This window comes from Pollicipes pollicipes, unplaced genomic scaffold, assembly GCF_011947565.3.
Source record: "Pollicipes pollicipes isolate AB1234 unplaced genomic scaffold, Ppol_2.1 Scaffold_3216;HRSCAF=3773_pilon_pilon_pilon, whole genome shotgun sequence".
Lineage (NCBI taxonomy): Eukaryota > Metazoa > Arthropoda > Thecostraca > Pollicipedomorpha > Pollicipedidae > Pollicipes > Pollicipes pollicipes.
The window spans coordinates 255,155-326,711 of record NW_023596251.1 but is presented as its reverse complement, the minus strand read 5'-3'; the positions used below and the strand labels follow the sequence as shown (position 1 = coordinate 326,711).

Here is a 71,557-nt window from a genome sequence, read left to right as displayed (position 1 = left end):
ACTGTCGCTGCCAGCCACTCCTACTGCACCAGGGTGGTGTCGATGGCGATTACAATAGTGTATCTATACGATGCTTCATGCCACATGGCTTGAAGTATCTGGATCGGTACCGGTGTCGGTGCGGTTTTTAAGATGGACGTCATTTTCAGTCTGCATGTCCAGCGGCTCGCGGCTGCCCTGGCCAGGCGCTAGCTGCCCAGCCCCGTCTCAGACACCACACTGGTTACGGGCGGGCTGGAGACAGCCGGCCCATTCATTCGCCCTCGCACCCGCCGTCTATACCGGTCGCCCCGCTTCCAGCACGGCGCATGCGCCGTGCTGGTCTCGCCGTGTTCCTGTGTGCGCCACGCCCCTCCTTTTTGTGCGGCCTCCGAACTCGCCCCGCCCGTGGTGCCTGGGCTGCGGCCCAGCACGGCGCCGCCTCCCCCGTGGCGACTCTCGGCTCTCGGCTGCGGCCGCCGCCTTCGGCCGGCCGCTGGCCGGCCGGGACCTTGAGCCGCGCGCGGAAGCTGCCGAGTCCCGGCGGAGTCGACGGCCGCCCGGGCAGGGGGCGCCGCCGGCCGCCGCCAAACCGTTTCTCTCTTCTCTTCTCCGGTCGCTAAGGAAGCCAGACGGCGACGGACCGTTACCAAGGCCGTCTGCGGCAGAGGGCGACATCTCGGGAGCGTGCCGGGAACTGTGAGCGTGTGTGGCGACATCTGTGGAAGGAGGACAGAACCCTCAACTCCCACTGCTGTGGGGCGACATCTAGTGGGAGAGGTACGTGTTGCTGTGTGGAAGCCACCTAGTGGAAAAGGTGTACCGTACAGTCTGTTACCGGTCGTAGAGGTGGCGGGTCGTGTGCGATGATGCACTCGACAACCAAATTTTTGAACAGCGGATACGACATTACGCGTATTACGTGTGGTTTTAAGAATGAAACTTCCACTGCTTCTTGTTTTCTCAATGAAGTGCCACCAATTCTGCTAGTAATCCCTGGTGGTGATGGTGAAACGAAAGTGTACACGGGACTCTGACACGTGATTAACAGCTCGGGTCCCTTGTCCACAGTATCGACATGCTGCGACGCAGCGATACACATCCGATGCACATCTCCGGCACACATCTCGCCGGCGTCTGAAGGCTTGTTCTCCGCTTCCTTTTTGTTTGCGGTCGTCTCATTGCATGCGTCTCGAAGGTTGTTTACGTATGACCGTCAACGATACTGCACTCCTTGGTTGACTTATGATAGCTGACGGGATACCTTGCGACGTCAGCAGCGGGGCCTGACCTAGCTGGAAGGGTCGCATTTTTTATGGCAATACCTTCGCAGCCCTCGATCGCAACCACTATGCCGTGTTTAAAAAAGCACAATTTTGAAGTTTTTAGTTACCATTTTGAAATATAGGCATACGTACTGTTTGATTAAGGCCATTTCTAATATCCTCCCACAATTTTTAAGTTTTTCGGTACCGTTTTCAAGATATTTGCATGCATACTCTTCGGTGAGGGTCATTACTAATTTCCTCCCGATCATTTCCACTTCGATCCGATCATTTCCTGCAAAACCGTGGTATGGCCAAAAATAGACTTGCTCGTTTTACTTACATAGGAAAGTGCGATCTAGAAATTTTCGACAAGTGGCATAACACGGACCTAAGATGATGTCTGATTTCGGCGGCTGTTACAAAAGGGCTGTCGATGTTTGTTTGCCTTTGTTTTTGACAGATACCATTCATCCTGCGGTCATCTCGTTCGTCCCACAGTGATCATTGCCTTACTGATGCCACGATTAAATATTAACCAATCAAACGAAACGAAAAGTCGCTAGCAAGGAATCGCACCGGTCAAAAGACCAGCGGCATTACATGAAGGGTAAAATAATGGAATTTTCAGCATTGAATGTGCAGCCCTGGAGATTGTACAAAATCGCCAACAACAACAACAAAAAAGCTGCACCTTGCAGCTTTCGCCACCTCGCTCTTTGCTGAAGTCCTTTGTCTTTTCCGGAAGGCTGTCTGGTCGCGCAGTCCTCGCAAATTGTGTATATGTGTACGCGCGCGCGTGTAGGTGTATATGTGTGTTTATGTGTACTGTGTTTTTGCAGTCCTCGACCCACGTTTGTTGGTCTAAGCCGAAAGTTTCCTGTCTGGTTTGTTTTCGCATCGGAGAGTCTGTCCGAAACCGGACTGTCGCCGTCGCCATCGTCGTTGGTGCCGCATCGCCGTCAGACACTGTACGCCGGTCCTCGTGACGTGAGGCTTGGGCAGCCGCCAGGGCGGAGGCTCGACAGCTTTATGAGCTCGCAACAACTTCAGTCGGCACTATGCTGTGTTCCCACGACTATTAGACAACGCGCGCTCACTCGGGGGAGGCTGAGCGTCAGAAAGACAGCACCCAAAAATGCTGAGCATGGACTGGGCAGAGATGGCTTGTCACGTGTCTTGATTGATCAGTCCACGGGCGTGGTTGATTTAGGATTTGCTGTGACCGTGTGTAGACGTGCCGTGCTGGGACTGTACTGGGGACGTCAATGGGCGTGTTTGTGACGTCATCGAACATGCTGGAGACCTGAGCTGCCGTTCCATGCAGATGCAATGGGTGTGAGACGGGACCCGAGCTTTGGACGCTGCTTCTCTGTATGGTGTTTATCTACCCAGCATGATCTCGGACTGCGTCAGTATCATGTGCGTAAGGCACGAGCAGTCGTCCGCGGCGTTTCCTTCGCGTGCGTGAGCATCATTAATCACGGCCTGCTGGGCCATGAACCAACAAGCCGCCACGTCTTATGAGCGACGCGCCAGACCACTGCTATGCTGATGGGGCGACTAATGTATGCCTGGTCAGACCACCTGGCCGCGGCGAACTCGTCATCACATCTGCAGGGCTGTGGGGGTTTTTCCTGTGGATAGAAAACTATGGTCGCACGTTCGCGTGAACCTGCTACTGTCGTTGTCATCTGGTGAGCCACCGACCCAGCCGAGAGGCAGGAGCATGCCCTGCCCATGGACGGCACCACGTGTCTCTGTCCGTCCTGCCGCCTCTGTGCCAGATATGTCGCCTGCCAGCCAGCTGCGCCGTTTTAAAATCGCCGGCCCTCCGCGCCTCGCGCGAACGATGTGGACGGCCATTAAAGCGTCGTCAGATTCGACCGATTTCACCGTTTACGGCGCCGTTTCCCGTCTGTAAATGACGTCACCGATGGCGTAGCGGGCGGCGACATCTGCCGCCCCATGGAGCCGCGCCGGGGGGGGGGGGGGCGGAGCACGGTGGCCCGTTTAGGGGTGGGATGACGTTTGTTGGCGCTGAACTAACAAACAGGGGGTGTGGGCGGTGGCGGGCGGGCGGCGGCCGGTTGTGGTCGGAGCCGGACTGAGGGACGGCTGGAGTCAGGATCGGCCGCAGTCACCGCTCACTCGGGGACCGCAGGGACCAACCCTTCGCGAACGCCATGAGAGTGCCGCAGAGTGTGCAAGTGCCGAGGCAAGGCCCCTGTTCTCCTTAAGTGCAAAGTATTTATACGGAACGGGATGTTTAATGCGGCACAGGGTGCTCGGTGCTCATACGATGATAATATACAGTGCTAATGATATGCGCCAATAGTGCGATGTTGAGATCTCGTAGTTTGGATCGCAGTCCCCCGAGTGAATGGGAAACTGATGCGGTAGATTGAAACTGTGACATAATCAACAAGTCGGTGTATGATGATCAGTAGATGAAACCCTGGTGCAGTAGGTTCTTCATAAATGGCCGCCATCTTTGTCATCTCGACCGCTTGTCATCTGGAAGGACAGTTGGCGGATTATCTCGATCTAGAATGGATTTTCACAGAAATCTAGTTTTCAAAAGGATGAGGCTGTACTAATGACCTTCACAATTGCATTCGGTGATCAGGACTTCACGTGAACCTTCAGCTGGCCGACTCAGTCTGCGCTTGAACACCCGAAAATTAGACACCACACGACGCGGCCGGCAACACCTTCCGAAGTGGCGCCTCTCGTGTCACCTGTTGTGTCGCCTCCCGTGTCACCTCCCGTGTTACTTCTGGTGTCATCTCTGTGTCATCTCTGGTGTCAACTCCCGTGTTACCTCCCGTGGCACCTCCTGTGTCACCTATCGCATCACCTCTGTCTTCTCTTGTCACTTTCCGTGTCACCTCCCGTGCCACTTTCCGTGTCACTTTTCGTGTCACCTCTGGTGTCACCTCTCGTGTCACCTCCCGTGTGACTATGTCCGTGCCCCGGGCTCCAAGTCTGCGGGCTCTCGTCGGGTCCGGTTTACGGGGCCGCCGCGAGGTGCCGATAATATTTGGCGGCGGCGGCGGCGCTCTCTGACGGCACCGCGCCTCTGAAGTCGCCGCCAGTTCCGGTGCGGTTTCCGGCCACGCCGGCAGCGCCGCTGGGTCGGCGCGCGCGCCGGGACATGTGTCGGTCCCGACGGGCGGCGCCGGCCCGCCCCCGGCGGCGCGCTCAGGTGGCTCGGCACACAGCGGACCCGCTGTGTGGCGCCGAGCGGCGCAGCGCCGGTGCCTCTCGGCTGGCAGCCGGGCGGCCCCTCCGGCCCTCCGGCCCCCGGCGGCCCCCGGCCCCGGTCCCCGGCCCCCGGAGGCCCTCCGCGCGGCACACCCTGCGCTGCCGCCCCAGTCCGCCAGGGTCTGTATGGGTGTCCGGTTGTATTAGAGCAATCGTAGTGACTCCTGAAGCGTCGCTGAGCGGCCGTCCATCCCACCCACAGCTGGCTGACCGGACGGCCACTGTGCGTGCGCGCGTGCGTGCGTGTCTGGCGTGCTCCTCTGTGGCGGACGTTGTGAATTGTTGTCCGCTGCAGGCACTTCATATGGAGGCTCCGTGCTTAAAAAGCTCATGCAGGAGGCTATGTTTAACACGGACGCACGCTAAAACGGAGAAAAAAAAACATAATCCAACAAGCCCTGGCTCCTTTGTAATCCGTGGACTGCTGCTTGTCGGGCCGTTTTCGCGGTGCGGAGGAATGCCTCTTCAAGTGGGGATCGGGGATTCGCTGTGTGAATTGAATTATTTTGCCCATCAAGATGGGGGCTATTGCTAAATATTTACGAAAAATGGTGAGGGACCACGGTACGCCGTTCCCCCTTCTTGCTACGCATATTCTGTTCGCCGATCTGTTGACACGATATTGATCCGGTTCGTTCGGGGCTGTCTGGTGGGGCGTCAAACAACCCGGGACGTGCCCCCCCCCCTCCCCAGAAGCGTGCCCCAGCGCCCACCCGTCTCCTCCCCGTTCCCGTCGTCAGGGGCTGCCCGTGGAGGGGGGGGGGGGGGGGCGCCGGTGTTTGTAATTAGAGCGCCTGCGCCGCCGGTCGACAATTAGGCCCTGCGCACATGTGGGGCCGCGGCGCCGTCGCATCTCCGGAGCGCGGGTGCCCCGGGTGATGAATAGTTTTTATACAGCACCGTCGCTGAGCCCTGAAACCGTCGGGTGGTAATTGCCGAATAAATCTGGATGCGTCGCGATTGTAAAAAGTGCCGCTCCGGCGCCGACGACGCGATGGGACGGTGCATGCTCGGTGTCACTTTGCGGCTTCTTTTCGCGGGAGAACGGGTGCCCCAGGTCTTGACGCCTAATACGTTGAGCAGCCGGGCCCCGTTCACAGAATTTTCGTCTTTTTTTCGCGACATGGGACGGTTTCATAGGATTGTTACCACAGAGGAGTGAGTGATCTCTCTGTCAGGGCTACCGGGCGTCGAGTGCACGCTGGTGGTGAGCGATATGGACCAACAGCATGATGCCGACGTCATCGTTCGTTCATGGCGCGAGGACAGTTTTGGAGTTATTGTGTGCAACACATTGTGCACCCGGCAGACATTGAACCGGGCCATGTCTGGCGCAGGGTCGCGGGCTGTAGTCATGCCGTCGACGCCGTCACCACGCGGTCCCCTTGGCGGCCGGCCCGGGGCGCGCGCGTTTCCCGCGAACGAAAGTGTCGCACAACGAGCTACCTAACACCCCTTTACTGCGGAATGCCCCCGGCCACGCCTGGCTGGGCTGCCCGTTACCATGACGACACATGGCGACCGCGGCCCCCGTCGGCCCCTTTGAAGTGCCTTCCCCGCGGGCGGCGTTGCGTTAGCGGCGCGCCTTTCATCTTTCGGACGCCTCCAGCCGGCAGATACTGCTCAACAGTTCAACAGGCAATAATGGCTGTTTGCAGATCATCGGCGCGCCGATATCGTCGATATCATCGATATCGCGCGGCTCAGAGCCGGCTCGAGCCGATCGGCCGAGCGCAGCGGCGATCGCTCGGCCGGGACGGGCGCCGTCTCCCTGTCCGAAGGCTTCCCGCGGTGTGACGGCGTCGGGCGGCTTGTCAGTCAGAGCGCGTGCGTGGGCGCTGCCGAGGCGCGCGTGGCTGGCGTCTCCGGCGGGAGATTCTGTTTGCTCTGATGTCGACTGGGCTGGGCGCCATCAAGTGGCCCTCGTCCGGCGCGGGTCTGCGAGCGCTGAGAGGCCAGGGGTGCCCTGAGTGTGCCTCGCCCACGCTAGACCCACCCGCGCATGACGCGGGTCACCCCCGCCCAGACATGACCCACGCCCTACCCACGCTAGACCCACCCGCGCATGACGCGGGTCACCCCCGCCCAGACATGACCCACGCCCGACCCACGCTCGACCCACGCCTGAACCACGTCTGACCCACGTCTGATCCACGTCTAAGCCAGGCTTGACCCACGCCCGAGTCACGCCCGACCCAGCGAGCAGGTCACACCTGATCTACGCAGACGGGGCCGCACTTGACCCACGAGTGCCTAAAAAACTTAGATATGATTGGTAGTAGAACGGATGCAGGATGATGCGTTCAAACGACGCATGTCTCGGAGGAATGCCAGCTATTGAGGCAGCTGGGGAAGGAGCGCGCGCCGGGTGACGGGTCCGTCTGCCTGCGGCCGCCGCTCGTGTCACGCGGGGCTGGCTCAGGGGCGGCGCGTCAGCTGGCGGCGATGTGCTGTGTCAGCCGCGTTATTTACGCCTCAGCCAGCCTCAAACGTGGCCGGCCACGATGACAGACGGCGCCTGAGAGATGGCCGCCGCCGCCGCTGCGGCCGCGTCCGTCACCGGCGGCGAGTGGCGTCTAACGAGGGCGACCCCCCACCTGAGGTCGGCTGCCGGGGCGGCCGCCGCCGCCGCCGCCACCGACGCCGCCTTGGCCGGCGCACCTGTGACCAGAATAGGGCTCATCGGCATTCCGGGGCCGAGCAAACACGCTGAGCGGCCCCGACTCCGCACACTGGAGGCGCCCGCCCCGCCCCGCCCCGTGACGGGACGGACGTGAGCGCGCGCCGGCAGCGCCTTGGGGCGTACACAGGTCACTCCGGGGTCATAGCGTACGGGACGGCCACATCTGAGGCAGACAGCGCCACATCTGAGGAGTTCGTAACCTCGGGGTCGCCGGCCGTGAGCGCAGCTAGGTGTCATACGAGATTGGAGGCGCCGTTGGTGTTTGGCTTTCATGGCATTATCGTCGTCTGTCGTGAGGTCCGCGTCTTGACTCGCTGGCGCGCGGCCGCGTGTCACGGGCGGCGGCCGGGGCTATGCAGCTTGCCAAACCGCTGAGTGGCTTGCAAAATGTCGCCGCCGGAAGCGCCGGCCCCTGGCGTCGCCACGCCGCGGTGTTACGAATGGCCCCGCCCTGGATGAGATCCTCGCTCGTTCTGGCGGAAAATGGCGTCATTTGTTCAAGTCTTGTCCCGCTTTGAAGCCCAGTCGTCGCGATAATTAATTGCCTGCCGCCTGGCCTACCGTGCCGGCTGTTAATCCCGCTAGCTTTCAGCTGTGGCGACGGATGGGCGCGGTCCTCTGAAAGCCGCATCTGACCGAGGCGCGCCAGTGGGCTGCTGGGCGGGGCCCGGCCGGATGCGCCGCTGGCCTCGCGGAATCGCGCTGAAGTCGTGTCTGCAGCGCCCCATCACGTCTGAGCCGCCGCGCGGGGCGAAACTGACGCGTCTGGCACGCTTCAGTCGGCCTCGGGCGTGAACGCCGACACAGATCGCTGGTTGTTTGTTGACGAGAACGCGGCTTTTTGTTGCAGCGTGGGATTTTTGCGCCATTTGCAAATCCTGCGGGAACTGGAACGATCGCGTTGGTCTCGTTATGGTGGTTGATTTGGGTTATTTGTTTTCGCTTGTCCAGCGGGCACAAGCCGCTGCCGTTCGCCAGTGAACGGAGGATTGAGAGCGCGGTGATCAGGGATTCCCTCGTCCCATGGAGTCCTCCGTAACCAATACAGATGTCCGGCCGGGTTTATACACACGGCCACCGCGGCACGTACAAGCACCGCCACCGCCCGCCAGGCTGGTCCCCGGCCCCGCCGCCGTTTACCGGCGGTCCTCGCCGTCCATCACGCCATTCAATCTGCCACCTGTTCGCCATCGGCTTCGCCATACAGGTCGTGAGCGGCGATAACAAACGGTCCGCGCCGTCCACGCCGGCCGCAGCGGCTCGGCAGCTCTGTGTATGCGCGGCCGACCCCCGCCGCTCACGGCCGCAAACATGGCGCCCGTAACGACCTCGGCCATCATTTGGGCCCTGATTGAGTTATTTGTGCAGGCCACGACGCGAGCCTCAAATAATCAGCGGCCGCGCCCGTCTTCAAACATTTGCCTTTCTGTGGTTGTTTTTTCGCAGCCGGCGGCCGCGCGTCGTCGCATCTGGCAGCCGGCGGCGCGGTGAGCGGGGCGCTGCCAGATCGGGGCCGGGCCCTGCGCCGCGGGCGCAGCTCGGACGGCGGCGGCTCGGACAGCTGCGAGGTATCGCGCCAAACAGGATGATCGCCTCCCCTATGTTTATATATTTCCTGGGAAGATCTCTGGCCGGGGCCTAGCCTCCAGGGCATGCGTTGATTAACGGTACACCTTAGAGCGTTTAAGAGGATCGGCTTTTGAGCACTCACCGAGGACGGAGCAGCGACCGCTACATGTCATTCGGATCGTTGCTGGCCGGTGTTATAGCCATAGGTCCGCGTGTATTTACTGCGGAAAAAACAACGGCGAGTAAACATGAAAGCAACATAGGGGTGGCGACGGGATGCTGCATTTAGTAACATTTTTATACGAAAGCTTTATGCATTTTGCTTCTCTGGATTTTTCGAACGCAAAGTATGAAATAGTACCGGTAGGAAGTACCGTGTGTGTGTGTACTGTGTGTTCGGGCGGTGTTACGTTGGGTGCCTTCAACGCGCTCAATCGTTGACAATTTGTCTTGCTGGCGCAGCGAGTGACGTGCGCGTGGCGTACCGGCGACCAGTGACGGGTGTATGGCGTACCGGCGACCAGTGACGGGTGTATGGCGTACCGGCGACCAGTGACGGGCGTATGGCGTACCGGCGACCAGTGACGGGTGTATGGCGTACAGGTGCTCAGCAAGATGTCCGGTGGTATGATAGCTCGCGTGACGGAGCTTTTGGCCTTTGTATTGATGCTAGCCTAAAAGCACAAGCTATCATTAGCTAGCAATAGGTGGCTTCAACCTTGGAGACAGCACGTTCTGAACAAAACTGGTTTTCACAGTGATTTGCAGAATATTTGACTCTGAGATCATTGTGAAAGCTGATTTTGTGAGGGCAGCCAGCGAGACCCTGCTGTGAGACCAGCCAGCGAGACCAGCCAGCGAGACCCACCTGGGAGGGCAGCCAGCGAGACCCTGCTGTGAGATCAGCCAGCGAGACCCGGCTGTGAGACCAGCCAGCGAGACCAGCCAGCGAGACCCGGCTGTGAGGCCAGCCAGCGAGACCCGGCTGTGAGATCAACCCGTGAGACCAGCCAGCGAGACCCACCTGGGAGGCCAGCCAGCGAGACCAGCCGGTGAGACCCGTCTGGGAGACTTGCCTGGGGGACCTGCCAGCGGGACCCGCCTGTGAGGCCAGCGGGGGAACGTCTGTGGCCAGCGTCTGCGGGGAACACAGAAGGCCTGCTGTTGACGATGTCGAGCGTTCGGCTGCCGAGAAGCTCTGACGCCCGAAATGTCCAGAGCTCTCTCTGCTGCAGCCCACAGCCCTGGCGCAAGCTCGCAAAACCGGTGAATGGCCCAGGGGGAAGGTGGTAGGAGGGCACAGATGGGAACAGGCGCAACATACGACTGTCGGAGGTCGATGGCATTCAGGAGTGTCACTGCATATTTGTTGGGGGCCCAGGGACCCGGTAGCATCGAGTTTTAAACACCAGGCTCATGGTGACGCATGGAAAACATGACTGAAAAACGCATAGCAGTTTGGTTGGAGCCCATGCTATATTTTTTGACAGCTTATTGACGAGAAAGTTTGGTGGGTGGAGAAGTTTTTGATGATGATTTTTAACTCCTTGATCACAAAGACGTCAACATATTTCTGATGTTTCTATGACGGCCAGAGGAGGTCACTGATCTCAAATGAGTCTTGCTGATAAGCAAGAAAGTCTTCAGCTCTTGGTTTTCCGGCATCATAAGGTCAGAGTTCGCATGCTGAGCCATCGACGCTCCATGTAAAAAACGGTGCTTCCATATAGCTTCCATATGGGGGGGGGGGCTGGTTAATAAATGTTACAGGGCGATCATTGCCAATGTTATTGACGGATTATCACGAGTGCTGAGGCCGTGCTTCTGATTACCGCAGCCGTGCGGCAGCCGTGCTGTGCTGATAATCACGAGTGCTGAGGCCGTGCCTCTGATTACCGCAGCCGTGCCGCAGCCGTGCTGTGCTGATTATCACGAGTGGTGAGGCCGTGCCTCTGTTTACCGCAGCCGTGCCGCAGCCGTGCTGTGCTGGTTATCACGAGTACTGAGGCCGTGCCTCTGATTACCGCAGCTGTGCCGCAGCCGTACTGTGCTGATTATCACGAGTGGTGAGGCCGTGCCTCTGATTACCGCAGCCGTGCCGCAGCCGTGCTGTGCTGATTATCACGAGTGCTGAGGCCGTGCCTCTGATTACCGCAGCCGTACCGCAGCCATGCTGCAGCCGTGACATACCGCACCATTGAATGCACGTAAAACACTCCACACTTCTGTCTGGCGAAAGGACTGGGACAAAATTAATCGTGGAACTGGACGGCATGGCTTGGGAAGTGGGTTCAGGGTATACACGATAAGATGTACGTAGCAGGCACTTAGAACCCAAAGCCACCCTTGAAAACCATTCGGAATGAATTTATGGAAGGCGTTTAACCAGAACCTCATGGCTTCTAGTATGTCGTTAACTCAGCGAGACTCTGAAGTCATAAGGACTTGCCGCCAAGGGAGTTCTTGACGTTTGTTTCAAAGTGAAAGACCCAAGTGGTCTCAAAACACGTCGCGGAACTTAAATCTTTAAAAGTTCAGGTGATGCTACTCACCTAAAGTGACCTGGACTGACATTCCACGTGAAAAGCAAGTTCAAGTTGGTTGTGTGAGTAGGTAGGAGCAGGATGCTGATGGTGTAGTGGTTAACGCATCTGCATCAACCACGAAATGTCTTGGCAGCCAGACTTCAAGTTTCTGTTCCCGCGGTGCCCCCCCCCCCCCCTTCCAGCCAGGCTGAGGGGCAGGCGACGCCCTATAGCCTCAGCAGCTGAGCGCGTCGTGAAGCCCCCAAGGACGACGAGTAGCCTCAGCAGCTGAGTGCGTCGTAAAGCCCCCGTAAAGGACGACGAGTAGCCTCAGCAGCTGAGTGCGTCGTGAAGCCCCGAGGACGACGAGTAGTTCGGAGAGCATGTCCGACAACGATTCCGAGTTCGAACTTGCTTGATCTTGTTAACCCGAAGGTCACCACAAAAGCATACAGAATTTCACATAAGCGTGGAGAATTTCACATCATGGAGTTTATACAGTGTCCTCCATGCCATGTGGATTTTTTCCCTCCTACCTTTTTTAGCTCTCGACATCCCAGGGGATGGGGACAAACTGGTCCGCACCTCTAGGTGGGCTCGTCATATTAACTGCCCCCCCCCCCCGGACGTGCGTTAGCCATTTTGAGCCAGAATGTTGCGAAGATTTATGGCACTGGAAGCAGATTTCGTCCACTTCTATCACATCTTGTAATGAACGATCGGCCGCCGTATGAGCAGAGCGCCACGTCAGTTGACCAGTATCTTTGCAGGTACTGAGAACCTCGTGCAAGGGACATTTAGTGGCAATTGTAAAATACTACCTGTCTCCTTACTCAACGCACCGCAACCATATTTGATATGACTACTGCAGAGTAGTTTTTAGACAATGATTCTCACATCTAAGGTATAAAAATTTGGGCTATATTTTATTTACGTAAAGATGCTGCAACAAGCACCAAATATGATGAAACAAACCAACTTATAGCTATTGGTATACTTCTAAGTAGAAAGGATTGCTTTAGACGACACAAGCTGGCTGTTTAGCAAACATGCTCCTTAATGCGTCATGGTTTGTCTCCGTAACCATCTTTTTAGATTTGATCCGAAACCTTTGCATAGATGAATTTCTGGGATCACAAGCTCACGCTAAGTAGCACTTGTCGTGTGAGCCCTGACTCCTACCATCCGATCGCGCAATTCCAGGCAACGGCAGAATTTAGTGGCGAAGTTAAACGCGCCACCATGTTCGGCTCCGTCGGTGCTGCCCTCTGACGTCAACTGGCCTTTAAACGCGACCGCTGCCACCGGCCGCAGGCCATGCCTGTCAAGGGCAGATAGCGAGGGTCTAAGGCGACTCGAGCTCGCCCCGCCACGGGTGGGTGAATTGGAAGGCGGACGCTTTAACCAACCGAGCCACCGGGACGGACAGACGGATCACAACCTTGCACAACATTGGGTTGAGACCCAATTGACGGGCCGTTATATGTGAAAATCGTGCTCATGAGCGCCGGATCTGAACAACTCGATCATGACTTTTTCTCGGCCTTGATCGCCGCATGATATGGAATGGTAGGATTTCAGTGACGTCATTATGCCGTCGTGACTGCCAAGGTGACCTTAAATACTTTCCCCGAAATACTCTCCCCACTTTTGCAGGCGTGTAGCTCATGAACTAGAGGGGCTGAGTTTACTAAGAAGGACAGGGTTGTTAAATGCACCGAGAGGTCTTCAGGATAGCTATTTCACTTCAGAACCACATATGAATCTGGAACACGCCATTTAGGCTGCATTTAATGGGGGTGACAATGACAACTAAGTCCAGGTTATTGCTGTAAGCAATGACGATTATTTTTTAGTCTCCACTCACCGCGTCGTTCGAGCAGGTTTATAAATGAGTTGTAGTGACAGCCATATTACTTTACGGATACAGATCGGTGAGCTGCGTGATGAATGATGAATCAAGTTCTGCATTTGTATGCCTTCCATGTTGCTTTTTGTTAATCTGCCGAACGTTACCAGCCCTCTTCAAGTTAATGCTTTATTTGAAGTGAACATGAAGCTCATTCTGAAAGGAGCACGTTGTGTGGAAAAATGTGGGCGACACACACCCCCAAATTGAAGGTGACGTCTCACATCAACTCACCACGGTGTGTCACAAGACTGAGGTTGCAAACACCAATGCGCAGATTTAAACACCAGAAAACCCCTGCCCAGAACACATTTTAATTCGAAGTGGTAATGGAACTATGCAGCAAAAGGTACGTTATGAGTCGCTCACGTTGGCCTTCACTGTTTCAGGATAAATTTCGGTTCAAATTAAGTTTCGAAGAAATGTGATTAAGGGATCTTGACCATTACATTTTATATCTTAAGAACACCAAGCACATACGCAAACAAACGCAAACACAAAAACGAAAAAGTTGCAGAGTGGCTTAGATAGATTGAAAGAAAACATGGCGCAGTGTAAACGCGCTGCTCAGCGTTCTTAGAATCGGCCCATTTTTGCACTGTGACCCAAATCGGTTGGTTTTTGGTCAGAATGTGAGCGAGCAAACCGGCATAGAATTGAACAATATTTTGGAATTGGTCGAACGATCTGGTATCACTAGATGACATGGCAAATCAGGCACGGGAATAAGTCGCTTGCGGTGGGTATCTGCAGTTGACCGGTATACTTAACTGTCCGCCCATTGGCAGGCGTGTCTGACGTAAAAGTGTTCCCTCGACCCGTCCTTACCCTCCCCCTAACAAGAAATCTGAACCCCTCGCCAGGATATCCCAGATTGGTTTTCTGTTGAACGCCTGCTGTTGCGTCAGCGACCGGTTTTCAGAATCGGCTGTTGCCTGCTGGTGGAACAAATCTCACCAACAGCAAGACAAATAATCTATGCTAAACGTTTGTACGCTATGGCTTTGCCAAACGATCCTCCAAAAGACTTCTGACGTCGGCTTCATTGATGTCCGCATTCAGTTTGATGACCATTTAAGATCGTCGTCATCCCGTGTTGAGGCGCCAGAAACATCAATAAATACTCTGTCGGCATTGCTCTCCAACGTGAGGAGTTCTGATCATGGCACACAGGAGTGAGGTTGGAACAAAAGACAGCTAGCTTCAATACGTTCGAGACTAACGTGACCCGTATTTGGTTTGGAAGAGCAGATATAGGGCAAAACATCACCGTGTGTACTCCCATTGCCAAACCATTGCCAGGCGATGCCATGCAGCCTCAGCAGCTGGGTGTTTTGTACAGCCTCAACGACGCACACATTTCTGGTGACAGGAAGCTACGCTGCCCTCTTCACGCGAGATCCTTTCGCGAGATTCCAGTCCCGCACGCGCCGACTCTGATCCCGAACCGTAGCAAAATAGACTTGTAGGAACGCAGCGGCCTGGCCGTGGGAATGTACCACGTGAAGAAAGCTCGTAATCGCAAAATTCGCCAGATTGCAAATTCGTTAATTCCATCATCTCCGGGTGGACAAGATGTGTATATGTGAGCTAATCTACACACCTTTCCTCCACCACCCCCGATGTTTGGCTGTTGTATGTTCCCAGTTTTTGTTTGAGGGCCTCTGCGTCACTTCTTGCGCACTATATCGCGTTAAGCTTTACCTTTCCCAGGACTGCAGATCCGCTTATTGTGTAACATTGGCTGCTTTCCACATCAGTTAGAACCTGTTCAGCTCCGGACTTCTCTTCGCTCGTACATCTGCTGTCCGACGCGAGCTTGCCCTGTTCGACGGGACCGCTGTGACGACACTACAGGTCACAAACGTCCGAGCCTGGGGGAAGCCTGCCCTATACTCCCCGCTGTGACGACACTACAGGTCACGAGCGTCCCAGCCTGGCGGAAGCTTGCCCTATACTCCCCGATAAAAGGCGGTTCGTGAAAACTGTCTTACGGAGCCAGTTTGGAGGTAACGTAAAATAAGGGGAATATTCACACTGGTAAATGGTGTCAGCCTTTCTAAAAGACGCGTCAAATACATCCTATCGTCACTAGGTATAAGAAGCGGACATTTATACTTAAGTGCCCGGCATTACCCGATCTGCCCCTGCCCCACATAGCAGGGACCAGCTCTGGTCACAAGTGAGGTCACTGCCCCGCGGCCTCGCACCCGTCCACATGACATGGACCAGAGGGGCGGCCCGTCAGGCGGAAGGCTGCAGCGGCCCACGGCTGTCTCTGGTGCAGGGGACGGCGGCGTCCGGACGGTGCAGCAGCCGTCAGCACGTGAGACCGATGACGTCATTGGCCTCCGCCGGCGACGGACGAGCATCGGCTGCCGCTGCCGGCGCTCAAACAGACCTCCGACCTTAAACAGACCTCCGACCTCAAACAGACCTCAGACCTCCGACCTCAGAACTCCGACCTCAGACCTCAGACCACTGACCTCAACCAGACCCCCGACCTCAAACAGACTCCAGCCTCAAACAGACCTCCGACCTCAAACAAACCTCAAATATCCGACCTCCGACCTCTGACCTCAAACGGATCCCGACCTCAAACAGAATTCAGACCCTCGCCCTCAGACCTCCGACCTCAAACAGATACGCGAAGTCAAACAGATCTCCTCAAATAGATGCCAGACCTCTGAAGTCAGACCTCTGACCTTAGACCTCTGACCTCAAACAGACCCTCGACCTCAAACAGGCCTCCGACCTCAAACAGACCTCTAACCTCAAGCAGACCTTGCACCTCAAACAGACCCTCCGACCCTCAACAGTTTTCTGACCTCAAACAGACACGAGCGGGGCCGCGCGGCGCTGGGTGCGTCCTCTGCAGCACTGCCAGCACCACAGCATGATATTGCCATACCCCACCCCACTAACAGCACCACCAGCCGATTCGCATCCCCCAGCTACACCTCGTCTCATAAGGCCTGATGTCGATGGGAATTAGCCATGCTTTGGATAACGGAACGAGGAGTGCTTCCATCAAAGCGGAGTCGGTTGAACATAGCAGATATTGTCAGGGCCAAAATGTCGAAACATATCCTCCACCGAAGCTGGTTTACTCTGCTATTATAAATGCCTTTGTTCATGCCATTTTGTTGGTGAAGTCCATAGCACGCGATATAAGCGCGCTGAATTGCCTTAAGTCCCGGAAGTAAAGCGCTTCTCCGTCACACCAGGATCCCTCTTGAGTTCTTAAGGGCTTCCATCGCTCTCAGCTCTCAGAGACGGATCCAGAGCGCCACTCTGATCACACCAAGATCCCTCTTGAGTTCTAAAGGGCTTCCATCGCTCTCAGTTCTCAGAGACGGATCCAGAGCGCCACTCTGATCACACCAGGATCCTTCTTGAGTTCTAAAGGGCTTCCATCGCCCTGAGCTCTCAGGGACGGATCCAGAGCTCCACTCTGAAGGGGGACGGGGAGAGGAAAGACAACCTGCGCAAGGGAAAGCAGCATCTAAAAACTTGTCCTGATTTTCAAAGCCCGATCGGGGTTCGGTTCCCTTACCCAAAAGCTTGTTCTAAAACAAACTCTTGCTCAATCACAGTGAATTAATCAGTCACGGCGGGATCTTACAACTTCTTTTTCAAAGTGCAGTGGTGTGCCACTTTCGCCCAACCCGAAGTAGCTTCTGGGAGTGAGGCCGGTCTGACTGCTCCTCGGATCCGTCGCTGCCGGCTCGCTTTCGTCATGACCTGCCGCGGCGTCGCAGTGGCCATTCTTCAGTAGCGCGCCGGTCACGACTGGACGAGATAGGAAGCATGGACCGTGTCAGGTTTCGGTAGCGGCGGGCGGCCTCGGTCCGTTTTCTTTCTCCGTGACGGAGGTGTGGACGGATGCCGCCCAGCTGGCAGCGACGCTGCTCACTATCTGCCGCACCGTAACGCGACACGTGCAAAGATAGCCACTTCACCGCAATGCTCATGCAAGTCTGGCTTTGACCACGTGGGCACTATATTACGGCGGAGGGCTCAGGTTCTCCGGCTATTTTTGGTCAGTGTCTTCTTCAGCATGCGCGTTGAAAGCATAGCACTGCGCCGTAGGCGAAGTGATTGCTGTTTGAACGCGTAATGATTGCATTTTAGCGACCTTGACCCTGGCAATCTTAATATTAAAAAATCTCTGGATCATTAGGAGCTACCCGGCATCAGGTTTTCTGCCACTGATACCACTGATTGTCGTGACTGGTAGCCAATGAGCTTCAAAGGCCGCTGAGCTGCCGGCTGCCGCTCGCATAATTTCGGCAGCAGAGTAGCTGCTGCGGCGCGCCCCGAACAGGAACAGGTATGCCATCATGGTGTCGGCACCGCCATCGTGGAAAAGCGGGCCAAGGCGCCCACCCTTGTAGCGTGGGGCTCATGGAGTCGATTGTGAGCCTGGCAGCCGTGGAACCCATGTACGTACGCTTGTTAACGCTCGGTGACGGATGTTAAAAATATGGGTATGGAAAAGCCACCGAAATAATTATCTCTCTATGATAAAAAGTGCTCATGCAGTACGGCCATCCAGCAAGGCTGCTGTGGTTCCGTGACGTCACCACCAGCTGACGACAGGGGCGACGGCGTACAATTTAAGGATATTGAAGGCGTTCCAGGTCCGTTCTTTCTACGTGAAGCCATCGATGTTGTCAAACAATTTAGATAATGGGAGGACACCTCCCCTCGCCAATAGCCGCGGTAGTCCCGCCAGCATTGATGGTGGATACCCTCTCAAAAGGCAACCCATCACAGTAACCAGACCTCCCAGTGCATCAAGGTGTCGCTAATGCCTCTGACTTCTTTGTGATGCAATACCTGATTATGCATTTATACATTTCCTAGGAGTACTGGCCGCGGCGAATTAAGACACGTTTCCTCATGCTCAAAGTCGTCTGCCACTTCTAAAAAAAAAAACAGGCAAGGCAGGTGCCACTTTGTGTCGTGTCTTTAGAAAGGAATGTGGGAACATGGTTGGGCGCGCATCGGATCCCACGATTGCAGTACGACCCCAGATTTCATATAGTTCCATAAAAACACCGCTCTGATCTCCTAATGTATTTGGATGTCTTCCTCTTGTCAGGAGTTTGCTTCGCGGTACGATAAATATGCAAAGTTTTGACCTTTGCATAGGCCCATTTTAGGACGAAAGCGCGCTAGCGGCACTACAATGATGACAGTGTTTTAAATACTAGCGCCGAAATCAAAGTGCATTTAGAGATGAGACTTCAACTGGGTGTGAGATGTAAAAGATTCATTGAAACTCTTTTTTCTGGTAGGAAAATAAAACCAGGGAGCTTTTCTGTGAGCCCGATTCCTGTGAGGACCATTTCGGAAAAAAACAGATTGTACGAAAAACGTTTGTCCGGCCGGCCGTCTGATGTCCAGAATCGTCACAGATCACGTGATCTGGACTACCCATTGTTCGTCAAAGCTTAAGTGCCTTTTTCCCCACCTTTCCCATTCAGATGGTGCTTCTGCTCCCCCCCCCCCCCCCCGCTTGGGCTGTCGAGCTTGAGAAGGAAATGGGCTAAAATTCTAAGGAGAACTTGCCTGCTGGTGCATTTCTGGAGGATTTTTCACTGCTTGGTCCCTCCCCCCCCCCCCCCACACACCAACTCATGCTGTGAAACTACGCCCCTGCACGCAGGGACCCTCGTGCCTCTCCGTGGTGAATACAGGACACCGGGACATTGGAGACAGTATGGAAGAGGAGAGTCAGAAGAGCGCCATACTCACCACAACATACGTAAAACGTCAGATCAGACGAGAAACGCCCTGACAAGTTTCCCTATCTTTTGCTCTCTGAGACGAACCTACTCAGCTGTTGGCCGGACCGCTCGAGGGCAGGCGGACACCCTCCCCACAGCAATCCCGCGTGACCGGCTGGACGTGCACCTGACGCGCAGCCTCGCGCCGCCGCCGCGCCGCCGTCGCCGCCGCCGGCCCCGTGTTTTCGTAGCGCGCGGCTGTTTAGGCGGTCCATCGTCGTCTTGTTAGCGATGTCGACCCGATACAGTGCAGCCAGAACCGGTGACAGGTACGGCCCGGCGCCGGCTACCGACGCGCCGCCGTCGACACCCTATCGGCCTCATTAGGTCATCGTTTACAGCCCCGAGCGCCGTCGTCCCGGTGACGGGAGTGAGGGGCGCGGACGGGGGCCGTGAAGGTCGGCTTGCGTGTGTCGCCGGCTTTGCTGCCGCCTCCAGGCGGGCTGGGCGGCGAGGCCTCGCTTCGGTGGTGGTTAGAGGGCAAAGGACGGCAAGATTCGCCCGACGAACGGGCCAGCCGAGTCGAGCGGGAGTGACCGACGGCGCCGGGAGGAAGCCTACTGCTCGATAGGGCCTGCCGTGTGCACGAATGACAGAAATTGCACGCACAGCAGCAACTGCAGCTCACAGTCGCGGCTACTGCTGTGAGTAAGAGCGGTTGAACCTGGCTAAACGGGGAGCTGGAAGTGAAAGTTTCTTCCGTGTGCCTGTGTGCCGGCGTGTGGACGGTGACGGTGGTGTGTGTCTGTGTGCCGGCGTATGGACGGTGACGGTGCGTGTATATCTGTGTGCCGCCGCATGGATGGTGACGGTGTGTGTGTCTGTGTGCCGCCGTATGGATGGTGACTATGCGTGTGTCTGTGTGCCGGCGTATGGACGGTGACGGTGCGTGTGCCTGTGTGCCGGCGTATGGACGGTGACGGTGCCAGCGCATGGATGGCGACGGTGCGTGTGTCTGTGTGGCGCCATATGGACGGTGAATGTCGAGGGACCACGATGTTGCTCGCAGGAAGAAATCAGTGGAAAGCGCTCCAAGATTGATGATAATCTGACTGCGAAAAATGGAGCTGGCTGCTTGGATGACCCAGTGGTGAAACATCAAGGATTAAATTATCTCTGGGGCGTCCACTGGTGCTCAACTGACCGTAACTGTAACCCATACTGACAGCTCACTGGATGAATGGCTGGTATGTGTGTTTGCTAGACATGACATTCACTCACCAAAGAATGCCGCCTGCGGTACAAAAACGACGTAGCCCTCGCTGATATAAGTTCGATACGCCTAAGCTTATCACGCAGGTAGCGTTCACTCTTGGTTCGAGTGAGTAGCAAGTTTTTATTCGTACAGCAATAAACCTAATATAGTGGGTTTTAAACGAAATATCCCGTGTCCCCAGCTCGGGGCCGTCTTTAGTCGATTAGCCGGCACGCTATTTTTAAAGAAATTGAGCGATAAAAAGCTTATACACACTCCACTGGTTACACAGGGTCAGGCTGGCCAGGGCAGGAGAACAAGATTAGTTTGCAACCGGTTGTCTTCATCTCTGCAGTAAAAAAAAAAAAAAAACTGCAAACTTGGTCTGGGACAGCTTTGCGTACGACGTTTAGTTATATTAAAGGGATCAACAAAAAAAATCTGAGCTATTTTCCTAGAACGAGCAATAAGTTATGATTTTAGCATGCAGGTTCTCATAACCAACTGATCCGAATGGCTGAAATATTGCGCCTTTCGTGCTCCGCACTCCACAGTGACGATATGGACTAAAACGCCCCGTAGCGGAGGTAGCGCCTGGTCGTTTCTGTTTTCAATTTGGGCCGCATGAAGACCTTGACATTGCAGAAGTTCTGTGCCGTAATGAGAATCTTCTGGCGAAACCAAGGATACTCTGGGAGCACGATGTGATGTGGCGTTTACCTGCCCAACTCAGTTTTACGTGCGTATATCTGAAGGAACATCTCAGAAAGTGACGTGGTGGAAATGCTTGAGTCGATTCTATTTTAAGTGTCACCACAGCCTAATGCTCAACATCTACGAGAACTTGGGGGATACGCCCCCACCACCACCCGGACTTGCCTTCCTCTCCGTTTCCACGCCTACGCCTGCGCGTACCTCCCATGGCGAAGCTGTGCCCTGCAGTAAGTGGCGGCTGCATAGCCCTAGCCGGGGCTCACGTGTATTTGTGCGGGAGAGAAGACACCTGACAGGCGACAGAAACACCACCGGACGGACCCAGTCAGCGTCTACAGAAGCGGAGGTACGAACAGCCGTCATCCACACGGACTGAGCATCACAGCTTGACGACACTGTATACAGGCACGTGGCGTGGATCAGCTGAGCGGCGGAGCGAGACTTAGAGCGTGGCTGACACAAACGGAGCAAGCGGCTAGCAATCATAAACGTAGGGCGCCGGTCTGAGTTCCTGTTCCTTGCTACCTGGAGTCGCAATTGTTCCAGATGGGAATGCAGCACACACACGAAACGCTTTCAGGGGCAACAGAAGAAGTACCTGCTTACAAGCTAAATGCGATGGCAACACGCGAGTGAAATTATAATGTAACGCATTACGCAGAGTCGTTGATGTCCAGGCGATAGCAGAGCACACGTGTACAGTAAACCAGCTTGACGTCGAAGGCCAGCCATTGGATGCGCCGTGGTGCGCTAAGGCAGGGTCGAAACTTGAAACGAGGAGGCAAAACATTAAATATTACGCTTGCTAAAAGCAATTTATCCGAGAAACGTTGCCCGCAAACGAATCGTCGGAATGATAAAACGGCTGAACTAAGAATACACTGATGAAAAACGATCCCACGGGGTTATTTTATCGCTTCATTTTGTCAGCCTTGACTGCGTGCAGACTGAAACTCCAAGGAGTGAAACATATTTTTATAAATATTATACACGATGCTTGGATGGCAAACTTAACGGTCAAATGCGGCGAAAATATGCCTAAATACTCTGGCCAGCTCGAATCGGTTCTAGTTAACAAACACCAACAGGAGTCCGTCGCAACTTTATATCGAGTCGAATTTAATCCTTAAAAAACCATTTGCTCGTGCACAAATGGAAGCATCAAAGCCGTGGCGCTCAGCGTTAGCACACGTCTTCAGGACACCAACGTATCACTTCCACCTGGGCCGTCCACACCAAACTTCTCCACCGCGCGCAACCTCTCCTTGTGACGTGTTTTACGGCCTTCAACACGCGCACCCGCCAGCGAGTCCATAAAACACATGATCACTCCGAAACCGCACCGCGCTGTCATTGTCTGCTTGTTGCTTGCGCAAAGGCGCCATAGCAAGCACCAGCGAAGCACAAATACAACTGTTCTTTGTTGTGCCACTTCACAGTTCACCAACAGAACACCGAAAATGTGTTCTCGGTTACGTAGAAACTCGCATGCCGTCACTACATAAATGTCCACGGGTCGTTGGCGTCGTACGGCCTCTGGCTGGGGTACTGATATAAATTCTGGTAGTACGCCATGTTCTCGGCCGAGTAGCCAGCTGATGGCGCAATCAGCTGACCACCGAACGGCTGGCCACGGTACACTCGCTCCTCGTGACTTCTGTAGAGGCGCTCCTCCTCCGGCTTGAACGCCGCCTGGTTATAGAAGCCGTCGCAGGCCATCGGCTGCGGCAGCTGCGCCAGCTGGCCCGCGACGCTGCTGCTGCCGCTGCTGCTGCTGCCGCCGCTGCTGCCGGCTGCCGAGGTATCGCGGCTGTCACATACTGGCTTCAGATCTTACAGCGCCCAGCGCAACGAGCAGTGGGCGGTGTAAGCTGTGCCTCACATTGGAATAGGCTGCCTTTTTATGCAGGCACAGTCAATATTATTTTCTACATTTATGTGGTTCAGAGTCATGAATGGGGTAGCAACACTTAAAGCACGACAAGTGCATGTTTCTTGCATGACAATCCCCGTAGTTATAAATTATCAGCGTACAGAACAGCCGGCTGCAACTCTGCGCATGTTGCCCCGTAATGCAAACATTTCGGAACGTTTACGTCCCATGCTACATGAACACTGTGTCAATGGCGTTCTGTATGAGTTGTAAGAAGAATTAATCACATAATGTGTAGCGGCGAGCTATTTTAAGTAAGCTGCCATTGTCTCAGCCTATGTTCAAACGGCGCCCGCGAGCCTCCACTTACCGCCGGCGGCGGCCGCGTGCGCGCGGAATGCCTCGTCCCTGGCCCAAGAGACCTTGGCCGTGTCCTCCGGCGAGGGCTGACCCATGACGGAGCGGCCGAGGGCGGCGCAGGCGGCCGGCGCCGAGGCGGCCGTGCACTGACCTCGGGTCAGACCGGCAGCCCGCTGCGGGTAACAGCCCAGCCCGCCGCTGCCCTGCAAGAAACCTGGCGACACAGACCACCACCAGCGTCAAACGCGCTGGCGACACGCGTGGAAGGGGCAGGGGGCTCCGAGGGGACATAACCTGAGTGGAAGAAGTGGCAGATGGGGGGAGATAGAGTAGCGCTGCCTTCGCGTATGGTTGCAATCATAAAATCTTTAAAAAAAACTTTTTTATTTTAAAATCGTGCTGCTAGAAGGTACCATTTGGCTTTCAGTCATAGCAAGCACGCCCGTGTTTGTGTCGCATCCAAGTTCAATCAGGGGTCAAAGGAACACCTCCAAACTTTTTTCTGGACATTACTATTAACGCCGTGGGAATGGGATTGTCTCCAAAATAACCAGTGCATAAACAGGGGAATGGGGGCTCAAAATAGCCAAACGTGCATGCATTTTTGATGGAAGTCCCGCAAGTGAGCTGCCGTTATTGACGGACGGTTCTGAAGGTGGCTGCCGCATCCACGCCATCTGCCGGACGCTTGGCTACCATTGATCTGGCGGCTGGTGCGGCGTTTGACGTAAACGGCAGGCTGGCTATGGAGGGAACAAGCCAACCGAAAGCGAACCGATACAGCTCAAAACTAGCCATATGCTCACTGCCTACATAAAGTGATTAAGACCTGGACCGTATATCCGCCTCTATCACTTTGAGTAAAAGCACTGAAGCTTTTCATTTGCTTTCAAGCCGGTGAAGCCTAGAAGCCAAATGCATTCGGTACCTTCCAATCACTTTATGCGCACTCTGAACATAGGGCGTCTTCTAAACTGAAGTATATAGCTCTGCTCCTATTTATTTCCGCTTCTTCAGTGCAAAATCAGATGAAAGCCATCCCACAAACAAGTACTTGAATTCGTGAGCGAAACACTCATTTTCTTTGTCGGAGCTAACCGGCATGTTTTGGGAACATAATCCAGGGATGGATCGCAATAATAATAGATTCCACGATGCAAATGACGATACCTATAGGGCAAGCAGGCACCGGCTGCTGCTGGTGACAGCCCGTGAGGAGGCTGAACATTGACCTACCCATGGCCTGCTTGTTGTCCCTCATCAGCTCCCCCTGTGGCGTAGTTGGCGGGGTGGGGGGACCGTGACCTTGCCCCTGACCCTGCGATGACAGCAGCCGAGCGGCTTCCGCACCATCGCCGAGCTGGCGACTGGAACACAACACAGCTCACTAACAACACGACGGAGCGACGAGCGTGCACAAATATTCGTACCCCTGTCATTTGGAGGCTTAGAGTCTTACTTACATGTTTGAAACCTTTGCTTACCAGTAAAAGGAGCGATTTCAAAAGGAAAAAATTAGAAACAGCCAAATTACTTCACGCAAATATGCCTTGCAGTTGTGGTGCTGAGCCGTAATAATGTAACGCATGCATGACCGATACACATGACGGCGATCACCATTTCCAACTGGATATATCGCAAGTACTATACACTAAAGCTCCAATAGCAGTACCATTTCCCAATACTTTCGATGAGGTAGCACCTGCAGTTTTGTATTGCCTATCATCAATTGCAAGGGCACATACATGGGGAGTTGCAACATGTCGTTATCAGTACCCCCCCCCCCCCCCAAAAAAAAAGAAGTTGCCGTATTCTCATAGGTCTCTCCAAATGGCACACATCAGCAAGGCCCCAACCACTTACACGTGACCACCAAGACTCATTACACAACCATCAACAATATTTTGCACTTGTAAGTTATGTGCTTGTAAGCAAGTTCTTGTACATGAGAGGGGAGGGGCGCCAAATAATCAGACGCACACCTTAACAGGCTGGCGCGATCGGGAGTCGAACCCAAACCTCCCACTTCCTGCACCGATGCACTGTCCAGCCGTCAGCGGTGCAGTGCCGCCGACTGACCTGCTGTTGAAGACGACTGTGTTGCCCTGCTGGCTGGCGGCGCCGGTGGGACCCTTCAGTGCCTTCCTACGGCGTGGCTGGTACTTGTAGTCGGGGTGGTCCTTCTTGTGCTGACGCCGAAGCTTCTCGGCCTCCTCGATGAACGGCCGCTTGTCGGCGTCACTCAGGAGCCTGCCAGAGAGGTCAGGGGTCACCTCGGGAGTCTGCCTGAGAGGTCAGGGGGTCACTTCAGGAGTCTGCCAGAGAGGTCAGGGGTTATTTCAGGAGTCTGCCAGAGAGGTCAGGAGTCACCTCGGGAGTCTGCCAGAGAGGTCAGGGGTTATTTCAGGAGTCTGCCAGAGAGGTCAGGAGTCATAAGAGGTCCCCGGGAGAGGTCCCGTCATGGGCTCCTCGGAGTTCGTGGAGCACATCAGGATTCACGCAGAGGCTTGTGGGGGGGGGGGGGGGGGGGGGGGGGGGGTCAGAGACAACGAAGGTGTCTGTGGGGAACATCAGAAGTCATATCAGGATACTGTGAAAGAGGTTAGATGTCATCCTAGAGTCTATGTGATTTGTTAGGGATCACCCCGAGAGCTCACAGTATTGCGCACCGCTCGTCTCGGTGTCACGCAGCGTCGGTCAGCAGTCGCCACCGCGCTCGCCGACACGCAGCGTCGGTCAGCAGTCGCCACCCGCGCTCGCCGACAGAACAGTGCAAAGAAAGCTCGAAACGGACTACCCAGCCAAAACTCAACTGAGCGCAAGTAAATCACTAAATTCGTAATTTTAACCTCGATAAATCGACATCTAATCTAGTTTCAAAAGAGACAAAAGAGTTTTCAGAAAATGTAAATGCTGAAACATCGAGCTGAAGAAGTAGAAAGTTACGGCACATTCACCTGATCCATTTACGACATATTTTGGCCATGAGGTCGCTCTTAACGCTGCAGTACTTCTGCAATATTTGGCATTAGTATCGGCCGTATGCTGAGGTAGTGGTACTTTCAGGTAATGACAGCCGCATAAGTGACATCCTGAACAGCACTGAGACTCGTAACTGTACAGTATGATGGTTACTAGCTGATTACAGAGACGATTGCTTGTACTGTTTTACAATCTGTTCAGGCTCAAAACGCTTGGTTAAAGTCACATTTTGGAAAAAGTAGTGAGCAAAATCCTTTTGCAAACAATTTTTGGTGGACAAGTTGCTTTAAACTGAAAGAACTGTGGTCAAACGATAGCCGATGGTAGATAATACATCGAGAGCACACTGAAGGACACTGTAAGTGCGAGTTTCAATGTGTTGTTACGACAGAGCTTAGTCGGCTGAACTGTCTGCCCAGTCCACGAGAGATCTAGAGTTGCAATATCGACGGTCCGAAAACGGTACTACAGAGAAGCTCGTGCCTCTTCCAGCGGTGAGACGGCGGACTTAGGCATTGCTGTTATCCTGTTCCTTCAGTTCTGTCTGAAAATCACACACAGCCCGCTTGGGAACTTTGCATTAAGCATTACAGAAAATCCCTGGACGTGACGTTGAAAAAGGCAAATGACGTCACTTTGGATCAATATGTTTGAAGTGACAAACAAAACTGACTATGCCCTCAGGAACATTGGTCACACATCTATCCAGTTTGCATGTCAATGTATATCTTTATGACATTCCGACCGCCGCAGGCAATATGCTGCACATTGTAGTGATGTTCTCCCCATGCCACGCGTGTTCCGTTCAGGAACACTTCCATTCCGTCCAGGATCACAAGAGGACAGGACATACAGGGCAAACAGGAGGACAGGTTTATTTAAATCGGACTCTCATGACATATATATCAAATGCAAGATTTGCAGGAATATCAACATCTATTAATAACGTTCATTTCCCGAGTCATTTTTACATTATCTTCCTATATGGACATATATCTTCCATTATCTTCCCAGTTCTAACAAGAAAACGATTGGAGCGGAAATGCCTAATCTGTGTCTGGCTCCCTGTGAGTCTGGCCCGAACTTGCATCATTATCCGGCTGTATCCTGCTTAGCTATCGTGGTCGGAACAAGCGCCGTTATCCGGCTGTGGCCTGCTTAGCTGTCGTGTTCAGAGCAAGCATCATTATCCGGCTGTATCCTGCTTAGCTATCGTGGTCGGAACAAGCGCCGTTGTCCGGCTGTGGCCTGTTTAGCTGTCGTGTTCAGAACAAGTGTCATTATCCGGCTGTGGCCTGTTTAGCTGTCGTGGTCGGAACAAGTGTCATTATCCGGCTGTGGTCTGCTTAGCTATCGTGGTCAGAGCTAGTGCCACTATCCGGCTGTGGTCTGCTTAGCTGTCGTATTCAGAGCAAGACTCATTTTCCGGGTGTGGTCTGGTTAGCTGTCGTGGTCGGAACAAGCCCCATTATCCCACTGGGGCCTGCTTAACTGTCGGCAAGCATTGATGCCAGCCGGGCTTACATGCATGATTTCCGCCGCCTGTGCCCACACGCCCTGCAAACAGGCCAGCCCTATCTGCTTCTTCAGGTGTGCGGTATCGTCATGCAACAGCGGCTATCGGGCCGCACCGTTTGTCTTGTCGATTACGACTGTTTGCCGTGGCTCCGCTCGGTGGAGCCCGCCCGCCGCAGCCGTGGGACATTGGGTCTCGGTGGGTCAAACGGCGGAACGTCCCAGCGTCACGTGGTGCCGAGCGGCTCAGCCACCGGGTCTGCGTAAGTGTGCCACCTTATGTGCTTTGGTGGGGGGGGGGGGGGGGGGAGGGGGAATACTGAGCCAATGAAATGCGGACGATTGCTCTGAAATGCTGGTACATTTGGTACCTACGTGAAGATACGACTATTTGCTACATGTTGATTTTATACCGTATAATATCCTGTACATACCCACCTGCATAGTATTGGTAGGTTTTCGCGCATTAACATCCGGGTGGTGGCAAGAAATGCACTGAAATGTATGACAACGTTTAAGTAAAAGGTGGCTGCCCACATTCATGTGTTTTCTTCATTGTTTGTTATCCTAAACATCGAAGCCGAAATCTGCGAGTGATCAGGCTTTGAGGTTAGTTTACGGTCAACCTTACGACTGGGCACCCCCAGTCGATTTGAAAAATAGCACACATTTTTGCACGCCGCGAAAACACGTCGTGGTTCTTTCGCGACACCTTAGAGGGTCCAGCCGGGTCGAAAACATCTCGGGGCCTTACGAAATTGCTCACCTTTCGAAAAATACATTGTGGGCACGACATATCCAACGTACTGCACATGGATAAAAATAGTGAAGCATTTTTTATCGCCCATGGTCTTGTCAATGACTTCCGAAAATGCAGCGAATTTAGACAAAGATTTCACATTGCTGGACCCCGGGAAGGTAACCAGCCTCCACTTTGGTCAAAATCCTGGATTCGGCCGCGAGCGTTCGTAACGCGATTTGAGGGTCAGTTTCCTCTTTTCTATAGGTTTATGCTTTAGATTATCAAGTCTTCGTGGGCCGGGTACATTAGCGGATAACCGAACCAAACTGGTATTGTTAAGGACTGGGTTCTGAACTACACGCCCGCAAAGATGTGCAGACTATCCGGGAGACTATTTCAAGGTCATCCGGACATCTATAACGCCTTAATAACGTCATTTAAATCCTGTCATTCGATTATACATGCGGTAATCAAACCCGAGACAAATATAATTGTCAAGTCATTCATATCTGGTGTTCGTAAGCACGATTTCCGGACATAACGGCCGTTAACTGGTTCTCAACCAATGTTGTTGCAAGGTACGATGACATAATCAAACAATGACGTATTGAGCAGGATTTTCACTTAACAGAGAAATCGTGCTGTCTAGAACAGTTTTTTCCACTTGAAGTATACCAATAGTTATAAGTGGGCTTATTCCATCATATCTAATGCTCGTTTCAACATCTTCAAACGTGGAACTTCCCCTTTAGCACTATAACGGGACCGTACCATACAGGCGGATGCGTCGTCGCTCTGGCCTATGCACGCTTATCCTTTCACGTCCTAAGCTAAATAAGCTCTCAATTCACGTTAACAAAATATGAATTACCTACCCTACTCACTCAAATTGGCGCCGCCAACATTGGCGTGCGCCAGTGTGGGTGAGCGTGGCGGTGCCAAATAATTGGGCTTAAAATGTTGATGTCTGACCGAGATGTTGGCGGAATCTTGGTGCTAGCCAAGACCTCTGGCCAAGTTTGGTTAGTCGGGTTATTGCATAAGTTGCCGGCGCGAAGCCAGGCTATGTTTCTAATGGTGAAAATTGAGTTGGAGGCAAATTAAACAAATTAAGACGACTGCATAAGTTATTATGGTCTAGATGATAACAAGGATAGTATTACGATATAGACGATTCGAAACTATTAAATGCATGCGTTTGTAACAAACAGAGATTCATCACGATCTAAGTTTATAACATACTTTTGAAAATGTACTCAGGTGGGCATCACAAATTCGGTCAGACAGTGCATTTAAAACCCACAAGAGGTGCCTTTTCTGAATGATTCTTCCGCATATTGCAAGAGCATGCCGATTTATAGTAAGTGGGTGCAATTGTTTTTGGTGGATTTAGGGTTTAATTCATTGAGCACCAGCCCATTCTAAGCCTGCACCCAAATGCCCCTAACCGGTGTGCACACGGGCAGAGGGTACAATATTTCCGATGGGTAAGTGACTGAGAGTTGAACAAACGGGTAAGAAGCCGGGCGAAGAGGGAGGGTAGGCAATGCATGCATAAGATGGGGGGGGGGGGGGGGGGGCACACCTGACATTTCTTTTACTCATCACGGGCGGCAAAGGAAACACGTCAGGAGCATTTGACATTACCTTTGACCATCAAACCATTACCTTTGACTATTACCTAACCGTTACCTTTGTCCATTACCTGACCATTACTTGACCACTATCTTTGACCATCCAAGACAGTTCGATCGCACCGTAGACAAAGAGAGGACAAAGCGAACTTGTTCATGACCCCACAGCTGCTTGACACAACTGCCGAATCCAGCTGACATGTGCATCGCTTTGAGCACCTCTTGTCCCCGTCCACGTCCGCTCCATGCGTCACACCTCCGCCTCATAAAGCCCCGCCGCCGGCTCGTGCTGCCCGCGAGTCCGCCCGCCGCCGCCGGGACCTCTAACGTGGCTCCACCCCCGATGTCGCAACCCTCGGACGCCAGCTGGGGGCGTCGCAGCGCCTAATCTGGGCTAGAGAGCGGGCCGGACTGGGGTGAGCGGGAGAAGCCCCTGTCGCCGGCGCCCGGGGAGGGACGGCCCGGGAGGGACCTCAGCCCCTGCTGACCCTGTCTGGAGGGCCGGACTGGGGTATGCGGGAGCAGCCCCTGTCGTCGGCGCCGGGACGGCCCGGGAAGGACCTCAGCCCCTGCTGACCCTGTCTAGAGGGCCGGACTGGGGTGAGCGGGAGCGGCCCCTGTCGCCGGCGCCCGGGGAGGGACGGCCCGGGAGGGACCCTGCCCCTGCTGACTCTGTCTAGAGGGCCGAACTGGGGTGAGCGGGAGAAGCCCCTGTCGTCGGCGCCGGGACGGCCCGGGAAGGACCCCTGCCCCTGCTGACCCTGTCTGGAGGGCGTCAGCAGGGCTACGCGGGGGAGAGAGAGCTATGGCGTGGCGCCACAGAGCATGCGGTGGCGCCGTGTTGCTCAGAGGTGGCTTCTGTTCCCATTACATCACAAGCACCTGTGTGGAGCATCTGCGGATGGCAACTGAACGGATGCACTGAGGCTGGATGTGCTTCTTTTCTGACCAGAAAACCTTTTCATTACAATGGTTTCATGCTTGCCTTTCGTTTACCTATGCCACTGTTGCTGGGGTGCAAAGGAATCTGTGCATCCCTCGTGTTGTGGCCTCTGAAAACACGCGGCAACAGCCAGCACAAAACCGCACCACGCACAGGGTCACAGAGTGGTGAGCCAGGACTGATACATCGGCCGCGACAGCCCCCCCAGGCGAGAGTACCTGCCGCGACAGCACCCCAGGCGAGAGTACCTGCCGCGACAGCACCCCAGGCGAGAGTACCTGCCGCGACAGCACCCCAGGCGAGAGTATGTGCTGCGACAGCGCCCCAGGCGAGAGTACCTGCCGCGACAGCACCCCCAGGCGAGAGTATGTGCTGCGACAGCGCCCCAGGCGAGAGTATGTGCTGCGACAAGCGCCCCAGGCGAGAGTATGTGCTGCGACAGCGCCCCAGGCGAGAGTATGTGCTGCGACAGCGCCCCAGGCGAGAGTATGTGCTGCGACAGCCCCCCAGGCGAGAGTACCTGCCGCGACAGCCCCCCAGGCGAGAGTACCTGCCGCGACAGCCCCCCAGGCGAGAGTACCTTCCGCGACAGCACCCCCAGGCGAGAGTATGCGCCGCGACAGCCCCCCAGGCGAGAGTACCTGCCGCGACAGCCCCCCAGGCGAGAGTATGTGCCGCGACAGCACCCCAGGCGAGAGTATGTGCCGCGACAGCCCCCCAGGCGAGAGTACCTGCCGCGACAGCACCCCAGGCGAGAGTATGTGCCGCGACAGCCCCCCAGGCGAGAGTACCTGCCCGCGACAGCCCCCAGGCGAGAGTATGTGCCGCGACAGCCCCCCAGGCGAGAGTACCTGCCGCGACAGCCCCCCCAGGCGAGAGTACCTGCCGCGACAGCCCCCCAGGCGAGAGTATGTGCCGCGACAGCCCCCCAGGCGAGAGTACCTGCCGCGACAGCACCCCAGGCGAGAGTATGTGCCGCGACAGCCCCCCAGGCGAGAGTACCTGCCGCGACAGCCCCCCCAGGCGAGAGTATGTGCCGCGACAGCACCCCAGGCGAGAGTATGTGCTGCGACAGCGCCCCAGGCGAGAGTATGTGCTGCGACAGCGCCCCAGGCGAGAGTACCTGCCGCGACAAGCGCCCCAGGCGAGAGTATGTGCTGCGACAAGCGCCCCAGGCGAGAGTATGTGCTGCGACAGCGCCCCAGGCGAGAGTATGTGCTGCGACAGCACCCCAGGCGAGAGTATGTGCTGCGACAGCGCCCCAGGCGGGAGTATGTGCTGCGACAGCACCCCAGGCGAGAGTATGTGCTGCGACAGCGCCCCAGGCGAGAGTATGTGCTGCGACAGCACCCCAGGCGAGAGTATGTGCCGCGACAGCACCCCAGGCGAGAGTACCCTGCCGCGACAGCACCCCAGGCGAGAGTATGTGCTGCGACAGCGCCCCAGGCGAGGAAATCTGCTGCTACAGCACCCTAGGCAAGGGTGTCCGCTGCGACAGCACCCCCGGCAAGGGAATTTTTGAGACTAAGGAGAGTCTGCTGTTGCTTGTCGAAGGTGACAGACTAGTGCTCGGGCAGGAAGGCCGATAGTTCCGGAAGCAAAGCGATCACAGGAATAGGATCGTAACTGACAACCTAAAATATCAAATATTTTATGAAGACGATACTTTTCAGCGGTGAGCTATGCACATCTATATGGCTAGGAGACGCTTATGCTATAAAGTGAACGGCATTCATTACTGCGTTTGCGAATTCGGCAGGGGCTGTATTTTACTCATGTTAGACACGCCTCTGACGGCAACGTATTGTGCATTAGTAGGTCTTGAAAGCATACGCAGCTCTTGAAACTCTGAAACCAGCTATGACAATCAGCTTGGCTATACTCACATCCAGTCGTCACTCAGCTTGACTATACTTACATCCAGTCATCGCTCAGCTTGGCTATACTTATATCCAGTCATAGCTCAGCTTGGCTATACTTACACCCAGTCATCGCTCAGCTTGGCTGTATTTACACCCAGTCATCGCTCAGCTTGGCTGTATTTACACCCAGTCATCGCCCACAATGGAGCACGCTATCTACTTCATTCCGATGACGACTACACCTTCCGTCCTTCAAAGTCAACCTTAATTCGCCTATACTGACACGATCGTCTTTCACGATGACAATTCCCGAAAACAGTTAGCTGTGTGATGGCTGTCAGGGGGTTTGCTTTTAATTATTCCAAGGCCACAACACCTTCGACCTCCTGAGCATGGAACTGCCTTTGCAAGACGTATGGCTAAATCTTCCCGCGCCATCCCCTACGAAGATTGATCGACATCGTTTGATAAAGACCGTGTTAAGGTACTTGCCACAATCCCCGACAAGAGCCGGACGGTTCGTATCTGCCTTACGTTCCGTGCGCAATTACTCGATATTGGCCTCTGTGGTGCGTCAGGTTCGTTGACTGTAAGCATGTGGAACATTATGCTCAAGGTAAGTAGCAACGCCAACGACACCAGCGTGCCTCACGGGTCGCCCAAAACAGCCAGGTCCACGGAATAAAAACAACCCGTCGTCGTGAAGAAACAGGCAGAGACAATGGTGCTTGGCTTTTCGACATGATGTTTGTGACTGCTCGTGTATAAACGCTTAAAACTGTTTTAATCCTTCTCAGGATGATGGACTTTGACGCCGTGCAAATTCCCTAAGAACCTCGCCAATCTACCAGCGCGGTGTGGAATCAGTATTCTTTGTCATAACAACCGGCGTTTAATGCTGTGACGACGACAGAGCAGCTGACCAACCACGGCTTGAGAATGGTGTCTGGATTAGCGAGCGGTCAGAGGCGCTGGACAACTGTGGTACAGGGGTGCAATTTCCTATTTAGTTGGGGGGGGGGGGGAGCATGAGCCATACCCGCCCAACTTGGGTTCCAGCCGCCCCAACTTTGAGAAGAAAATGAACCACGTCGGTTGGCGCATTTTGGGATTAGCTGAGTCATTGTCACTGTGCAATCCTCCCCTAACGCATTTTACGAAACTACGCCCCTAGTTCGTGCCCTTTGCCTTGCCTTCTCTGCTCGCCTCACGTGGCCGCGCACCATCGGCCAGTGGCGGCGAACTCTGTGAAGAGTTGAGCGGTGAGCGTACGAGGGCAAACACGGCTTTCTTGGTTTTTCGTCATTTGGCTGATGTCAAAGTTTGCAGCTTTGAAGTCCGGAGCACCTTCCGCCCCTGAACACCCGATCCTCGACCCAGATCGATCGGGGCCCCTGATGCCACGGCCGGCGGCCTCTACCGTCAGCACGCGCTCCGGAGGCCCTGCTCTGCGGCGGCTCTTGTGGCCACCAGGAAGGAGCCAGGTCGCGGAAGCCCTGCTCTGCGGCGGCTCCTGGGGCCACCAGGAAGGAGCCAGGTCGCGGAGGCCCGGCCGGCTGATAGCAGGCTCCGCCGACACCGCGCCCGACGCCGAGGCGACGTCGGAGCTCCCACGGCGACGCCGGCTGTTGCCATGGTGACAGCGGCGCACCCCGGGAATTTCCGAGACGCGGGTGCAAGATATCGGCAATCGGACTGGTGCTCCGTCAAGCTCGTACTAGTTTCAGTCGGCGTCGCTTCAGACCTGTTAGTAAACTGCATCGGACTGGTGCGCCGTCAAGCTCGTACTAGTTTCAGTCGGCGTCGCTTCAGACCTGTTAGTAAACTGCATCGAGGGTCAGAGGATTTCTCGCATTTTATATCAACCGACTTGCATGACTGAAGGTCGAAAGGCAGAGAGAACTGGAGGTGTGGTGCACGGACTGCGACAAGGAGCAATGCTTGCATGTCGAGGGGTGGCGCATGCGCAGATCAGCCGCCGTGGTGACGCCAGGAGCTCACCAGGCCGATACGGCCCCCACCGTCGAGGGAGGCCGTATTGGGAGCGTGAAACCTCTTGATCTGCATTGCGTAGAAATGCAAGACTCAAGCGCCGAGATAACCGTAACTGGTACTGCGTTAGTTGCAGAAGCGACGCCGTGTTTTTTAAAGCAAACAATGCATTGTCTTCAAAAAACCAAGCCATTGCAGTGGCTTGGCTTGTCAAGGGTAGCTTGTCAGCAGGCGCCATAACACCGCTCAGGTGTCTATGCAGGCGGTCCTCTAGTAGCACTTGGCTAACGATGTCGGGAGACTAAATAGCCCATACCAGCTAGTATCTGGACTATCTGGCTCGGAGGTTTAATTACTCGATGGATCTGTCAGACATCATGGCGCCTAACATGCAAATGTTCTGAGTCCCGGCAAAAGTTAGGCTGTTGTATTGAGGTTGAAGTCATTGAATAGGTGATACGTCACCTAAGGCCAAGAGGCCTGCAATAGATCGGCGCCATGGTCTGACATAGCAAGGCGAACTAACCCATCGCAGGTCACCAGAGCTATATGCTTGTAACAAGCCAAAGCTCCGAGGACAATACTTTAATACTTTGAGTAATCATGACATTTTACATGGCATAAAAACGTGGAATTCTGAAGGTTAGCCTCGTAACCGAATGGAAATGTTTCCGGCGGGATGTTTATTCGGTCAGTTGCCTCACCCGGTATGCGTCCGTTTGAATGCGATTTAAACGCCGCCACGAAAAACGACGCTCGTCAGGGTAACTTTATATAAGTGTATTAGTCAACCGTGCACTGGTGACGACTATGGAGTCCTGTCTCACAGCTTTAAGCAGGGACACCGCAACTTGGATGCTTACTTTCGCATTGCTTGATGGGATTAGCGTACGATTCGTTTTCTCACGGTGGAATGGGGACGGACACTCTTGGTCACCTGAAAAGTGGTAGCGAGGTGCCTCGAGCACGGGACGAAGCCTCTCCGTTATGATGCTCCCCCTCACCAACAACAACCCGAACGAACGGCTGGTGGCCCGTTGATGGTGCTCCGGAAGAACATCAAAGAGGCACCACCGAGATTCGAACTCGGGATCTCCTGTTTACTAGACAGGCGCTTTAACCAACTAAGCCATGGCGCCTGACGTGCGGGACCAGTCGTTACCCAAGATAACGAGGAGGCCAGTGCTGACGTAACCCAGTGGACCGGTTCCGAGGTCTCACCTGGCTGGATCTCCCAGGCGAGATAGGGAATCGGTGTGCATGCTGCGCCGCAGGACACATGGCATTGCGGCACAGTCTACCCGGCAGAAAAACGACCATCTTTTCGGCCTGGACTCAATCGCTGTCGAGCGCTGTAAATCGAGCCGAGGTGAGACACAGCTCGCGCCGACGCGGACTGGGAATCGCCGCACGTGTGGCGACGGTCTGACTCAGCGCTGTCGGCGCTGACTCTCTCCCAGGCCTTTCACCCGGTAGGAGTCGAAGAGTCGAGAGGTCAGGCGCCTGATCTGGTTCTCCCGCCCGGGCCACTCCCGCAGCCGAAGTGCCAGTCACGCCGATCCATTGCCGCCACTCCCTGCCCCCTGTCCCCTCCCCCCCCCCCCACCTGCCCGCGGTCCGCCCGTGCCGCGCCTCGCTGCGGGCGGCGCCCCCGCCTTTCATCCCGCGCGCCGGGGCGCCGACGGAAAAAGGGCGCAAGCGGCGCTGAAAAATGGCGCGAACCGCGCCATCCGCGCGACTATGGATGGCGCAGCGCGGCCAGCTGACGCGCGCGATTGAGGACGTCGGCGGCGCGGTCGCTGATGAATCGCGCGTCGGAGCGCTGCCAGATCGCAGCGGGCGGGGCTGCCAGATGGCGCGGTCGGCGGGCGGCGCGGGAGCGGGCGCGGCGCGGCAGCTAACTGCAGGTGGCGTGTCAGCGGCTAGCGATGACCTCGGGGGCTGTGGAGGTGTGTGCACTACGCGATATGGGTCATATCGACCATATAGGTGACTCGGTTGTATGGAACTTGGAAGCGGAATGTACTATCAAGCTCGGGCAGGAGAAATGAACCACATCAGTCGGGCGGGTGGGATACAACACTCACCACACCAGGGACCCTTCGCATGTTTTTTGTGATGCCATATACATCGCGCGAATGTTTGGCTTCCGGACAAAACCAACGTCAATTTATGTGACGCCGGCACACCTTGTGCATCCTGCAGCACCTCAGACCCCCAAAACAGAAGGTTCGTCCAGCTACGCCTGACCACCAGCCTTAGCGCAGCCAGACTGTCTGAGTCGGCTCAGCTCTGAGCTGCCTGTGAGACCCCCGGCTGGTCAGCAGCTGCTCTGAGCTGCCTGCGAGACCGCCGACTGGTCAGCAGCTCCTCTGAGCTGCTTGGGAGACCGCCGACTGGTCAGCAGCGGCTCTGAGCTGCCTGCGAGACCGCCGGCTGGTCAGCAGCTGCTCTGAGCTGCCTGCGAGACCACCGACTGGTCGGCGGCTGCTCTGAGCTGCCCGCGAGACCGCCGGCTGGTCAGCAGCTGCTTTGGGCTGCCTGCGAGACCGCCGGCTGGTCAGCAGCTGCTCTGGGCTGCTTGTGAGACCGCCGTCTGTTCACCAGCTGCCTGAACTGTTTGGGAGACCGCCGACTGTTCAGCAGCTGCTCAGCGCGAGCCCAATTTTGCTTTTTTGGGCGCAGTTTCGTTCTACATCTCAAGTGGAAGTGACATCAACATTTGTTTGCTCATTCCCACAGTCTGGCCGCGCATGAAGAGCCACAAGCTCCGAGCAGATCTGGAAAATGTAACTTCATCTCAAGCGTGACTGCGGACCCTCAAAGCCTCCGCCGCGCTCTTTGCGGGCCGGGCTCGCCGTTCGCTGCCGCGGCGGCCGCCATCGCAGGACGTCCTCTCGACAGAGGTGGCAGATGTGCGTGTCAACAGCTGCCAAAAATCAGCTGACAAACAGCGTCCAGAGCCGAAGCGACATTAATGTGAGGTGCCACACGTCTGCCGCTGTCCGCCACACGACGCGCGACGTCTGATGTCCCATATACCTCCGTCCGTTCACAACTGTTCGCTCCTCCAGCTGGCTTGGTTCGTCCCTTCTCACCGACGGGTTTTGGTTTTCCCTCCCACCGAGGGATTCACCATGCGGGGGGAGCTGACCATCTGGCGGCTCCCACGCCTCCCCCATCCCCGCAGCGCGCGGCATGCCGCCCATGTCCAGCTGACAGCCGAGACGACGGCACGCCTTCTCGCGTGCGTCACAATACGCTGACACGATGCCGGCATACCCCTCCGCATGCTGACTCATGTTGCGCCTCGCCGCATGACGCAGGATCCATGCCCAGTCAGGCACGCGCGCGACGACGAGAGAGATCGCCATCTCCCGCGGACATTGAGTATTGTTCTGAGATATGGTTGGTATAGCATTCAAAGCCCAGAAGCGCAAATACTTTTGCTGGGAAGTGCCTTCGAGTCACAGTTGAAATTATTATGAACGAGCGCCACCATGTGGATAAGCTAATTCCACCTTTGCTCGCTTTTCGAACGCTTTCAAATTTGAACGTCTTCATCACGTGAAGTCACACTCAACAAGTTTCAGGCAGCATTCTTGTTTTCACGCTGATAATTCACAACATAATTGACCAAATGATGAATTGAATGAGCCCGATGTGAACTGCTTGCAGCTCATTCCGTTGCAAAGAAATTCATCTGCCATCATATTGAAAACCCGTCCTCATCCCTACAGCTACTGTTAGCGCCTCGTCCTCCTCTCCTGCTGTTAGCTTGGCGAGCTGACAGTGCTCACAGTACCATGGCGTGATAAATGGCAGCCATCCAGAACAGAGGAGCGAGTCTGCCCGAGACGCTGACCAGTCGTGGATGTGCCGGCCGCGCGAGGAGAGCGAGGAGAGCGAGGATAGCGAGGAGAGCGAGGAGAGCGAGAAGAGCGAGGAGAGCGAGAAGAGCGAAGAGAGCGAGAAGAGCGAGAAGAGCGAAGAGAGCGAGGAGAGCGAGGAGAGCGAGGAGAGCGAGAAGGGCGAAGAGAGCGAGGAGAGCGAGGAGAGCGAGAAGAGCGAGGAGAGCGAGGAGAGCGCCGCTTCTGAGAGAAGCGTCTCATTCGTTTCTTTGGACGCCGGAACGGCCGCCGTCATGACCAACCCAGCGCTGTCCGTTCGGAACGCGAGGATGCAGAGCGCTCTGATGATGACACAGTTCCGACAAAGGCGGCGCACGCACGGCGCGAGCGCGACCGCTGCTGCTCTAGCGCTGGCTGCAGGTGCTGGGGCACAGCGCGGCACCTGGCGTCTGTCACACGACCTCCGCAGCACTGCCTGCCGCCGGCCCCAGCTATCGGCGGCCTGTCCCGCACGAGCGCAGCCCGCCGACGTGCACGTGGACCTAGCCCAGCGCTTACGAGCCCGCCTGTAATGGGACCATCTGGCCGGCGACCCAAGTGGCGAGCGGACGCGGGGTGACGGAGATTATTTGGATTTCCCCTCCATGCAAGATGTGAGGAACAAGGCCAAGCAAGATCCATCCGCCAGAGTTTGTCCCTGCGAACGCTGGATCAACAAACGATACGAGACTGGGGCAAGCCCAGCCCGGCTCTAAAGAAGCCGCCAGAGCCAGAGCCAGAGCCAGAGCCAGAGCCCTTCCCGCCGCTCTATCGTCGAGAGGTGGCAGCCGTAAAACCCACGGTCATAGATACTTCACGGCGCCACAGGGGCGGTGCTAGCGGCAGTAGGTAACGCAGACGAAGGCTCGGAAGAGGTTAAGGCCCACCGCTTGATGTGCGTGCGTGTGTGGTCACGAGCACTTGGCGGAAATTACACATATGTCCTCCCATCCTTCAACCGTCAAAAATGTCCTAGTGGCAAGTGTTCTGCTCCAGCCCCCCCCCCCTTCCACAGACTGTGCGCGCCTCTGCCGAAGAGGCCGCCTTTGCCGCCGCTGTGTCGTGCCCAGCCCCTGATTGGGACCAGACCGTGTCCGGGACGAGCGCCCTGTGGAGGAAGGGAGGGAGGGGGGGGGGGGGGAGGGAGCCGGACCGCCGCATAATGGTCCGGAGGCGCGCCCCTTCTCAAGTCTCGAGTGACCCCGTCTATGGGCCATGCCAAAACCTTCCGACATTTTCTCGGCAAATGACAATCAAACGCTCAAATCTATGTAAGTTGTTCAGTGCATTAGCGAGGAACATTATTCGCATAGATAAGACGGTAGTATTAGACGTATTCCTCCGTATAATGAGAGGATAAGGCTAATACTACTGGAACACCAGGAGAATGGCTCCTTGGAAAAACCAGGACAATGGAGATGCAGTTTGGTTAATATTTTGGCACATGCCTTTATCGAAACAAAAGCAAAGCTTCTGCTTTTGTTTCGATAAAGGTATGTTGCCGAAATATCAACCAAACTATATCTCCATTGTCCTGGTTTTTCCAAAGAATAAGACTGATACTATCGTCTTATCTAAACGCTCGAGTCTTCCGATCGGTGGCGCAGTTGTGGCAACAGTTGTTTACATGACAATTACCCACGGTTTGGACCCTGAGGCGTGGGTGGTTATTGCCATCTGGTCTTCGCATATTCCTTTCAGAAAATTGTTCCACCTGGTGTGCCATATTTTGACACTTACTTGGTGAGCTTGCCAGTGAACTTTTGCTGGGTTTGTCCTATAATTTTCACCCTTTACACGGGTTTTTCCAAGAGCAGCTTGCTAGGTAGTGTCAGTGTTAAACTACGAAGTGTGTAACTACAAACAGAAATACATTAATGTGCTTATATCTTGTAGCCACAGCGTGAACACATAGATTATTGACAAGATAACCAATGTGTTCTTGCTAACTCCATTTAAGTAGTACTTCCCGGCACATGAAGAGATTGTTCCACAATTGTATGAGGTTTTGAACTAAAATAGCCATGTTGAAGATCTTTCGGTGCTGCTCACAAGTATGCCCCGCTTAAGACCCAAGCCCGTCTAGTTTCTGAGCTACACGCCCGCAAAATGGGGGAAAGGTATACTCAGGATAGTAGTTCAAAGCCACTTTGACATTCATGACGTCATAATAGCGTCATTCAAATCCTGCCATTCCATAAGCCACGCGGCGATCAAGGCTAATAAATTTTATCGTCGAGGCGTTCACATCTCGCGTTTGTGAGCACGATTTCCAGATGTAACGGCCGTCAATTGGCTCTCAGTCAATACTGTGCAAGGTACGATGACGTAATCAAACCATCGTACATTGAGGAGCATAGTTATTAAGTGTAGAATTGCGCTGTCTAGAGAAGTCCTTTCCGCTTAAAAAGAATGCCAATAGCAAGCTTGTTTCATCATATCTGATTCATGCTTCCATATTTTCAAATGTGAAACATTCCCTATAATGGTCGATAACTGTCAGCGTTAGAACTCTGAACTCACGTGGCGAGTCAGCCTGGACTTCAGGGCCCTGGAAAACCTGAGGGCCTTCAAATACATGTTGACGCTGTAATAGTTCTGCAAAATTTGGGGCTCAGTGCGGGACCTGTGGAAGCCAAAAACCAAAAAGTGGTGATTGCTCGTGACGTGAGTTTATTCACAACGTAACTGTCAAACATAAGGCCCCAATAAAGATAGAAAAGGCGTTCGAAGTTGCGTTGGGTTGAAATTGTCTCTCGTCCAAGCTGTCTGCTTGTCTCGACGAACACAAAATTGAAAAAGAAACCCTTTGCGAGAGCCAGTTCCTTTAAAGCACCACCCATGGCCATCCAGTGTCGGGCAAGGGCAATGGCGGTAAACGCAGCTTCAGCTCGCCTGATAAAGCTCCTCTCCGATGTTTTCAGTCCAGCGGGACGAAGCAGCAACATTATTGTCACCGTGGACTGCTGCGATAAGGCCGCCCAGTGCTGGGTCGAGCCTTTCTAACCAGCTGCCGGCGGGGCAGGCGCGCCCAGCGCTGGATTGTACCTCTTTCAGCCAGCTGTCGGTGGGGCAGGCGCGCCCAGCGCTGGATTGTACCTCTTCAGCCAGCTGCCAGCGAGGCAGGTGCGCCCAGCGCTGGATCGTACCTCTTCAGCCAGCTGCCGGCGGGGCAGGCGCGCATCGGAGTTTTGATCCTGCCCTAACCGAATAAAAAAACGACACCCGTGCGGCTGGGCGTTCTAAACTGCCGGCTATTCCAGTCCGCAGCTAGAGTTCCGCAAGTGTATGGTGGGCAAGAAAATAATTATTTAGAAAAGCGCCCGCACCATATGCCAGTTTGCCTGCCCTGGAAACCAGATGCTATGAGGGTTTAAAGAGGCACCACCGAGATTCGAACTCGGGATCTCCTGTTTACTAGACAGGCGCTTTAACCAACTAAGCCATGGCGCCAACGATTCTATTAAAAAAGCCTTTGAGATCAATGCATGTTGACATATGATTTACGAGACTACATGACTTTGTGCCCTGCACAAGGTTGATCACTTTTGTCCTGTTACAGGCAAGTCTCTAAAAAGTCTCTAAAGCAGGTACTTAGTCTCGGTTCTCCTCTGCTCAGCATTCTTTGTCATTTTTTCATTTTATCCGCCTAGAAGCCAGTGATTCATGGCCTTCGCGTAGGGCTTAGCGATCACCTTCAACTCAAAGAACACAATAACAGGCAACAAACATCACAAACGTGAGTTCTTCGGTCTCCGGTTCGGTACCAGCGATAGTCATTTTGACCGAGATTGCTGAAGGATGAGTGACGAAGTTTTACGCATTAAGAGATCTGCTCACATCACCCATCTCGGCTTTTTGTGCGAATACGTCTGCATCATGGTTCCAGCACCAGCCTTCGAAGCAGTCGCAGCCCTGGACAATGTTACCCCCCGTGAGACTTGAAGCCATGTCCTGTGAACCTCCCACGCAGCCGTGCGCCGACACCGCGGCAATCCTGCCGGTCAGCATCAGCACAGCGGGGCACTGGTGCCGCCTGGATGACCTCCCCGAAGCACCTCTCCGCTGAAGAGCCTCGGCGCTGTGAAGCAGCTAATCTGCCCTCACTGAGCCGGTGTTTCGATATCTTAATTAGCTCGTGAGAGATGGCCCCCTCCACGCCTCTTCACATTCCCAAGATGTGCTGTCCCTGAACACGAGCGGATAACCTGGAACGCCTACCTCTCGAAAATGGACCGCTCTTGTCCACATCACGACACTTTGTATGAGGACGGCCGGCAGGGGGACTGCAGAACGGAGCCACAGACGTGTAACGCTGCCACTTCCGCCACCTGATGTTGCGTGGGAGGGATTGCAGGGGAGGGATTGCAAGAAGGCATTGGAGGAATGGGGATTGGGATGTATGCGAGGAGTTGTTGTACGTGAGCGCCCGAGCATCCGGCCGACAGCGTCAATATACCACGGGATTGGGCTAAGTGCTGTCCTATCTCTCGAGTGATCGACAAGAGGTTTCATTGATAATCGATCGCGGCATTCTCTGTGGTCTCGAAGGCCTCTACAATGACATTTTTGCACCGATAGCGACAGAGTAGGGTCTCACCCGAGGCCTGTGAGCATCACGCACCGCGGAAGAGCATTGAAGGTGCACAAACATGCCGACAAACGCCCACCGTGACGTGGGGAAAGCTGGAAGCACTTGGCGGAGGTGGGACATTTACTGATCGTCAGATGGTGTTCAAAGTTTATGCAATTTTTGTTGTATCGTCACCTAGCCATCGGCTTTTGCTCGCTGCATGGCTGTAAGCAAACCTCATACCTCATATACAAGTCGACGATGACCTCATGCAGCAGTCCCATGCCAGCTCACACAAGTGGGTGATGCATCGGACGGCTATCAGCGGCATTTTGCGCCTCCCGTACTTCAGTGACGCACCATCGCCCGTATCAGGCACTGCACTAAGACAGTCATTCGTCTCCTTTGTTCACGGACGAGAAGGGTCCATTCAGGCACTGTGTGCACAGGAACGGAGCTGGGTGCTGTTGTCAGTTGACTTCTGGGCATGCAAGCTTTATTGCAAGTATCATAAGATACGGAGCATGCTGACAGAAACGTTTCTGCTTGGAACAAAGCGCTTCTTGGTGCGATTTTTCGTGAACCAGACAAGATAGGGGCTTCAGATTCGATGTGCTAAAGAGGCACCACCGAGATTCGAACTCGGGATCTCCTGTTTACTAGACAGGCGCTTTAACCAACTAAGCCATGGCGCCGATACCATGCTCTTCGAAGGCTAAAACTTCCTCCAGGTTTGATATATTACCTACGAGTCTATGCAGCGTTGCACCCTGCATCAAGGCTGAGCACTTCCGCCCTGGTACGGGCAGCGGCGGACCCGTGCTTTTCAGGTGGACCGGGCTGATTTTACAGACGATTCTTTCTTTAAGCGACCATGTGCTTCGTGCCGAACATGTGCGAGGAACGGTGAGCCATAGGTCAGTCCCTTCCATACATCACATGCGGCCCGAGCTGGGCGAGCCTTTGACTGAGATCGGCTCACCAGTCTCGCGCAAGGTCCGTCCCCTTCCACACAATACACGCGGCCCGAGCTGGGCGGGCCTTTGACTGAGATCGGTTCGCCAGTCTCGCACACGGCCAGCGTTACAGGATATCATGCTGGCAGTTATAAGCAGCCTTCTTCGCGTGCCACGTCCTAAGCGGAATGTTAGAATACTCGGCCCGTGTTATTAGACCCATTATTATTATTTTTTATTTATTATTATCATTTTTAGACCTATTGCGGTGCTCCCCCCCCCCCCCCAATCTTATGGTCGACAGTCAGTGTCTTAGTTCCCTATTTGTTGAGCCTTCCATGATACCATGTGGGTCCCAGTGTTTCTACGGCCGTGAAACACGCACGCAGCGCGAGTCGAGGGCTTTGATGGGTTTACTCAGACACAAATGCGCAGGATCCAACAGTAAGAAACCTCTTGGGCCCATCCATGAGATGTGACATGGCTTTCTGAGAGCTTAGAACCTGAGAATGGAGCGAACAATCAAAGAACTGAGAGTTCATAAAACGCGTTTGGATGTTATTGCTCCAGGAAGAAGGGTATCGTTTGACATCTCAAAGCTTGCTAACAACGCCTTTCCATGCAAAAATAAAAAAATATAACAAAAATTCCTCCCGGCTGCTGCCTCCGGCCCCACAGGCGACCCACCTCCACAGTTTGCCGAGCGTCTTGCTGAGTTCAGCGTTGTGCAGCTGCGGGTACTGGTCTGCCAGCTTCTTCCTGGCCGCCTGCGCCCATACCATGAAGGCGTTCATGGGACGCTTCACGTGCGACCGGCCCCGCCCCGACGCTCTGCGGAAGGGGCGGACGCTGAGACGCGGCACGCATCACCACTTCACAAACACAGGCAGATCACGGGTACCCGCCTCTTCACAAACACAGGCAGGTCACGGGCCACCGCCACTTCACAGACACAGGCAGATCACGGGCACCGCCACTTCACAGACACAGGCAGCTCAGGACACCGCCCCTCTTCACAAACACAGGCAGGTCACGGACACCGCCACTTCACCCCAACACAGGCAGCTCAGGGCACCCGCCACTTCACAAACCACAGGCCAGGTCACGGACACCGCCACTTACCACAAACACCGGCAGGTCCACGGGACACCGCCACTTCACAAACACAGGCAGGCTCCAGGGCACCGCCACTTCACAAACACCGGGAGGTCACGGCCACACGCCCACTTCACAACACAGGCAGGTCACTGGACACCGCCACTTCACAAACACAGGCAGGTCACGGACACCGCCACTTCACAAACACAGGCAAGCTCAGGGCCACCGCCACTTCACAAACAACAGGCAGGTCCCGGACACCGCTCACCTTCACAAACACAGGCACGGGTCACGGACACCCGCCACTCACAAACACAGGCAGCTCCGGGCACCGCCACTTCACAAACACAGGCACAATCACGGGCACCGCCACTTCACAAACACAGGCAGGTCACGGACACCGCCACTTCGCAAACACAGGCAGGTCACGGACACCGCCACTTCACAAACACAGGCAGGTCACGGACACCGCCACTTCACAGACACAGGCACATCACGGACACCGCCACTTCACAAACACAGGCAGGTCACGGACACCGCCACTTCACAAACACAGGCAGGTCACGGACACCGCCACTTCACAGACATAGGCACATCACGGGACACCGCCACTTCACAACACAGGCAGCTCACGGGCACCGCACTTCACAAACACCAGGCAGGTCACGGACACCGCCACTTCACAAACACAGGCAGCGCGCGGGCGCCACCACTTCACAAACACCGACAGCTTACGAACGTTTAAGTTTACGAGCAACGTTAATTGAAGATTAAGTCATTCAAAACCATCACTAAAGCAGAGACTTTGTCGTTTGGCGCGCGCCACCAATTTGCAGATACTGTCACTACGCAGACATTCTGTGTTTACAAAACGCTTCTGCGTCACAAGCAAGCCGCCTTACAAAAATCGTCCGTTCTCAGGCATCGATAGTTTGCAAGCACCACCACTCCACAAGCATCGTCAAGTCACAACCACCATCTCTTCACAAGTATCGTCACGGTAAGAATACAGTTAGTTCACAGGCTAACAGCGCCGTCAATTTACAACTACTGTCGGATCACAACCAAGCCACCTCTCAGTTTGCAAACACAAGGTGTTTCACATCACCAGGCGGTCGCCAAAGCGTACCACGCCTTGCCCTTATGAGCGTGAGAAGGAGCCGAGCTCTTTACGTGCTTACAACCATCTGATCACGCTCAGTTTCCACAAAATTTGCAACTCTTTTGGTACACTGTGCATGCATTTTTTTTTTGTTGTTTGATAGTGTTCACATTTCAAATACATTTCCTTCCAGTGGATCCCAACAAACCTTGGTGTACGCACCCACTAAAAGACTAAAAGCAATATGCTTGCAAAAGCACGGTAGTCATTTTCTAACTACTTCTCAAGCAACTGAGCAGAAACTGCGCAGTCTAGCCATCTGTGTCCTACAACCATAGGTGCCTCGTAAAGCTCGGTCTTAAAAATGGCAGCTGTGACGCAACCTGCGCTAAGAATGTGCGGAACTAGAGGTCACCGCACCCAAGTCTAAAATGTACACCAGGCTCATCCAATGCACAGATAAAGCAGTCATTTGGTTAAATTTCAAGCGTGAAATTCTGGGAAAAGCTGCGAGCCGCACCACGTTGGATCAAGTATGGCCGACACCGCTGGTGCATCGGCTGCAGGCAAGCACAGAACACGTGGTTTGCTGATTTATCGCAACGCGCACCGTTGCTGTCCACATGGGAGAAACGTCATGTGCGAGGCCTTTGCGTTGAAGGGCACTGCGCATTGACAAAGATCAGACTGGATTCGATTGAAGTAAACATTATTCTGAAATCAGGTACTACAGCCTGCCTCAAAGATTGGTATCTGCCAGAGTATTCAACGTTTTTTGCACGTAGCTTTAATGCCATTTAAATTATCTCAAGATGCTTCACTGGAGGGCTTTTATGCAGAAAACAAACTGCGCAGAAGATGCAAAGGCAACAGTGTCTGAAACATTCCCTGTTACTAACAGCTATTCGGTGCGGAAATAAATCAAGAATGAATTTTGACAGGCTATAACAAAGTCAAGGAGGTATGCGCAGGGTTCATCACGGCTCCATCACATTATCAGCAATTACAGCCTTTTGTCCTCGTGTTGATGCGGTTGGCCGTGCCCCGCGCGCGCTGACTACCATTATCGCCGATGACGGCACGGGTGATGCGACCGGAGCTACAGATACACAATCACGCGGCTGATTCAGCGCCGCTGTCACCCGGACGTGACATTCCCGGGGTCTATCGGACATGTGTCATGCAACACGGGCCGCTGTTGCTATAATACGGCTGCTACGAACTTATGAGTTATACACGATCTAGTCTAAGTTTCGGTCCTTTCTGTTCATAATTACAAGACATCGGATGAGCTTCAGCAATTTTGTTGGAAGTGGAGCAGCCACACACATGCGTGGAGTGGGATTACTAGATGTCGGCGCATCTGCATCTCAAACATCAAAAGTGGGGAATGGTGTGTATGGTGTGTATGGCGTTGCGTGACAAGAGTTGGCCGAAAATAACAGCTGCATCCTGAACACGTCCGCAAAGTTTGCTCTTGATAATATAGACATTGCATGTTGAAAGAGAATCATTTGGATCAATTTCGGAGCATGCAAGGGCTTGCGGCTCACACGTTCGCAGAGCACCAGCTCAGGATAGCCGCCGTGCTATGGCCTCACATGGCTCACCACCCACGATGGCACCAGAAACCACTCACGATGACACCAGAAACCACTCCCGATGACACCTGACACCACTCCCGATGACACCTGACACCACTCCCGATGACACCTGACACCACTCCCGATGACACCTGACACCACTCCCGATGACACCAGACATTCCTCCTGCTGACACCACACCATTGGTCAAGCGGGGAGGCAGGGAATACGCCGGGTCGGTGTTGTTGGTGATTATAATGTTGATTATAGGTCAGAATCCCTCGCTGGGTCGCGAATTGAGAAGGGGCGTGATATTGGGTAATTTGGACGGGCGGACATTGGGGAAGGGACATGACATCATGGCTACTGTGTTCAAATTTTCCATTGCGGAACTATAAGGGTGCGATTTGTTACCAAATGCCCGGGCGTTGAAGCTTCCTCGACTTGTGAATAGTTGGATCTTCCGAAAGATATCGCATATTTAACACGAAAACTAGCTAAGTCTATGCATAGTTACACTTGACAGCCAAACTCTATTGACAGCATAAGATAATCTCTGCAGCAGTTAGAAATAAACTAAACTGACACCATTTGGAAACCTCAGTGTAAACACAATGCCGCACGATTCTCGGCAGACCACGGTACGTGATCTCTGCTTTGAGACGCGGCGTACGTTAGCCAGCAACTTAGACACATGTTTGTTCTCATGGTAATCACTTAATCAAGAGACAAGACGGCGGGTACTCAACTGTGTGAAAAGCTCCTGACCTCAGATTTAGGAGCCGCCCCTCCGCCCGTCCCCACAGCCAGCACAGTTTCCTGTAACGTCCCATGTCAACAAGAGCGCCTGCATGTCGTGCAACACGAACTGACATGAAATCTTGCTGCGCCTCATCCGAGCACCCCACGCCACCAGCCAGCGAAGCACCCCAGCGCCGCGGGACGGTGGTATTGCGCCTCATCCGAACACCCCACACCACCAGCCAGCGGAGCACCCCAGCGCCGCGGGACGGCGGTATTGCGCCTCATCCGAGCACCCCACACCACCAGCCAGCGGAGCACCCCAGCGCCGCGGGACGGCGGCGTCCACGGCCGCCGGCCAGCACCGGGCCCGCCCGCGGCGCCGCCCACCGCAGTTACCCCCTTCCGGGAGTCGTTTGACTCCGGCGGCCGACGGGGCGCGACCGCCGCCAGTTTACACCTGCAGCGGGCGTAAACGCGCGCCGTTTTATGCGGCCGCCATTACTCAGGCGTCCGAGTGTTTGCGGCCGGATGACAGACGGCCGCCCGTCGGCTGCCGTCCGCCACTCCCCCGGTGGGCCGGAGGGGGAGGGGCCGCTGGGGGCACCTGCAGAGGGCGCCAGCGCCGCAGCCGACTGATGTCATCCTCCGGGTCACGTGCGGCTCACGTCACGTGACCAGGTGCGAGCGTCCTGGAAAACGCTGCATGGACTGTTGGCACGCCTGTGCGAATCGGCGCACGCTTGATATATGTCACGTGTCTGGCTGCTTTGGAGCCAGGCCCCAGCGCTCAGTAACATGGTATTCGTGGCAACACCATGCGATCATTCGGACCGACTTTAGTGCCAAACTGTGGCGTCACTCATAGTCATCCACCAATCAGATCGGACCAGACCAAAACTGTGACCTCAATCATAGTCATCCACGGATCACATCGGACCAGACCAAATCACATTGAACCGGTCCGGACCGGTCCGGATCGGATCGGATCGGATCGGATCGGATCGGATCGGTCTCACCGATCCAATCGTCCGCCGCTCCCAGCCCTGTTTTGAACAATTTCAACACCACGCGATATTTGACCGGGCGACATACAGCGCACAATGAATGACCTGTTTATGTTGGTCACTGAGGAAGATAAGATGCTGAAATGAACGGCGTGGGAAGAAAACTGACCGTCGCCTGCGAGGTACCCACACAAGGTCTTGCAAGCACTATAATTGCTAAGTCAGTAGACTCAGGTCAGACGCAGTCGGGATCCGGGCAAAAACGAAATATCAGCAAGTCTGTCCATGTGTTAATGATATCCAGCAAACATTTGTGTTAATTTTCACCCACCACTCAAGAACCTTGTCCCAGACTTAACTGGGGCACGTGAGCAGACATGCTGATGTTTCGTTTTGCCAAGACCCCATCGTGTCTGCCCTTTCCCTTCCGCTACTTTACTACCATTTTTATCTACACTGTTGTCGGTAAGATAGGGCAATCTGAGTGGAAAAGTCAAGTATGGTGGGTTGTCCACTCGTTTTCAGCGGAGGCAGATGACGCGTCATGGAAGGGGCCAAGTCAGATGGTGCAATTAATGTCGTTCTACTGCTATTGCACGAAATGTTCGAAACAGGTGAGCGCTTAGTGAGCGGGCTAATTCGAGCTGCAGGTCGAGCTGGAGATGCAGCGAACCGGATTGACGCTGGGTGCGGCGTAGGATTTGAATTGGATTTGGATTGGGTTGGATTTAAGAATTTAACTTGGAGCTGGAATGGAACAGGTTGGAGCCGGAGTTACATGATATAGTCGAAAAAACACCAGCTTGCAGGGAGATCCTTTCCTCAAGTTATCTTAGACACGTCAGCATAACGCAATATAAACACTTATGCGGCTATGCAGATCTGTAGTGATACAGTTATGTAGTTATGCAGCCTTCAACTCAAACGCAGCTTTCAATCACAGGTGAAGGACACTTAGCGACAGTCGGAGTTTCATCTGGATTCCCTGGTCCGAATCCAGCCCATGATATGTGACGTCGCCCGTCAACTCAGTGACGACACACGGCCATCAGAGGAGCTCAGACCGTCCAGCACACGGCCATCAGAGGAGCACGGACCGTCCAGCACACGGCCATCAGAGGAGCACGGACCGTCCAGCACACGGTCGTCAGGGGAGCTCGGACCGTCCAGCACACGGCCATCAGAGGAGCTCGGACCGTCCAGCACGCGGCCATCAGAGGAGCTCGGGCCGTCCAGCACACGGCCATCAGAGGAGCTCAGACAGTCTAGCACATGGCCACCAGAGGAGCTCGGACCGTCCAGCACACGGCCATCAGAGGAGCTCGGACCGTCCAGCACGCGGCCATCAGAGGAGCTCGGACCGTCCAGCACACGGCCATCAGAGGAGCTCAGACAGTCTAGCACACGGCCATCAGAGGAGCTCGGACCGTCCAGCACACGGCCATCAGAGGAGCTCAGACAGTCTAGCCACACGGCCATCAGAGGAGCTCGGACCGTCCAGCACCACGGCCATCAGAGGAGCTCAGACAGTCTAGCACACGGCCATCAGAGGAGCTCGGACCGTCCAGCACACGGCCATCAGAGGAGCTCAGACAGTCTAGCACACGGCCATCAGAGGAGCTCGGACCGTCCAGCACACGGCCATCAGAGGAGCTCAGACAGTCTAGCACACGGCCATCAGAGGAGCTCGGACCGTCCAGCACACGGTCATTAGAGAGGCTCGGACCATCCAGCACACGGTCTTAGAGGAGCTCGGGACGAGTGTTGTAGAATTGCCCACTTTGGGAGTAAAGCAACACCCTACGATGAGAAAGTTCTCACTCCTTTTCTCCATATTTTATGTGATTTTTCTCACTCATAGCTAGCAGCTGTTGTCTAACCACACATATCAAACCCCTATTTCTCTTTCAGAGGTTTTAAAATGTCATCCAAAACAGAGCTCTCTTGAAACCAGTAAGCATAAACGAGGCTCCACAGAACCTGGACACCTATGGCTATATCTTGTCTCATCTACATCTGAATAATGTCCGTGTATACACAGAGCAAGAGCTTTAGATACCTTCAAGCAAGAGAGCCCCAGCGACTCCATCCGCTTGCATGCGTGTGTTTTTGTTTATTTTTAAAATATATCACAATCTATAGCTGTGTGCCAAATACGGGTGTTCCCGCATTCCCCTACTTTTTGGGTGTGACACCACGCAAACACGACGCCAAGAAAGCAAAGCCCTGCTACAAACACCAACAAAGCCTGGTAGAGAATTTCACTTCACGCTTTTTTTTTTGCTCCGAAGAAGCTTGTCCACTAAATTGCACTACTTCCGAAATATAGGAGTAAAATTCAAGAAATGCCATCTAAATGAAATCTAAAAGATGAACGTTGCCATTTGAGCGCTCATTTTCACAGTGTTTTTAGTCAAGTGGGTTGAGTACAAAATTGGACCACACAGTCCAAGTCTTTATACTTGTTTTTCACTGCTTTTTTGTCTCATACGGATGTGGTACAAGGCCATTTTTTCTTCCATTTCGATAGTCTTTAAAGATGCCATCATGGCCAAAATTGTTAAACAGTTTCTCTGTAATATATTCCAACCGCAAACATGCACATATTTCATAGATATATTGCAATAATTCGCCAGCGACCCAAACATGCTTGATATGCACCCAAAAGTGAACAGTTCATATGGAATAAAGAAGACCATTTGAAGCAAGGAAATTACTTTTACCGCCATTTTTAACTTCTTAAACGCCTAGTTAGCCTTTTTTGGTTCATGGTGTGGTTCAGCAATGACAAATCTAAGTCATGCCAGCTTCACCACCTCCTGACGTTATAGTATCCTGCCTTGCACATCTTTGGGACAGATCTGGCACAGCTAATACAGAAGTGTTTGGTGGTGAAATTCTGCCCTTTTGAAACTGTTTACTCGTGCAAAGCTCTTCTAGCATATTACGCATTTATATCTTATAGGTGGTTGGGCATGATTAATATCTTTATTTCGCGTGTAAGTTGGGCGACCCGGTCTGCCAGCAAACGATGCAGAGGATACTGACTCGTTGTTTGAGGGAGCAGAAAGAAGCCTGCCCTTAAAGAGCCAGGAAGTTCCTCCTGTGGGGCACCTTATTGCCAGCCGTACCTGCTTTCAAAACATAGTTGGTAACAAGATTCGACTATTTTCTGTTTAAATCTATCCACTTCTGTTCATAGAGCAAATCATGACGTCACAAGACTTGTAATCAAACTATTCTGTTTCAGCTGTTGACCATTTGCTCCAAATTTGTTGAAGTGGTCCCTCATGTCTGGTTTCACAAGACATTGTCCAAAGCTGCCGTGGTTTGCTGTTTGGTAAATGACTGTGCTGTATATACGCACTATATTTTTAACACAGGAATGCTCTGAGCTGTATAGCAATTGCAATGTGAGGTAGATATAGGTGTTCAGCAAAGAGCCAGATCTTGCCATCTTGAGTGTGAAGCCAGCATCTCAGCCTTTTAGTCATTAAATGTGACTAACCAAACCCAAATGAATGCTTTTGCTGCGGTTGAAAGCGCAAGTAGATTTGGTTTTGTGGCTATCTACAAGTTATGCCACGTTTGGAGGAGAGATTGTGCTGTGAAGTATACCCACAATTACCCTTGACGGAGCCTAACCGTGACACCCGAATGAGTTATTCAAAGTGATTTAAATAGCTAGCGAACATTCCTGCCCTCTCAGTTGGCTCCTCGGTTTTGATTTGTGTGTTGTCGCCTTTTTTTCTGACGTTAACAAGCGGACACATACGAACTCGACCAAAACGCGAGTTAAGACTAGCCAAAAATAAGCTTTATCATGTTTCTATCACAACTGCTGCTGTCAAGAAACAGATGAGATGAGTTAAGATGATATTCACTAAATGGGCTACTATGATTTAGGTTAGGTTGGTTACTTGCATGGTAAGTAGCAGTAGGAATTTTGCAAGGGTCAGTGACTCACAAATGTTGCTGTGATACAAATAGGTTGGACAAGATGATATGAGGTAAGGCTTCTTTAGGTTAGGCTGAGTTAGGTTACTGTCATCGAAGTGACAGACGTGTTTTGCAAGAAACAGCGTCATAGTATTTGTATTTCTGACCCCATATTAACAGAAACCAAAGCATGTCTGTTGTTTGCTTGATTCGGTGATGTGTTCATGTGCAGGAGTGTTGTTTTGTATTAAAAATCCTGTGGAAAGGAAGTACAAAGTACAGCATCAAGGCATGTCCAGTGGTGTTGAATGGCTTTGAGTTCTCATTACACTTTCATAAAATTATTATCCCTTAATGTATTCTGTGTCAGTGTAATGACGTATGATGGAAAAACTGCCATGTTTTTGATATTACGCCCATGCCAGAGTGAAATGAATGCCGTTGCTTGCCTAAGCATCTCTCCACTGACTCTGAGTCCCAACTTTTGTGACTTGAATTTTTCCCTCCTGTATGGTCTTTTCGCAATGGAATTTTTCACTCCCACCTTAGCTCAAAAGTGATTCTAGCTCACTGGCTCGGGGGCGAGGTACAGAGCAGACAGCCCGGCTCGTTTCACGCGCAGCTAGAGAGGGTGCCGCACGTCACGTCAACTAGGCCCAAAAATGTGGTCGGCAAAATTGCATGTGTAGGCCAGTTTGATTCTTGACAAATGGCAGCGATATTCGCAGACAATGCATAACATAAATGCAAGACATGTTTTTCTCTGTGATATGTGTTACAAAACTCAGATATATTGCAATGATGCACGGGTTTCGTGTTACATCCAAGAGATGATGAAACTTGGAAGCGCCTTTTCAGTTTGGGAAGAACTTTTTGAGCAAATTCAACCCCTTAAACAAGTCCTGACGACATCATGCAGCAAACTTTGTCCTAGTTAATTGATTGTTGCCACAGCCCATCATGTTTTCTGTGGCATAACACCAGGCTTGATATTGTTAACAATGTTATGGAGTCAGTATGAACAAGAAGTCCCCAAGAACAAGAAGTAAGCAGTCCCCAGAAGTTGATATGGAAAATTGGAAAATTAACCAATATCTAGGCGTGCCGTTTATATATTCTAAACGTCATTGTCTGCTGTATTTCCTCCAAATATACCCAGCTATTTCCACTAACTGCTCTCATTATTCTCAATGGAGTTGATATATATCTTCCTGATCTATTTTTGGATGGTAGGAAGCTTGCTCTGTTAAGATGGACACATTCGCCTCAAGAATTGCATTCGTTGTGCACCTCAGAAATTTAAGATGCTTATCCAAATTTCAATCACTGCTACGTGCAAACCATTGTCTGGTTCTGTGCTCGGTAGTCTTTACAAGAGGATTAACAAGCAATGCCAACACCAGAAAAACCATGCGTGCATTCATAATCAAAAAGAAGCTGTACATCACGGCTTTAAATAAAATAAATTTCACCAGCAACCTGTGCTGGGCCTTTACTGTTCAGAATAGCTAAAATCTCCTTGAATGAGTGGTGGTGTGGGTTTTTTTTTGCCATGCGTTCGATTTTTTTTCAACAGCGTATGCCATAAAGGAACATAGAAACGATTGCAGCGGCCTTAGTTTCATGGACTTTTAAAATTTCCAAATGCAAGCAGCCTGTCTATGTGTATCTTAGCCTTCGGTTAATATTTGGGGGATGAACCAGGTCTGGCAGCATTCGGTCACAGCTTCAGCACGTGGATTGCTGTCAGCTTTGACAACATTTTGAAACTGCTAACATCCGATTTCAGTAGCGTTAACAGAGGCTAGAAGACAACGGTCAACGGACAGTGGACAACGAGCAGTGGACGACGGACAGCGGACGACGGGAAGTTGTCAGCAGACAGCGAACAACGGACATTGAACAACGGACAGCAGGTGACTGGAAGTGGACAGAGGACTGCGGACAACGACAGTGAACAGCAAACAGCGCATAACGGGGAGTGGGCAGAGGACAGAGGACGACGGGCAGTGGACAGATGACAGAGGACGACGGGCAGTGGACAGAGGACAGAGGACAACGGGCTGTGGGCAGTGGACAGAGGACGACGGGCAGTGGGCAGAGGACAGAGGACGACGGGCAGTGGACAGAGGACAGAGGACAACGGGCAGTGGGCAGAGGACAGAGGACGACGGGCAGTGGACAGAGGACAGAGGACGACGGGCAGCGGGCAGTGGACAGAGGACGACGGGCAGTGGGCAGAGGACAGAGGACGACGGGCAGTGGACAGAGGACAGAGGACAACGGGCAGTGGGCAGTGGACAGAGGACAGCAGGCGGCGGACAACTGACAGCAGTCACGACCGGGGTCCAATGGTGCTCTGTTTTCGAGGTCTCCGGCTTGTTCCTCAATCGCTGTTGATTCGGCGGCATGGCTTGTTCACACCACGACATAACATGCCGACCGAGGTAAGCGAATACCGAAGTCGCCCACCCTAAGACCATGTCAAGGACCACAGACTGGTCGGAGGCGAGTCTATGGTCCTTGTCATGGTCCATATGAAACCACAGTGGCATCACGCGACGGATCCCAACGAAATGTGTGGTGCAACCACTCTCACATAAATTGCCTGTGTTCCTCTTGTCTGGCAGTGGTGACAGCATGCGTTCGGTTGGAACGACACTGACAACAGACATGCGTCTACCTAGCCGACGCATATCGACGTCAGCATCACCAAATCGATCAACATCAGCCTGCGAAGCGCGGTGTGCTTCAACGGAACACCCCGTACCACGTCACCCGCGTGAAGGAAATCATGCAGCTGAAGGGGTTTAACCTGCAGAATAATGTGTCTGAACTGCATGTGTACTGTGTGGGGAGCTCGGGCTTCTCCGGGCTGCTGTGATGTTCTCATTCCCACCAGCCCTTTGCTGTTTCAAGGAAGGGGATATAGAAGTCTGGGCTTCGAGATGGGGACGAAAAGGGTGGGCACGAAGTAATACATCCTAGTGGTTTGAGACCCCATTTACACATGTCAAGCCCGAAACTCTGGAAGTGTATCATAACCAAGAGAATGAACGGCCACCAACAACAAACATGCCAACCGCTTCAAAGGAATCGCCGCAACTGTGGACATGCGTAACTCGACAGCTTGTCATGATTATCCAGTCTCTAGTTCAGTTAAAAACAGGCAATGAATGGCTGGCGCTCCGTGGCTTGACCTATCTCACGTTTCTCGCATAAAGAAAAATGTGGAACAAACCCGGGCTTCGTTTATGATAGGGCATATTCATGACCATCGATAACCCAGTCCGTTCCAGCGCAACTCACACAAGACGCACAAATCACATGTTTGCTCATACTGTTGGCCCACGAATCGAGTGAATATTGCCCAGTACCCGAAGCTGCCGGAGCTCTTCAGACACCAGGCGAGCCTAGCAGAGCCCATCACGCCACAACACGCAACAGAGAGAGGACAGTTACACAGTCGTGGCGGCACCCCGGCGGCACCCCAGTGGCACCCCAGTGGCACCCCAGCGGCACCTCAGCGGCACCCCAGCGGCCCCCCAGTGGCCCCCCAGTGACACCCCAGCGGCACCCCGGCGGCACCCAGTGGCACCCCAGCGGCACCTCAGCGGCACCCCAGCGGCATCCCAGTGGCACCCCGGCGGCACCCCAGTGGCACCCCAGCGGCACCCCAGCGGCACCCCGGCGGCACCCCAGCGGCACCTCAGCGGACACTACAGCGGCACCTCAGCGGCACCCCAGCGGCACCTCAGCGGCACCCAAGCGCGCAGTAGATCAGCGGGTTTGAGAGAGCTGTCGTTGGTGACACCTGACGGTCCATGGCAGCGCACAGGCCAGTGACGTACACGTCAGAGGGAGCAGAGGAGCATGCACAGGTGTAGGGTGTCAGCGCCACACAGCGCCTCTGGTGTTCGCATAGCGGAACACAGCTCAGCACAGCGGAACACCGCTCAGTGCAGCGGAGCACGACTCAGCACAGCGTAATACAGCTCAGCGCAGAGCCGTCCCAGCACAGCAGAACGGGATTCAACAGGGACAATACTCAGAACAGGATACAGCTCAACAAAAAGCATATCTTACAATACTGAAACACATCCGAGGATAGCAGAACGTCCAACGGACCCGAGCCCACACAACTGCATTACACGAGGTCCACGGGGGTGAGAGCCACGGGAAGCGGTCGGCACGTTGAGCTATTTTAATCGTTTCACAATATAAGATTGCACCAAAATCAGGCTGGACGCGAAAAAATTGCTAATGGCCCTGGTACCATTTGGTGAATGGTCCTGACCGCGCCCGGCTCTACTGGAGGGTACGGGGACGGGCGGTCACCCATCGCCTACCTATCAGGGCCCAAATGTCACGCCTACATCACAGCCTGCCCCAGCGCGAGAAACAGGAGGACCAGTACAGCACAGCACAGCACAGCAGAATACGGCACGTGCTGCCGCACAACAGAACAGAAAACAGCGCGCGACGACGGGCCTCGGTCGCGGCCGCCACCTACCTGTTGAGCATGGGCACTAGGGTCCAGTCATACCCCTCCAGCACCTTGGAGACGGCCTCGTAGATGCCCTTGTCGCCGTCGTCGGTGGCCTCCTCCGTTGGCGCAGAAGCCATGGCGGCGCGCGACAATCGTGCGGCTCACGAGCGGCGGCGGTGCGCGGCGGTCGCCAGAGAGCGGCGATTGTAGCGTGTCACAAATGGCCGGCTGTGGCGGACACTGGCCGTGCGTTGTTGACGTGGTGGCGTCGGTCAACCGCGCTTTGTGTCGCGATCGTGCGCAGAAGAACGCGCTCCTGTTCACTGCACGGCACTAAATAAAGACGGCCTTTCTCCCGTGCAGTTATTTATTGACCGTACGGCCGACCGGTGGACTCCGCCTCCCATCGCCCGTTGCCCAATCAGCAGCCAGTGCAGGCACGGAAAGAAATCGGTGGCAGAGAAGCGCGGTGCGGATTGGTTGGCGGGGGAACGGCCAGCGACCAATCACAAGGGAGATGCGAAAGAAAGGGGATTACGGTTGTGCGGCGTCCGGGTGAGTAGGATTCTGCTGTTATCCGTACAGCGTCCGGGAGTTTCCCACGGCGCTAAAAGATGTTGCCACCGTCACCGTGTGATAAAGGACAACCAAAGAGGGGCCAAGCGTATTTGAGTTTGCCGTCGAGAGATAGCGGAAGTATGCACTTGTCGGAGTTTGTACGATACTGTGTGCTAAGGATCGCGACAGTATGGGGTGCTTGAGTTAAAGGTAGTGGAATTTTCCGCACGCAAATCCTGGGCCATCGATTAACACACCCAAGAAAAAAAAACATGAACAGCAAAGGTAATATTCAGAACAGATTGCAGGATTCAGAAATTGCAGCCCTCGCCTCCTGCGTGCTTCGCGTAATGGCTAACACTAAGATAAAATCCCATCAACAACACGGATGTAGCCACGTTTCTGAGAGTTAGGGGACGAATCAGTGTTATCGTACCCGCTGGGTACGTGTCGGTTGGGTTACGCGTCTTCTGCACAGAGGGAGATGATCGGGTGGTAACAGGTGATCGGGTAAGCGTGGCTGGGCTGGCCTGGCAGGGCATGCGTGGCTGCTGGATTTCTTCCCCACCCAAACTCAACGTATCGCCATTTATAGCCACTGGGGGCAGGCTGCGTAGGACATATCCCCTCAAAAGATAACGAAGTGTCATTGTATTTGTTCTATTGTGCCCGCGGAATGCACATTGTTAACACTGTCACGCTCAGAATGTTACTTTCATGTCAGGTTGTCTCCTATTTATTTTATAAAAACGTACATTCCATGGGCACGATTTTAGAAAAAAACGTACATTCCACGGGCACAACTGAAAAAACAGAATAACACTTCGTGATCTTTGGAGGGGATATGTCCTACGCAGCCTCCTCTAGTGGCTATAAATGGGGACAGCCTAAGTTTGGGGTGGAGAGTACTCCAGCAGCGACGCGTGCCCTGCCAGACCAGCCCACCGACGGTTCCCCGATCTCCTGCCATCCGCCGACCATCTCCCAGTGTGGAGGAGGCGCGTACCCCAGCCGGCCAATAGCGTACTATGACGTCCAGGAAGACCCCTCGTCCCAGGAGTGTTGGCACGGTGAAACAGAATACTGCCTGCACAGCTAACACAGCTAAGACGAGCACAGCTTGTCTGAAGAAGCCTCGGACAGAAATACTGCCCTGCACAGCTAACACAGCTAAGACGAGCACAGCTTGTCTGAAGAAGCCTCGGACAGAAATACTGCATGCACAGCTAACACAGCTAAGACGAGCACAGCTTGTCTGAAGAAGCCTCGGACAGAGATGCTGCTCGCACAGCTAACACAGCTAAGACGAGCACAGCTTGTCTGAAGAAACCCCGGACAGAAATGCTGCTGGCACAGCTAACACAGCTAAGACGAGCACAGCTTGTCTGAAGAAGCCTCGGACAGAAATGCTGCTGGCACAGCTAACACAGCTAAGACGAGCACAGCTTGTCTGAAGAAACCTCGGACAGAGATGCTGCTGGCACAGCTAACACAGCTAAGACGAGCACAGCTTGTCTGAAGAAGCCTTGGACAGAAATGCTGCTCGCACAGCTAGCACAGCTTGTCTGAAGAAGTCCCGGACAGAAATGCTGCTGGCACAGCTGACAAGCCGACAGCTACCCGGCAGAGCACGGTACAGTTAACATGCACGCTGCCCAGGTGTCCACGTTTTTACAAAGTGAACAGTAGTTTCTCCTTGTAAACGCTGGGACCATGCACGAATCGCTACAACATGTGGACGACTTAAGACGTGCAGATTTTAAGCGAATATCAGGCCAAAATAGTTCAAGGTGCTCGTTTCCTCCGCTGTCTGGGAACAGATCGGTGGATGAGCCGCTGTAATGATGAGCCCGCTGTAATGAGCGTTAATGATGAGCCCGCGTAATGATGAGCCCGCTGTAATGATGAGCCCGCTGTAATGATGAGCCCGCTGTAATGATGAGCCCGCTGTAATGATGAGCCCGCTGTAATGATGAGCCCGCTGTAATGATGAGCCCGCTGTAATGATGAGCCCGCTGTAATGATGAGCCGCTGTAATGATGAGCCCGCTGTAATGATGAGCCCGCTCTGTAATGATGAGCCCGCTGTTAATGCTGAGCCCGCTGTAATGATGAGCCCGCTGTATGATTGAGCCCGCTTTAATGATGAGCCCCGCTGTAATGCTGAGCCGCTGTAATGATGAGCCCGCTGTAATGATGAGCCCGCTGCGTGAACCACTCCCGCCGTCGCATCACTCTTGCAAAGACATTCAACGAGTGTTGCATGACATCGATTCACTCGTGGACCCATAGCGTGAATTGCAGTCCGTAACACGGGTGGTCAGGGTTTCCATTCTAAACGGAGGACTCATACGAATCGATTCGGCAGACTTAGCTACCAAGCCCGCTCGTACGATGGACGTAATACCAGCCAGCGGTAAGGCCGGTCCTGTGTCAGGTCTGTGTGACCAGCTAACGTCACACCGATCTTGTATCAGGCCTGTTTGACCAGCTGATGTAACACCGTTTATGTGTCAGGTCTGTGTGACCAGCTAACGGTAACGCCGGTCCTGTGTCAGGTCTGTGTGACCAGCTGATTTAACGCCGGTCCTGTGTCAGGTCTGACGTAACGACGGTCCTGTGTCAGGTCTGTGTGACCAGCTGACGTAACGACGGTCCTGTGTCAGGTCTGTGTGACCAGCTGACATAACGCTGGTCCTGTGTCAGGTCTGTGTGACCAGCTGACATAACGCCGGTCCTGTGTCAGGGTCTGTGGTGACCAACTTATGTAATACTGAACATACATGTGTTTCCATAGAATCGTGTGCACTTCCTATTTCTCAGCTGAGAACTGCGTCTTCTAACGCAATGTTCATTCTGACCATCGGTTGCGAGCAATTGTTATGGTGCCATCGGCAATAACCAAGGACGGGTCTAGCAACTTCGCGCCCTGTTGTGTGTGTGGAGCTGGTGAGTACGGCGCTGTCAAAGTGGGCAAAATCGCTTGGGAACTAAACATCATCATCGCATGTCCAAACCCAAACAGCCACCTAGTGAACATGCCTGCCATGCATGATTATGTGATGCTTTCCAGCTTTTCCAATCTTGCTGAGAGTCTTCAACTTAACTTGCCTCTTCAGACAGTTTTCGGCATCGGCTCCTGCCATTAAAAGGCGTGTTTGTGGGATACAGTGGCAGCGTGCAAGTGGACCTCACTTCAGAACTTGTCCTCATGGATTGCGTGCATTCTTTTCGAGGAAAAATATGCTACGTTTTCCTCATGGCAAGTAGGGCTGTACCAGTCATCCCCTTTCTTAAGTAACTGCGTTCCTCCCTTACTCCTCCCCCTTAAAGGGGGGAGGTCGATGCGACTCCCGAAGGCTTTCTGAGGACAGCTCTCCGGTAGATCGCGTAATCGCACCCGAATGTTGAGTAGCTTTTGCGGGTGTTCATTGCGGGTGTCGTGTTTTGTTTGTTTGTGTTTATGTTTTCCACTAAGATCCATTTATTTCACTTTGGGACAGGAGCTTAACTTCTGAGAAAGAACTTAACCCCGCATCGACCCCCCTCCCCCCTTGATCGCCTGATCAGTCTGCGTTATGAAAATGGCGAATCAGGGCGAGGATTGAGAGGTCTGCTACAAACCGGGCCACCAGGTGTTCGGACCACTAGGTCACCAGGTCACCATGACCCTTTTGCATGCCTACAAGTATTTTCGAGAAGCGCTCAGGCTACAAGCGAGACGGCTCGTCAAACGAGTCCGATTTTAAGACGGAAAATATTCGACTCCAGCGTCCCCGCTGTCATGCGCGACAGCGCCATGGAGTTTTAATAGGCAAACAACGCAATTTTAGATGCTATATTGTTTTAAACCGCATGGTGTTTGCTTGCACCGGTCGCTTACACGCCATTTCCTTCCACAATCTTATTAATCCTCGTTCTGATTCGCCATTTTCATAACGCGGACCGATAGGGGGAGGGAGTTTTGATGCGACCCCCCTTGCTGTTTCCAAAAGTAAGAAAGATCAATAGCAACGGGAGAACATCCGTACATTGGTCTCAACTAGACCTAGCGAATGGTAATGAGTTTTATGCTGGCAGGTTGATGAATTAGGCCACTACGCCAGGTCCAGGGCCAAATTAGGCCACTATGCCAGGTCCAGGGCCAAATTAGGCCACTATGCCAGGTCCGGGGCCAAATTAGGCAACTATGCCAGGTCCGGGGCCAAATTAGGCCACTATGCCAGGTCCGGGGCCAAATTAGGCCACTATGCCAGGTCCGGGGCCAAATTATCCCGAAAATCGAACCTTTTCAGCTTAACATGCTGCTTTTTACGAGACAGTGCCCTGCAGGGACACTCAACCTAAGCAGACGCATTTATTGTACAATTCGAAGCACAATGTTGTCAAGGTTGATTTGTTTTCTCTACCTATTTATTATATACGGCTCCGTTAATGTAACACTGTCGGCCTGCCGCGCGTTCCGCGACGTCGTCGCCTGCCGCCACCCGCCCGCGCCGACCGAAGATCGCCGTGCTGTGTTCCTAAAAAACCGCCGCTGCTCCGAAACCAAAAACGTTAGGGATACGCTCTTGGTGTTACCACACGTGCAATGAAACCCAAGGGCCACTGAAAATTTAGCCATGCTTGCACGACGTGCCAAAAAGGTAGCATCAGAAAACCTGGGGAGGGGTATGAGCTCCTCTACCGTGGCGAGTGTTAATCTGCCTCAAATGTAGTCTCCCAAATCGATTAGTATGGAGAGCTAGAGCTGTGTTCATTGCAAAAAGCCTGCACTGCATTGCTCCGAACTGGACCTGTATTTCCTGGCCCAAGCACCGAAACGACAGGGATTCATCGCCGTTGGGTGCGCTGGCGACAGCGTTTGTCTGGCGACAGCGTTTGTCGCCACGTGCAGCCGACCTCGCACTGAAGTGTCATGTGCAGCCGACCGCTCGCGCTGAAGTGTCATGTGCAGCCGACCGCTCGCGCTGAAGTGTCATGTGCAGCCGACCGCTCGCGCTGAAGTGTCATGTGCAGCCGACCGCTCGCGCTGAAGTGCCATGTGCAGCCGACCGCTTGCGCTGAAGTACCATGTGCAGCCGACCGCTTGCGCTGAAGTGTTATGTGAAGCCGACCGCTCGCGCTGAAGTACCATATGCAGCCGACCGCTCGCGCTGAAGTACCATATGCGGGCCGACCACCCGCGCTGAAGTGCCATGTGCAGCCGACCGCTCGCGCTGAAGTACCATGTGCAGCCGACCTCTCGCACTAGAGCACCAGCCAAAAGTAGGTCCGTTTTCCGTGTTTTGTACGTTTGGTGTTTTTGAAGAAACATATCTGATCTCGGCAGCCACCAGACGTAGCCCGTGAATGGGACCACGGAGGCCCCATCTGTCAGCCCTGCCCGCTAGACTCCCGTGGAAACGCCTTTTGGCTGCAGTGAGACTTAGGTCCACAATAGCTGCCGGCTCTCTCGAGACGCAGACTTCCTATTTCAAAATGCCGATCACGGTATATATGTAAGTTCTCTATTTGCCCCACCGATAGTTGCCACGCCGATCATCAGAGCCCCGTCCAGGGACGTCAGGAGCGTCAAAGTAGGCGACGGCTGCCGGCAAACAATGAGGCTGCGATGTGAGGGAGATCCTTAAAACGAGTTTGGCATCCCTCTGAATAAATCGAAACACACATCAATAAAGCGTAGGTGTTGAAAAATACACACACCGGGTGATATATAAGCATTAGCTACAAACGTATGTGATTTCGTCTTCTTTTAACAAGCGTCCAAAGGACAAGTCAGAACAATGAGGCAGTCAAGCAGGGCAGTTTAACCCTGCTGGGTCCGTGCCCGGACATGAAGCGAAATGGAAAGAAATGAACGGAAATAATCGACAGCTGAACAAAAGTGGACAAGTCAGATCGGAAAAGCCGAAGGACAGGAAGCCAAAAGGAATGGAGTCGGCGGGGACAAAAGTTGAAACGCACAGCCTTGTATGCTTTGCTTGCGGCATAGTTGAGGAATGGGAAATGCTCTCAAGTGCTACCAGATTTGGAAGCATATCATGACGTGTTTACAAGCGTGAAGGGAGACTTGGGTGCATCTAGTGCTTAAAGATATATTGGCCGTCCTCTGTGAGCCGGTATATGGTGAAAATTCGTCCTTGCTCGTGACGTCAGTAGAACATGAGATGCAGGGTGTTTGAAACGCCGGAATATGCTTGGATGTAGTGATTTTTAAAAATTGCCCTGAATAATGGATAATGCATATCTGGTTTATATATATATATTATATATATATATATATATATATATATATAATATATATATGCATATGGTTTATGTATATCTGGTAATATATATATCTATATATCTGGTTAATATATATCTGGTTAATTTACACCTGGTTCCAGCCAGATAATATATAATCTGGTTGGTTAGAACGAGAGGCGTTGTAACCACTAGACTATCGGGACTGGCGTGTATGTGTCACGCGCCACCGTGCACCATTTGATGTTCATCAAAAATCTTATGCACCTACCCATTTTCATGTCCAAGATGTATCTATTTGATGTGAATAAACAAGCCAATGATCTCAAGTTTTTGAGGGTATGACATCCGGTATCGCATTATCACTTCCGGTGTTGAAATAACCGACCTTAAAAATCCAGAGTGGTTAGAACATCTCGCCAAGGCTAAACATAGGTACAAACGCCGTCCTGGAGCTTGCTTTGGGCAGCACTGATGTCTCGTAGCTAATAGCTTTCCATCCCATGCTCGGCGCAGGTCACCTCAGCGTTTCGGTTTGATCATCTGTGTTTGGGCTGCCCTCAGAACGCTGCATTGTATCGGGCGTTAGGAGCTGTGAGCCAGAATAACTGCAGCAATGTTCTTGGTATGAGCATTCCTGAACTAATTTTAGTACCGGTTATCGTGAGCTTTCGGCTTAGCCGTCCATGTTTGGAGAGTCCTTAGTGTAGAACCGTGCATCGGGTTTGTACTGTGTGGAGGCTTGCACCCTTGGTATCCGTTTGGGGCAGACTGTGTACACGCTGGAACCATCTTCTGTTACACGTACTTTAGCTTCATAAGTACTGATTTTTGCTTGGCTTTGCTCACTTGTGACCAAGAACACCACCGTCAACCTTAACGCCCTCAGATAATCATAATTTCTTGGCCAGCTTTCAAAGTTTGCACATACAGAAACAAGCGAGGTATCGACGGCGCGATTTTTGGCACGTCGCCGGAAACATCACGGATGAAATAACCTAGACCTCGTTTTGATTCGATCATTATTTTCGGCCAGGCGTTGGGAGTATTGTAATCAACATTTAATACACTGTCCCCGCTGTTCAGCAATACAAAACTACAGCTTCTCGCAGCGTTCTCCATCGGCTTTTGCGTGACACAGAAGCCTGTGACGGGTACCTGAGACCGGGTTTTATTATCTTAATGCTAACGTGAATCTTAACTAACAATGCAAGATCTGCTTTCCCAAGATGTCATTGCCAAGCATGGACGTAAGATTAGTGCATATATTTTGACCGTTTGCGATGCATTACATCAATATATCAGCTTGTGGGGTTACGCTCAGTATTTGAATGTCACCCAGCGGCATTGTGGCTCGTTTGTACGTAACGGTGCTGCGGTTTGTGGTTTGTACGTTTGTACGTTGTACTATATCAAAATACCCAACTATATCAAAGATGATATAAAATTCCAACACTCCACGCGCTTTTGGCAGCCGGCTTTCGTACCTCCGTTCACAATTTCGTAAGTGAAATACGCACCTGTTGAAGGATGGAGATTATGATAGAAGCAATGAGCGCCTTTTCGTGCCTTTGACGACGACGACGGCTGGCGACAACAACAACGACGACGACACAAGACCGAGTAAGCAACAGAACGACGTGGAACATTGCAATCCACCCATCTTCCTCGTCCTGAAACAACGGCTATCAACGCTATCCCTATGACTTTCCGTTGCCATTACCACAGTGCCCGTTCACCTTCACCGCCCCCACCATTAAGACCCACAATCGCCATCATGTTCACCATCATCATCATGTTCATCATCATCATCATGCTCCAACACCGCGTCCGAGCTGGACGCTAGCCGGTCTGTTTCGCTCGGTGCTGTGCTGTGTCGCCGTCCGCCGCCCGCCGTCCGCCGTCCGCCGTCGGCTGCGGCGCGGCCGCCCGGCCCCCGCCGGCCGCACCTCATTAGCTCGGCCCACCCGGCGGCAACGAACAACAGGAACCGCCGCGGCCCCCCGCGCGCGGCCGTTTGTATCAGTCACCGCCGCTGGACGACGAGGAAAAATGGCCCCGTGTCGGGACTGAGCCGAGCGGCTGGCCCGGTGTCACCGCTGGGTCGGACAGGTGAGCGGGGGGGTGGCGGCCCGAGGTCACCGCTGAGTCGACGGGTGAGCCGAGCAGCCGGCCCGGGGTCACCGCTGGGTCGACAGGTGAGCGGGGTGGCGGGCCCGAGGTCGCCGCTGAGTCGACGGGTGAGCTTGGGGTGCAGGCCCGGGGTCACCGCTGGGCCGACGGGTGAGCCGAGCGGCCGGCCCGGGGTCACCGCTGGGGTTCGACAGGTGAGCTGAGGTGCCGGCCCGGGGTCACCCGCTGGGTCGAGGGTGAGCCGAGCGAGGCGGGCGAGAGGAGCGTCAGCACGAGGATCAGCGGGTGTCTGAGCCTGGATGCTGGCGTCAGTCCCGGTAAGCAGCACGGATTGCAAACGTCACGTGCTGGCACCAGTGCGATGCTGACGTGGGCCGAACGACCAGCATCGGTACAGGGACAGTGTGTGGACTGGGCCGGCAAACGCCAAAACGCTCACCACTGACCATGTCAACGACCCATTTAGAATCCTCCATGAGACGCGGTGGCAGCACAACAATCCCATGACAGCCCCAATGACAAGTTCCATGGCAGTCCCATGGCAGTTCCATGGCAGTCCCATGCATGTTGAGCAGTCACGCGGGGAACTGAGTGAGGCCTCCGCCGAGCCTGGACCGCGATACAGGCGGCACCACCACGCCTCCCACCGGTCTCACCGTCGTGAGGCAGCCCGAGCGGTGACGTCACCGCGGGTGACCGACAGCGGAGCCAGTACAGCCGGCCCTGCTCCCGGCCGCTGATCCAGTGCTCAGCAGCGGGGCACGAACCGCAGCGGGATGCCGCTATCACGCCGCCGCTCGGCCGGCAGCCGGCCCTGCTCCCGGCCGCTGATCCAGTGCCCAGCAGCGGAGTACGAACCGCAGCGGGATGCCGTTATCACGCCGCCCGGCCGGCAGCCGGCCGCCTGTGACGTCACAGCGCGCCCCGCGGCGGAGGCGGCGGTGGCGGAGAGCGCGTGAACGGCGGCGCTGTTGTTGGCCTCATCAGATGCGGCCAGCCGCGGCACGAGCCGCCCGGTCTGTTTCGGGAGTCAGCGCCTGGAGGCGGGGGCGGAGCTCCACCGAGGGTGACGCAAGACGTGTAACGGCGCCCGATATCGCGCTGTCTCAGAGGATGCTGATCTAGGGCGAAGGAGACGAGTCTTACTGACCAGGGTAGAGCAGCACGAGCCACGAGAAATGGCGATAAATTGGGCTTGGGACACCTGGCAAGTCACCATTTTGTCTTGTGTTGTAGTATTAGCATGCGTAGGCTTCTGTCCTGGACAAGTTACGGCTTTGATAACATTGTTTTGGAATTCTGGGCCGATGAAATGCAGGAAATATCTTAAATGCTTGTACACTAGGCGATTAAATACATCGTCCTATCATCATTATCCAAATCACATCGACTTCAACTGAGATGTCATTTATCGACATGCAACAGTTTCCGAGCCGGCCAAACATATCATCTTTTATCTGAACATTCGGGACGCAAACAAAGTGGCCAAAATCCGACGGCTAATCGGGACTGTGGGTAGGTTAGGTCAACTTTATTGGTTCAGCCCCTCAGCCGATGTTAGAAAGTAACACCCCTGGCCACCACACTTCCGTCATTGTTCCGCACCTGCGCACACGCAGTGCACAGTCAACAAGCCCGTCCGAGAACGCGAGCAAACAGCGGAGGACTGCACGGGTCGGCGAACGTGAAGTGAGGCGAGAAGAGGGATCCTCTCCTGGAGGTCATACTCGCTGGGACGCGCCGTGGGCTCCAACAGAGGCTGGCTGTCCTGGTCGGCCTCCTCCTTCAGGAGCTGTGTATGGACGTGACGAGAAGGCTCCGAGTGGCTGCCGAGTGCGCTGCCACACCCGGCCGCAGGCTGGAGAGCACGTCGAACTGGGACCGGCTGCTTGACCGAAGCCGGCCACCTTGGTGCTGGGGCACCGGCTCTCGGGCGACACTCGTGGCTCTGCAGCCCCTCCGGTACTGGGACGCCGACTCTAGGGTAGTGATCGCGGCTCTGCAGCCCCTCCGGTCCTGGGACACCGGCTCTAGGGTAGCAATCGCGGCTCTGCAACCCCTCCGGTCCCCCCCCCCCCCAGCTCGCACCGCTGCCGACGCCCCCGCGTCCCGTCGACACCGACGCGCCCGCCCCCTCTCCGCCGCCGGCGGCGTCCGCCGGTGGGCGGGCGGCGGTGCCTTTGAAGTGGCCGGCGGCGCGCCTTTGAAGCGGCGCGGCGGGTGGCTGCGGGTCACAAGCCGCCCCCTCCCCCCTCCAGCGGCTACGGTGGCCCGGCGTTAATGAAAGGTCGTCCTCCGCCGGAAGCCCCGGTGGCCGCCGGGTGCCGACGACACCGGAATTGAGACACATTCTAGCCGACCGGCCGGTCACGTGACCCCGGGAGCGGGATGCGGAGGTGGTAGAGCTGGCGGATCGAGCGGCTGGGAGTGTCCACTTTGGGAAGATGAACATGGTCTTTTAGGAGTTACGTGATAGAAGTAACAGAACATTTCTTTGCTTAATGAGGTGGCACTTCGTTAGAGCGTTAGCGCAAAGTCGATTTGGAAGTTATTCCCTTTTATGCAACGCTATAGCTTTTAAATAAAGCTTTTCCAAACTTGGGAAGAGGGAACCTCCTCTGCGCTCCCAATCTGCCACCCCTGTCTGGCCCCTATCACCACTGCCCTGAAGCCCTTAAAAAAAACACAGAAAAAACGCACCCGCAAAATACGTAACGAGTTTCAATCCACACTTGTAACACTTCCTTCTGAAAGTTCGGGGCTGGATGCCCCCTCCCCCCCCCCCCACAACTGAACAAGAAACTGCACCAGCTGCTGGTACCTATCTGTCATCCGCACACCTTAGGTATTGCTAGAGTGCCGTGATTTTTTTTTGAAAAAGCGGTTTTGTGATAGTCGTTATACTCAGCGCGGTTGTGAGAACAAGAGGCTAATCGCTGGGCGCCAGGTCTGTTACCTTGCGACTTGCGGCTGATCTACATGGTAATGTTGTGGCGGCTGTAATAGCGGCCATACGATCTTTGATCTAATATAACACTGTGTTGTCAGTTGTCATTGGTTTAAAGATGGCCGTTCCGGTTCCGTGACAAACAGTCAAAAGACGAAAATCGCAGGACAAAAAGTAGTATGGCAGGAAGTCAAACGGTAAGAAGCCAACAAGGTAAAAGCGGAATCTCAAAGTTTCAAAAGGCAAGCAGCCAAAATAAAAAACAGACAAAAGCCAAAAGTCAAACTTATGAAATTCAGCTGCAACAAGTCAAAAGTGATAAGTCGGATGGAGAGAGCTTAGAAGCAAAGAATGAAAAATATTGACGTTGGGAATGCGGATATAATTTTTCAACGAATTAAAAACGAATGGAAGGCACAGTCAAAAAAGCCTTTTCTTCTTTTAAAAAAAATAAGGATCAGCAAAGGGGAACCAATCAATTCCACCCCGCGGCTTCTTCCAGGACAGTCCTAAATAAGCCACAAAGCGCGAGCGATAGTGACTTTTGCGCACTTTTTTATTTCGAGCAAAAGTTATTTCTTACTTCGATTATACCTCATTCATGTGACTTTTATGCCTTCTGACTTTTTGTCATTTGAGTTTTTTGCATTTAGTTAATGTCTTTAAACTTCTTGGCCTTTAACCATTTTGTCCGGTTAGCGGCTGTTCCGGCAGTTCCGCTCCAACAGGCGCTCTGGATATAACTGTGCGATTGTTCGTTGTGACCGCGCAGTCATGCCGTTATTTGCTGTGGCATTCCAGACATGCCGTTATTTGCTGAGGCACTCGCTGTGGCTATTCACCAGCGTACCTCGACAGGCGCCTGTAACCCGAGCGGTTCATTGTACGTTGTGTTCATGAATGAACTAACAATTGACGCTGACTTCCAACGGTATGGAAAGGGTCCATCGCGCGTGAGAATTTGTCTTTTGGTAAAATACGGTTTGGCAGCTGGAACAGTTCCGACTGGGAAGCGCCAAAAAAGGTCCGTAACAATTCAGGCATGTTTATGTGCCTGACAAGCTGTCGTACTCCATCTTTCCTATTCGTTTCGATGTTTGTTTTCCTTTTTACATGTGACCGTTGGTGCCAAACAAAACTTCCTTTGTTGCCAGACTCCCCGGTCTGTTTTTCTATAGTTCATCATTTTATTCCGACTAATCTAAGAATAAAAGAGGACAAGAACCGCATTTCAAATGCTGCTAAGAAGCCGTCATCTGTTGTAACACATACGATGAATGCTGTAGCACTCAAATCAAACATGATTGGAAAACAACTATGTCATGATTAAATCAAGGGTTACCCTGTTTAGTACTTCAATAAAAAGGCAAGCAAGTTGTGTATTTTGTGGAAATGAAGTGCTGAATGGATGGGAATGGGAAATATTACCAGGAAGCAGGGGCTTGGCTTCGCAAGGTGAGTTAGGAGGAACGAGCCGCAAAAAATTAAG

General features: G+C 53.7%; 1 protein-coding gene and 3 non-coding genes across 4 annotated transcripts; all 4 read right to left on the bottom strand.

The window, feature by feature from the left end:
- Positions 1-22,398: 22,398 nt before the first annotated feature.
- On the bottom strand, positions 22,399-58,345 carry LOC119090978 (transcription factor SOX-10). The gene is made up of 6 exons (XM_037213704.1): positions 58,207-58,345; positions 44,911-45,054; positions 25,214-25,384; positions 24,371-24,501; positions 23,197-23,348; positions 22,399-22,623 (listed from the first exon to the last, which is right to left on the bottom strand). Exons 1-6 carry the CDS (start codon positions 58,317-58,319, stop codon positions 22,399-22,401), a joined length of 936 nt encoding a protein of 311 aa, XP_037069599.1. The 5' UTR covers positions 58,320-58,345.
- On the bottom strand, positions 35,870-35,943 carry TRNAT-AGU (transfer RNA threonine (anticodon AGU)). The gene has a single exon. It is a non-coding gene; the product is annotated as a tRNA-Thr (tRNA).
- Positions 42,074-42,147, bottom strand: TRNAT-AGU (transfer RNA threonine (anticodon AGU)). Its single transcript has one exon. It is a non-coding gene; the product is annotated as a tRNA-Thr (tRNA).
- TRNAT-AGU (transfer RNA threonine (anticodon AGU)) lies at positions 43,889-43,962 on the bottom strand. The gene has a single exon. It is a non-coding gene; the product is annotated as a tRNA-Thr (tRNA).
- Positions 58,346-71,557: the final 13,212 nt, after the last annotated feature.

Coding starts and splice junctions, on each gene's coding strand:
- LOC119090978 (XM_037213704.1), bottom strand. CDS start 58,319: ATGGCTTCTGCGCCAACGGAGGAGGCCACCGACGACGGCGACAAGGGC. Junction 24,502..25,213: donor ACAGTCGTCTTCAACAGCAG/GTCAGTCGGCGG, acceptor GTTGTGTTCCAG/TCGCCAGCTCGGCGATGGTG. Junction 22,624..23,196: donor CGCCGGAGGACACGGCCAAG/GTCTCTTGGGCC, acceptor CAGCTGCCGCAG/CCGATGGCCTGCGACGGCTT.